Source organism: Triticum aestivum, chromosome 3A (assembly GCF_018294505.1).
Source record: "Triticum aestivum cultivar Chinese Spring chromosome 3A, IWGSC CS RefSeq v2.1, whole genome shotgun sequence".
Classification (NCBI taxonomy): domain Eukaryota; kingdom Viridiplantae; phylum Streptophyta; class Magnoliopsida; order Poales; family Poaceae; genus Triticum; species Triticum aestivum.
The window spans coordinates 25,091,281-25,160,751 of NC_057800.1; the positions used below are offsets into that span (position 1 = coordinate 25,091,281).

Consider the following 69,471-nt stretch of genomic DNA (forward strand, 5'->3'; position numbering starts at 1 on the left):
TTGATCAAATGTTAGAGCAATAATATATGATATGCAACTTACACAAAGCACATCATCAAATTCGTATGTGAAAGGAGCTTTCATTGATATAATTTTCACATTATGCATGTCATGTAGTATTAATTTTATCAATAGTCAAAAGCGGTCTTGAAACATGCATTAGGCCCTATATGGATGGAAGGAGGGAGTACCAAAATCTAGTTGACATCCCATTGCCAACCAAGAATTTGATCCTACGAAAGAACAAATCTTTCGTTCTCATGAGCCCCTTCCAGAAAGGCGAGTCAGTTGGTCTCGCGGTGACCTGGATAGCATTTTAGATTGTAAATACTTGTTTCGTAAAATATGTGTCCACATACCATCCTTCTCCATTGATAGCCTATACAGCCATTTACTCATAAGACATTTATTCTTAATTTCCAAGTTTTCAATGCCGAGAAACCCTGGTCCTTGGGTTGGCATATAATATCCCATCGTGCGAGACGATATTTCTTTTCTTAGTATCATCTGACTGCCAGAAGAAACGGGATCGAAAGAAATCTAGTCTCTTCTGCACCCCCTTCGGCACCTCGAAAAAAGATAGCAGGAACATCGGCATACTACTTAGTACTGAGTTGATGACCACTAGCCGACCTCCATACGACATTAGCTTGCTCTTCCAGCAGCTAAGCTTTTTTTTCAATTCTATCCTCGATGCATTTCCATTCTTTATTAGAGAGCTTGCAGTGATGAATCGGTATACCCAAATAACTGAATGGTAAAGAACCCAATTCACACCCAAACAATTGTCTATATGTGTCTTGCTCCTCTTTGGCCTTACCAAATCACAACAACTCTCTCTTGTGAAAGTTGATTTTTAATCCAGACAATTGTTCTAAGAGACATAATATTAGTTTCATATTCCTAGCTTTTGCAACGTCATGTTCCATGAAAAAAATAATGTCGTCAGCGTACTGTAAAATGGACACTCCCCCATCGACCAGATGAGGGACAAGCCCATCAACTTGGCCGTTTTCCTTGGCCCTGCCGATAAGAACGGTCAACATATCCACCACTATATTAAATAAGAGAGGAGACATCAAATCCGCTTGTCTCAATCCCTTATGAGTCTGAAAATAGTGATCCATATCATCATTGACCTTGATTTCAACACTACCTTTTTGGACTAGAGAACCCACTTGGTTCCTCCATGCCTCATTAAAACCTTTCATGCGCATTGCCTGCTGAAGAAAAGACCACTTAACTTTATCGCATGCCTTCTCGAAATTCACTTTCAAAATAACTCCATCTAGTTTCTTCAAATGAATTTCATGCAACGTTTGATGCAGGAAGACCACCCCTTCTAGGATGTGCCTCCCAGGCATGAAGGCTGTCTGACTCGGTTGCACCACCGAATGGGAAAATCCTTGTCAATCTATTTGTACCCACTTTCGTGAATATTTTGAAACTCACGTTGAGAAGACATATTGGCCTGAACTGTTCGATCCGAATTGCCTCTTCTTTCTTTGGCAACAACGTGATCATGCCAAAGTTCAGGTGAAATAGTTCTAAGTGACCATTAAAAAAGTCATGAAACATAGTCCTAAGATCGTCCTTGATAATATGCCAACATTTAGTATAGAATTCCGTAGGAAACCCATCTGGTCCTGGTGCTTTGTTCGATTTCATTTGTGATATTGCATCTGGAACCTCTTTTTCAGTGAACGATGCGGATAAAATATCATTCCCCTCCGACCGAAGCTGAGGGATGTCTCCAATAACAGTCATTCAGGGATACCATGCTTTCTACCGGAGGCCCGCATAGTTGTTGCACGTGTAATCTTAAAAAATATTTTTGTTTATTCTGGTTAGCAGTCATATATTTACCGTCATGTTGAAGGCCTAATAATGTATGATGCATCATGTTGGGGTATAAATATCCAGGAAAATAACCATGGGAGGGTCCATACCTCCTCCTCAAGATGCTAAAGGACAAATTCAAAAATCTAAGCACAATCCATTGAAATCAGCTCAACCGATCTACTAGCCAGCTGCTACCAAAAGTTCCATGCCAGTGTAACATTGTTGTTTCATAGTGCATCATCCAGGAGATGCCACTAATTCCACAACCGTACTCCCCTTCCACGGTCAAGTAATAATTAGGCGAATGCTACATATGATGCGATTCAGATCAAATCTGAATATACAAAAATAAAAAACTGAGCACACCTCCCGATCACATCCAGTAATCAAACTGATAAATATACTCCCCAAATAAGCTTGTAGAGAAGTCATGCATAAAGCAAAATATATGGAGTTGCATCATCTACAAAATAAACGAAAAAACATCAACTGGTACCGTTTCAATGACTATCTAGTAGCCTACGTACGTGGACAAACCTAATTACCTGAATCATGGGTGGTATCGAGCTGCTAAGGCGACCAGAACGTCCAGATCGTAGCGTCCACATGAGGGGTAGGTCAGCCTGGGGACCGCGGTGGCGTTAAGGCCGCAGCGACCGCTGCGTGGAGTGGACCGGCACTGGCAGCGTGCGTGTCCAGACGGTGTATGGCCATGCGAGGAGTGGAGCATGGCGAAGGTGGCTTATGGGGATCGAATGGATCCAGGGCGGCGAGGCGGCTTACGACGTCGAAGTGAGGGGTGGCCGCCGACGTGGTGAAGGGCGGCGGCGTTGGATGGCCAGGGCGTAAATACGGGACGATGGGCCTCGCCTCCAATAGAGATTAAGGCCATGCAACAGAGATTAAGGCCATTCTAGTTTACCGCCTAACCTTTTGCTTCAAATTAACAATGTTGCGTTAAACACATATCATGGAAACTAAACTTGTGCCTAATCCTATGTCAATTACTGGTCTCTTGTAATTATTGTGTGTATAAGAATTTGGTTTAGAAGGGTTTGAGGGAATCGCACACCTCCAAGGGGTGGGTTAGGTATCTTTATGCTCTTTTTTAGGGTACCTTGGTGCTCCCTCAAGTAGAGATGGAGTACAACTTAAATCCGACCCTCCACTTAGAAGGGTAGTTCAATATTTTCTCCTCTTAATTAGGTCAGTTTCTGATTTCTAATCAGATCATCTGTCCTATCACCAACGCAGCCGCCATCACATTATAGCAATTACGTCTCCATGATGACCACGCCGTTGCTGCCTGACATCTGCTCTTTTTCACAGGCACCGACCAAGAGCGAGTGGATAGAAGTTAGGAATGATAGAAAACTTGTATCAGTCAATGGATGGATATGTTTTCTTTGCGCTGGAAGTTATATCGATCAAACAGAATTTGGCTACAAGTTCTCGAAAACCACACAAATTTTGTAACATGTACAAAAGAAATTAAAACACAAAATATAAGTATTGTTGTGGAATACACGCAAGATACATCAGGCTCGCAAGAAGTTCGTCAGCAGCCCGACAGAGTCCAATCAAAGCAGCCGCTCACCGCCCTTCCATAATCCATATTGAACCCAGTCGGTCAGATCAACTTTACATTTGTACAACTGCAGTGCCGACGTGATAGATCTCCGGCCAGCCTGATGATCCCGCCTCGCCCTAGTCATCCTGCTCCAGTGCGGTCGAGTTTCCAATTTCGCGAGAAAGCAAACGCGCTCGTGTGTTGCGGCGGCGCCCCCCAGCCCTGGTCGGTGACCATTCCCAACAGATGCCGTTCCAGCAAGTCCGTGGCCCTATGGCCGTCTGTCTCTTGTAATCGGCCAGATCATTCGGCGGCGGCTATCCTATTGAAGAATTAGGCTTTTTTAGGATTAGAATTAGGGTTCTTGTGTGATGCACTGTTTTTTTTTACTTGGAATCAGTTTATCTTTTTACCCCCAAGCACGCGGTACTCCCTGCTTTTTTTTTGTTGGTACTCTCTCATACACATATTGGAGTACCAACAGTCGTCTATGCTTGGATCAAGAGAAATGAAGGGCTCATATTCATTTAGGGGTACTGTAAAGGAGCTCATCTTTATATATCACAAGAATCGATACAACTACAAGTTGTATACAGTAAGTTAAAACCCTAGCCGTGTTCAATATGGAATTCTCGGCCCACCAGAAGTAATGTTCTAAAATTGACGCTGGCGCTCTCATTTTTCTAAATTTATTCCAAGCCTTCTGATAATACGCGTTTAGTGGGAGGCAATGGTGGATCTAGTGTGGGTGCCCTGACACCGCCTCCAAAGTTGTAAAACAAATTTACTATATATATACTTAACACTAAATATTCATCAAGTTGTTGCAGTTTCCATACTATTTCTTGAGATTATGACGATATTTTGTATAAACTTTGAATTGTGGCACCCCCAAGCCAGCAATTCTAGGTCCGCCACTTGTGAGAGGAGACGTTCCGTTGACTGTGAAGGTGTCTGTGACGACCTTTATCAATCTCAAAATGATGTGTCTACTCAATAGAGACAGATTGTACATCCATGCATTAATAGTAACGAGTGTACGTGTGTATGTATAAGTGTCTATACTGTGTTTAAGAAGACCACTGACGCAATTCAATATGCGCACGTTGCGTGTCTCCGCCGCTCGATCCGTGCGCATGTGAATTTCCCATGCTGGGACCGGGCATTTGTTTCTTTGCGAGTCACACAAACACGAAGAACAGTACAGGCGGTAAAATTATACTAGTTACTACGTTATACAGTACCTGGGTCCCATGCTGGCCTTGGTCAGATGCTGTCTGGCCCTGAATGGTTGTCGTGGGAAACATCGGTCGTACTATAATTCAGGAGGAGCAGCAGACCGTCATTCTTCAAGACGGTGCCGACTAGAGTGCACTGCCGTTCGTCGACTTCATACCTCCGACTCCGACAATATGCCGGCGAGGGAGCAAGGGACGGCGGCGAAGGCGCTGAAGCTGAGCAGCGGGCACGAGATGCCGGCAGTGGGGCTAGGCGTCTGGCGGATGGACGCCCCCGCCATCGGCGGCCTCATCCACTCCGCCATCCGCGCCGGCTACCGCCACTTCGACTGCGCCGGTACGCGTCCGCCCTCCCTCTCCCCTCTCCACCCTCTGCACCCACCTGGACCCAATGGAATTGCACTGAATCTCCACGAGCCGTCTTCCACCGTTGAGTCTCATCTAGAGCCTGCTTGTGTATGTCGCTGTGGAGTCTCAAGTGGTAAAAGCAAAATGGCGAGTTCGTGATGTCTAGTTTAGGTGGCTTCAAGCAGTAGACTTGCAAGTATCAAAGAATTTATGTACACTATCTATTACTTTTATTCAGGAGCACTAGCTCTTGATTGACAGTGCCATCTTTACGGAGATTTCGCCCTGAGCCTGAGGTGATGTTGGAATAATCCAAACTGGAAAACACTAGCTGTGTAGTTCTCAGATTTGGAGCCATGCATGAGTACTATTCATAGTCTGTTTTTTGTCACCACATACAAACGCGCTGTTCACCATCCTATACGTTTCAATCTTATTCTTACGTTTAAATCTACTCATATCTTTTCAACCAAAAGTTTAATTTATGAACCGTTTTACATATTTGTGTTTATGATGGCGAGGACTTTCAGTTGAGATCACTTTGTAATATATTTAAACAAGTTTGAAATTTAAATTATGAAACGTGATGAAATGCGGTGAAGCAATATGATTTTTTTCAACATGCATGGTTACTCTGCGAGATGTAGAGAAAGAAGCATGATGAAACCGGTGACTTGTAGTGGAACAATATGTTTTTTTTATGAAACAAGGTGAAACATTATTGCTTTTTCATGAAATTACTGAATTTGGATGAAATAAGTTTGAACTGTGGTGATTTAGCTGTCAAAATATTAATTTATAAATATATATTCAACATTGGTCTTGTTTTAACGATCTTGTCAGAAAAAAACACAATTTCACAAATAAAATGTAAACCAAACTTTTATTTGAAAATATATATTTGGCATGTACAAGTATTTATTTGAATGAAAATCAATGAGTTGGGAATAACATGCGAGTCTGGTTGGATGAGAGAGAAAATACTACAGATGATGTCAGCAATCCCACCACAACCATAACAAAATGGTGAATGCATGCAGGGAATGTCCGCGCATGATAGAAAATCCTCTCCCGCATGGGTTTGGATTGTATTTGTGCGGTTTGTGCGAAAATGCACTTTAGAGTTTGAGCGCGAGGTAGCTCGATATCCTGAGCGCACTGGCGGAGCTATGTGTATGGCTGCAGGGGCCACTGCCCCCCAGATTTGTGATATTCTGTGAAGAAATTTTTCTGTAGCAGTATAGATTGAAGAAAATACAGATTTTTGTACCACTACAAGAGTTATCGTATTTTTCCATTGGCACCCAGTCACCCCATCCTAGCTCCGCCGGTGCCTGAGCGCTCAATTCCCTCGTGATCTGCCCCCATTCTGTATTATAGTAGAGTTTTTTCTTCAAATAGTTTGGATTGCTTACCGTACTAGATAGCGCCCCGCGCGTTGTAGCAGAAATTTTAGCAATGAACGTATCAAAATTAAAATTAGAATATATGAGAATAATACCGCACCCCATTCAACCTAGAGGTAAATGGAAGGTGGATGCATGTTATACTGTCTTGTGACATTTAAATCCAATTATTTATTATTGAAAAATGAAATAAAAAAGAATTATGTGAAAGGCTTTCATGCGCTTCATGACATGAAGGGCTCACGTGTGGTCGAAAGAGAAAAATGGAAACTTGAATAGTTGCATGTTGGTTGATGATGCGGATGGCATGCATGTGGTGGGAAGCGGAAAGTGAAGCATTTATTGGATGAATTAGCTTGATGATGTGGATAACTTGCATGTGCAATTAAATGAGAGGTTATGTGTGGGGCATTTATGATGATGTGGATAGACTGCATATCTATACCAATATAAAAAGACCCAAAGAGGTAGATTCAATTAATCTCGACCATCAAATCATGCCAATCCAATGACCTAGACTGCTTCAATGTCGAGCGCTCAACATGTTTAGCATGCAGTTAATTTCATGCCAAATATAATACTAATCACATAATAATACGCAAATAGTATCCTACTTAATATCCGCATGCATTTAATATACTTTCAAATTAACGTGCATTGCAAGTACACATTGACTAGGTAATATAAATAAGATAGTGGAGATGAACTTCTTAGGTACTCAATATATAGAATGTGTCACGAGACTTTAGTTGAGTGAAATCAATTTTAAACCATGAACTCATAGAGCCCGTCTAAATCGAACCTCAACCTTACAACCCCTTAAATTCGTACACTATACTTGCTAACCCCGGTCATTTTCAACCCTAGAACGACCATAGACCTGTCTGTATGCACAATCCCGACCAGGATCACTCGTTTCTGTCACTTACTACATGCTGCTGGCCTTGCTTGACTTGTGCCCATCCTATGGCGATTCGCCTGCGCGAGGCCCCTTGCAACGATCGGCTTGGGGGCTCGGACTAACGGCTGGGCGAGTTCCAGGGTATGCCCCGAGGTGTTTGGGTGAACGCCGACAGAGTACAAGGGCCTGCAGAGCGGCCCCGGGCAGCGTGACATGGCGGCGCCCACGAATTTGAGGCACCAGGCGGAGGCCGCAGAGCGGCCGCGCAACGTGCAGAATCATGCGCGTGCGGCGAGCATGGTCGCACTGTGGTGACGGCCGTGCCGAGTCTGCTAACCGTGACACATGAGCAATTTCTTCCAATGTTATGTTATCGACCACCAGTCCACCACGGTTGATGCTCTTCCTCGCCGTACAGCTGCTGCTCCTCCAGGATTACATGACCGGCATTTCCCACGACAACCATGCATGGCCGGTCAGAGCTTGCAGTCCCGGAGGAGCCCGATGCAGACTGGCATTCTTCAAGAGGGTGCCAGCCAGAGCGCACTCCCGAGACCTCGACGAGGAGCAGCAATTACTATGTCCGCAGACACTATACACGCACGCCTCCGAGAGTGCTTGCAAATTGCAACCTGTACCGCTGCGGCGATCGTACACAGCACAGCACATGGCTGGCAATGAACAACAGGCTCCCACGCCCGTACGTTGCCCCCGCAGGAGAGACTCATCAAGTCATCATTCTCTGCATTATATGTAGGCCAAGTCAGATTCACAATATAGCCATCAAGATGCAGTATAGCACCGACACAAATAATCTTCGTCTCTCACCTAGCCGCTCTTCTCCTCCACAACGGACTGCTTCACGCCGTATATTTTTTTAATTATTGGTATATAAGCCATCTCGTCCGGTCGACCGGCTTCGTCCTCCGCCGGCCGCGCCCGCGTTGCTGGATCAGACGAGATCAAACAACACGTTTTAGCTTCGGCTACAGCCAGCCAGTCAGGTGGCCCACTAGTCAACTACTATGACACACGCACAACTTATCAATCCAACGGACAAATTGCCCTTGGTCCCTTTTCATCCAAACCTTGCCCGATCTCGCTGCCCGTTAGCTCGGTCTCTTCCCCGTTCCGAATTGATCCTGCTATCAGCTCGTACGCGCGAGACTTGCGCCGGGCGGCTGTGTGACGGAAAGAGAGGAGAGGGAGGAGAACCGGGGCGGCGCTGAGCTCGGGTGGCTCGCCGGCTGGCTGGCACCGGCGAGCGAGGCCGAGCACGACGGCGGGTGTGAGGCGGTAGTAGCAGCGGCCAGTGGGGCGCGGGTAAGGATTGGGGTTGACTTTCTGTGCCATGTTTTCTTTGCCCTATCTATTTGGGTTCCCCTGCCATAATGGTTCAATCTACTAATAGGGTTTGATTTTATGCCGTCCTGACCGTGGGCCATGCCTGTCATAATCAAGGTTAAATTCAGTTCAACCAGTAACCGATGCAACATGATAGTTTTTTAAATGAAAAAACAATTTTTTGGTAGTTATCAACAAATTTTCAAAAATAGGTAGGTTTTTGAAACCCTAGCCAACAATACTGATAGTTTTATGTTATATAATCCCCTTGGCTAAAAGCATATTGATTTTATTATGTGATCGATCTTTGGGTGAAACCCATGGGATGTACCCCAACAGATGTACTAACAGGGTTTGTTGCCTGATGCTGCAGCTAAATATCAAAACGAGGCTGAAGTTGGGGATGCACTTGCGGAGGCATTTGAAATTGGGCTTATCAAGAGGGAGGACCTATTCATCACAACCAAGGTTATTTTTAATTATTGATTTCTTGAAGCATGATTGCAGGAAAGGATATTGCAATAAGAAAGTATTCTCTGTTAACAATTGTGTCCTATAAGCTGACTAGATGAGGTTTTGTACCGAGAACGACAAAATAACATAGGGTTTTAAGACATCCATGGATGTGGTATTCAAAACTAAGAAAAACTGAAACTGTATGGCTGGTCTAGCAACTAAGGTCTAACTGCAGCCAAGAAGCTAAGAAACATATGAACAACATATTTTATGAATGGTCCACAAAGCGAGCCTTGTTCCCTGTATGATTATGAATAGCCACAACTACGACTTCACTAACAAGCATATGCATAATGACATTAGCAAACTTACCCATAACTACATCAACATGTATATATAGTTATTACAATGGTACAACCATAAGCATACGCATATAGTTATAGGCATAGTAGCTTATCATGGGAACCTAACAAATATGGATGACTATGTTTGGATCATGGCAAGCGCTTGTTCGTGCTAGCTTCACTTTGCCATGAACTCCATGCAATAAAGGTTGAGCACGATGACCTTGAAATTATCCTTAGCTAGAACCTTAAAGGTCAGGAAGTACCCGATCTTCAATTGCTGAGCCACCATGAAGCCGGACCACCCTTGGTCAACGGCAAGTCTCCCACCAGGAGCTACACCTTCCAGCTGCAACCGGTGGTCATACTGAGATGATCACAGAGCTACAAGATCCGGGTTGCAAATTCTCATTGTTCTCCAAAAAACCTTCGGAGGTCGTCCAGAAGGTTCTCTCCTGGAGATACTTGACTCCATTTTGCAGGTCTGACATCATGTGCTTGACATGCCTCCTCATGTGAGTAGGCAAGTGAGTGCAAATGAATGCTCAGCATAACATCTGTTCCGGTAATGACCTCCGATACCAACACCTGTTGAGAAACATTAAGTTATTGCACTTGAAGAGCGTCTTCCTTTCCATTTATGGATTGAGAAGACACCGCTTCTTGCATAGGAAGCAAAATAAATGTAAAAATGATTGGAGTCCGGAAGTAACTTCATCTCATGTGCGAAAATCATGTTGCAAAAAGTGGGTAGGACCCACGTCCTTGTGGAAGCGCCCAACGTTCCCTGATCTTCCCGATGCTTCTTGGAGGGCACCGACCTGTACAACGGGTTTACCCTGGGAGCAACTAGCTAGAGTATTATTGCCGATGAGCAACTTCATGCAGGCGACCGTAATGATAAAGATCAGGTTAAACACAACATTGACCACAACATATATAAATTGAATTACAATGTGCATCACCATAAAACACAAATACCTAGACACATGTGCTTCACCTCGGTGAAGATCGCCGCCTGGCAACATTTTAATCAAACCGTTCTAAACCAAACGGTCCACCCATAATCAAACTTAGCCTCTCCTGAAGCCTACCCATAACTGACGATCGAAGTGAGGACCGTCCACTTGTTTGGTTTGTGCTTAGTTGGCGGTAAAATCAAATGAAATCGATCATGCATACATTTCTAACTACCGTCTGAATGCAATTTTGTGGCATAATATTGGGTAATGATCTTGTCTCGGCTCCTCGCATCCTGAGGCGAGGTGTAGGTGATTTGTCTCGTTTCTTCCCAAGACGAGGAGTGCAAGTGTGCCTTTTTGCACTTCTTTACTTATTCATTCCTATTTGTGTTATTCACCACCTAATTGGCATCCGCATAGAAAGTTAGATAGCAAAACACAATTCTATGAGCAAACAACCAATGCGGTATGCGGGCCTCCTAGGCCATTTCCCCCAAATCCGGCTCCATTTGATGTTTCATGAGGCCAGTCAGCATGGAGCTAGAAAAACGAAGGAGGAGCAGCAATAATTCCACCAGAATGGCTGCTAGTTAATGTGCGTTGCCGGGTCGCATACCCACTTCCCACCCGCGTCATTATAAATCCATTCTGCTTCACACCTATATAACCCCCCCCCCCCCCCCATCGGTTGCCGACGGCGGCGCCAAATACACACCAAACTAAATCCTCACCACAGAACTCGCCCCCGCAGACCATGTCACGGCGACCACAATCTCATCTCGTACCTTTCCCCGACAAAACCGAAAAGGAATGCACCAAGAGGGAGTTCTAGGAGAGGGCTTGGGAGTAGCTCGAGTGGGTTGAGGAGGGCACACGTCGTGAGGAGGAAACAACCATCGGCCTCTCCCGGAACTCCCTCTTGGTGCATTCCTACTTTGGGTGCATGATGATGGCCGCCTGAGAAGAAATGGATGCCGTGCTCACACCAACCTTAAAATTGTGGCCATATCCCGCATTCAGGACTCACAAGCATTCGCTCGAAGTGTGGTCATGGAAATGGAAGTAGCCAAAGGCTGCCCCACCGGTGAGGTCACATCCAAACGACGGAAGAGCCCATAGTTCATACTCTAGAAGAAGATCGTAGCTGAGATGAATATTGAAATCCTAGTTGTAATGTGTGCCCAAATACAGATTTCAAATGTATGATACTATCTAGCACGAAATAGATGTCATAATCCCAGCTGCTATGGACGCCAACACACCTACGTAAACATTTCTTCAAATATAGGCTAAAATGTAGCAGCAATACCTTCCACTCATTGAGAACAAAACATGAAAACATAAACAAAATGGAAAAATGGCTAGAAAAAAGCAAACATAATGCAGGAGCAACGGAAACAAAAAAGCATCTTACCTCGAACAACAAATGACCGAACCAGAAATAGACCATGAGTAGAACTGAACAACAAGCCTTTGGCTCCAAGCATCTGCAGAAAACAAAACGAGAAAAGAGGATGATGACTAAGAAAAATAGATCAAACATGAGTAGGAGGCAAAAACAGATATGAGTGTGAGTATCAAGGGAGAGTAACAGTCAGGACCAAAGAACAAAGCAGGAAACCCAAACACCTGCAAAGACAAAGAAGAAAGGAAAATGATGATAAGCCAGAGAAGCATATTAGTGACAAGGAAGTGGGAAATAAGAGCCAAACCTCAACTAATTGGAAGAACAAACGGCATGCCAAATGACGGAGCGCACAAGGGGGATGCACAAGAAGGGCAACATCGATGATGACGCTCGACGAATTATGTGCTCCAAAGAGAGGCTAAGGGTAGACAGCCGTGTGTGGCATCATGTGAATGACATAAAGTAGGAAAATCAGAGGAAAACCGGGCTGCAGCAAAAAAGGACTTGTGAGCCACAACACCATGCATGCAAGCACAATAACTAAACCCACCACACAGGCTCAGACACACGTCCACACATGCCCATTAGCAGGGAAAAAATGACCGATGCTCGAATTGTGGCAGAGAGAGAAGGATATGATGAAAAGCGATACTGGTCCGATGATGAACCGACCCAAAACAGACGTGCATGACCAGTCGCATGTCACTCATTGCAAGGTGGTGAACTATACATAGAACAAAAACAAGCGTTTTTGCACTGAGACAAAACACGATGCACCCACTTAACACACACCGCAAACACAATGACACACTACAAGGATGCACGGGGTCGAACTACACACGAGACACAAACAAGCATTGTGCTGAACCAGCACACGACACATACCTCAAATGCAGCGATGGGACATTGCATATGGGGCGAACAACACTATTAGGTTGCATGACGCGCACAAGTCCCGCGTTAGACCCGACAACACCGAACAGGGAACAAAGAGAGACAAATAGACCGGACAGGTCGGCACCTAACACACCCACCAATGCATGCAAGCCGAAAAAGTTATACCAGGAAGCACAACTACCTGACAAAATCCACCATCCGAGCACACACAAACAAGGTCGGTGAATAAAACACCTCATGTACCCATCCGCACCAACGCATTAGGCGAGACACACAGTGCGAGGGCAACGACCCTCAACCCAGCAACACCGAACAACCAGGTAGCCACAAAGAAGACCAGCCAGGGTGACACAGCAGCCAGGTGGTCAGAAAGGCCGAGCGAACGCTTCTCCAACATCTAGGAGCATCCATCATGGTAGACCAGGCAGTGCCGAACAAAGAAGAGATCAAATCGAGACAAATAGGACCGGCCAGTTCTGAACGACATCCGCCATCTGAGTAGATGCGGCCAGCCAAGCAAACCCCTCATATCCCCACCACCACGAACGTAGGAGCGACCAAGCCCCGAGAACATCCAGCATCCGAGCAGATGCAAATAAGGCCGGCCAGATAAGGCCCTCACTTCCCGACTCTGGGCAACATGTGACGGACGAGGCGGCCCTGGGCGCGCACTCGGCGTGCACGTCATGGACCCTTGAGGAAATCACCGCAGGGTGAAGCTCCCCGGAAGATCGGATGGCCGAATAGATGAAGACGCACTGCGAGGGGCGCACGACAGACGAGGCGGCCTCACGCGCACTCCATTGCTATGCCTCATATACCCTCGAGGAAATCGGTGTGGTGAAAAATGCCCGGAAAGATCTGACGACCAAAAACGTGCCAACGAGCCAGCAGCATGAGGCAGACACGGATCAGACCGCACAGAGTGCACTGGTGATTGAGGATTCCCCCAGGAGGCGGGTACTCAAACATCCTTTATAGTAACCATGGGGTCCCACCTGTCCCCTCCCCCTTCCCAATTTGGACAAACTGGCTCACTTTTGCAACACCTTAGTAGCTATAATTATTGACCTAGGTTTAGGGTAGATAATATATCCAACAATGGGGTTATGGTACTAAGTATTTTTCTTGACACCCCATTTCACTCTCAATACTCGAATGATGTTGCAATCTTCTTTCTCCAACATATATTCTGTTATTCAAAGCTCCATGTCTGTTGTCATTGTAGTTGTGGAACTCAGATCATTGTCATGTGGTCGAAGCCTGCAAGGATAGCCTTAAGAAGCTGCGATTGGATTATCTAGATCTCTACCTTATTCACTTCCCTGTAGCTACAAAGCATACTGGTATGATACTTTTATTTATCCTATGCAATCCTATGTAACATGAATAAGAACACTTCATTCCATTTCGTCTAACAGAATTGAGTATTTTAATTTTAACTGTATATAGGAATTGGCACCACTGCCAGTGCTCTTAGTGATAATGGCGTGCTTGATATCAATACCACTGTCTCCTTGGAGACAACCTGGCATGCAATGGAAGATCTGGTTTCCATGGGACTGGTTCGTAGCATCGGAATTAGGTAAAGACGTAAAGTACAACATATTACCATTGGTTATTTGATCTGCTCTTACTGTGATGAATTTTGTTTAGAATTATTGAGGCATTTGGTCTTGACTCATTTAACTATGTAGATATTATGCTTCGTCACCTGGGTCAGTTAGTTGATGTTCTTCGCATTGATCCTGGTCATGGACACAGTTTAGTTTACTTAGTATTGCAAATTGTTTGGTTCAGTTGTTCTGTTTGCTTACTAGTAGTAGTAAATTTGTTTGATCTATATCTCTTGGCTGCTGCAAGTTTAGAATAATTTGGTACCTCTGAATCTTCCAATTTATTGGTTTACTGGTTTCTATGCAAATTAGTTGCTGGCCTTGTTGCTCAGAGTTTATCTCCATATTTTCTAAATAAAGAGTGTGAGATATTTTTTTTGTGAACCTTTCAAGTCCGGGTGCCCCTAAATTCTCATAAATTGATGCTGTCGATTATATACTATGTAAATTTGTGTTAGTTGTTCTTGGCTTCCTGCTTCCAATGCACAATTATAGAGTATACTATTTTTCCTCTAGTTTACTTTCCAACTAGCGTTGTGGGCACGTGCGTTTGTGCAGTTAGATTTGTTACATCATAGTTATTTCAAATTTTTATATAATATTGGTGGTTAGATGTTCATAAACCTTTAGGCACAGATATAAATATATCAAAAAAATAGTCAAAATATAACATACAAATGTGTACTTGGCATTGATATTTCGTTTAAAACACTTTTGCTAATATTCTAAGGAAGAAATATTGTGCGTCAATGGAAATAATTACACTAGGGTGGTAGCGTTTGGATTGGGTCAATTTCTTTATTGAGATTATGTTTTATTACTTTTAATCTAAGAAAATACTGAAGCTCATAAATAAATTATTTATCAGGGAAGTAACACTAAGTGTATTACCATGTTATGAGTGTTTCTAAATCTGTCAGGGAAGTCTCCACATTATAGTATTAGGATCCCACATTTAATTTCATTAGGTAACATGAGTAGTCAAAATGTATTGTCGTCCATGGCTCACCGTCATGCAAGGCATAGACTTATACGGTTGTCTATTCGCTCGGATGAATCTTGTTTGGCTGTGCCATCTTGCTCTTGATACAAACCCCAAAATCAGGCCATTACCAAGCAGCCTGCTTGGTAAGCTACCAACAAAATACTGCGAACAAAATATAAAGGCCATTGCCAAAGTTCTTCCAAAATCCGTCATCATTCATTTTCCTAAAGGGACAATCAGTCATCATTGTCTCTCATAGTAATTACATACCGCTCGTCCAACTTAGATGGTCCAAGCATACTTCTATGAATCTTTATTCTACTTATTGTCCATACATCTTTTCTCATATAGTTCCATCCATGCATACTGATAGATCTATCTAATTCAAACATGCTAACAACATTCATCTCGTGTCACTTGTATATTTTAGGATACCAAATAGAAATCAAATTGCTAATTGTTTGACAGCTACACAATGAGTTTCATTTATATATCAAATCGCAAATTTTCCTATGAAATTATTCTAAAATTATCTATTTTTAGAGGCTTATTAAAATCGGTTTGTCAAGCTTGTTAATCAATCAATGACATAAGCAATGATGTCATTACACGTAATACGTACAGTCTAGCTTTCCTGATGGGCTAGCTATCTTGCATCCCATCAAAAAAGGCATGCCTACTGCCTAGCTAGATTTGTTCCGACCAACACCCATGCATACGTTGCCTAGCTAGTTAGCTTTGGGTTTCGAATCAATTATGCTTGTATATAGTTGCAAAAAATTATGCATGTATATTGATCAAATGTTTTCATAAGTGATTATGTTAGCTACCAATTGATCCACATGCTTTATGGAGTCAAGTAATCAAATATAATTGGTAATTGAGAGTGGTTCCTCTACACCCACTCTCGGTGCACCCATGGTGCATTCACGCAAGAAAACATATCAAAACATTTCGAAAAAAATCTGAAACTTTGTGGAAATGATCATCAACAAATGTTAGAGAGGCTTGCAAAATTTGGTGATCAAATAATATTCGAGGAGCTCTCTACAAAAAAGAAAAAATTCACTGAAAATTAGTCAAAATGTAAGTGCACTGTTTGAGAAGATTTTATAATTTTGTCTTTTTTTTAGAGAGCTTCTCGAATGTTATTTGACCACCAAACTATGCAAGCCCTCATAACATTTGTTGATGATCATTTCCATAAAGTTTCAAATTTTTTTGAATTTTTTTGCTATGTTTTATTGTGTGGGTGCACCGAAGCTGGGTGCAACCACTACTTTCCCTTGGTAATTTTGTCCGAGTACGATTCAAGGATTTAGACTACTCTGGTTATAGCACTCCCAAGTAAGCAAAGACACTTAGCTCTCTCCACAGTAATGTCAGTATTTAGACTACTCTGGTTGTAGCACTCCCAAGTGCCAATTTTGAACTTAACTCCCTTGAGCCGTGCATACTCAGACTAACCAGAATCGAGCTGTAATAAATCCCTTAATCTGCGTAGTTCCATTACGTTGTCCTCACTTCTTTGACGATCTGAAATTTCACGGCTACCTCTGATGCCGGAGGAATTCTATTTCTCAAATCTAACCATTGAAATATTCATGCAGCAACTACAGCATCCTCCTCACCCGAGACTGCTTGGCCTACGCCAAGATAAAGCCTGCGGTGAACCAAATCGAGACACACCCTTACTTCCAGCGCGACTCTCTTGTGAAGTTCTGCCAGAAGCATGGAATCCGCGTCACTGCACATACCCCTCTGGGCGGCTCCACTGCCAACACCGAGTTGTTCGGCTCCGTCTCATGCCTCGACGACCATGTCATCAAGGTCAGTGTCACAAATAGTCGCATGATTGCTTCATGCTCTACACAGATTCACATTCCATTCCAGCATGCATCTAGTCTAGAAAAAAAAGCACTACCTCAAGCATGGTTTTGTGATACTTTCTCAACCTCTGCTTGTTGTATCCATGCTTGCAGTCCCTGGCCGAGAAATATGGCAAGACGCCGGCGCAGCTGGTCCTCCGGTGGGGCCTCCAGAGGAATACGGTGGTCATCCCCAAGACCTCCAAGGTAGAGAGGCTGGAGGAGAACTTGGCGGTCTTCAACTTCGACATCTCCAGCGAGGACATGGAGAAGATCAAAGCCCTAGACCGCAACTACCGCAGCAACCAGCCGGCCAAGTTCTGGGGCATCGACATCTATGCTTGATTCCACTGCATGATTTGCTCCCCGGACAGTGCAATTAATAATATTGGAGCTTACCATTAGCTCAAATGAACTTGAGTTACAGATGATGAATTTGGACCATAATTAATCAGTTTGTCATTCTATTCGTACAGAGTCATTTCCGATTCATTCCTCAAATATCTTTAGGAAAGGTATACGTGGGTGAACTCTATTCAATAAGTTGATCCTAGCAAATTATTGGCAACACAACCTGATCCTCTGTCTTTGGTTGAACTCTTCCATTGCCTGAAAACAGATAATATCTGGTTGAGCTTCATTCAACAAATTAGCCTTGTCAAATTATAGAGTTCCACCTAGGAGAGGTAAGTTTTCACAGCATATGCTTTGGCAAATAAGTAATGTGACTAAGGGCATCTCCAATGCAAACCCCTAAAATGGACATGGTATTTGTCCGCGGACTATGCGTCTACGGACAGTGGTACAGGAGCCAGCCATCCAATCTTGCCCGCATATTGCAAACCGAATTTGAACAAACTGAACAATTTTCATGTAAACCAAATGATTTTCATCTAAACTGCACCAAAATCATTACATTTTTAAAATATTTCAACAAAACATTTAGCAAACTAGGCTCTCTTAACCTAGTCTAAATGATTGCAGTCTCTCTAAGCCGGCATGAATGTAGCGTTGGCGCTCTAGAGTGCATGAATGCATGACAGCCGCTTCGCATGGGACAGGGCGTGGGCATGGAAGAGGTTTTTGGGTGGGTCTGGGGTGTCGTTTACCTGGAGCGGCCGGGATGCCCGCAAATCCCCATTGGTTTGCCTCCAATTTGTGAGAAAACGGACATCCGGACCGCTCCGCATACCGATGAGGTGTTGCATTGGAAGGCAAATCACATTCAGACCACTCGATCCGGACAGTTGCGTGTGGTTTACGAGTAAGGAAACAAACAAAAACACTTGTTGGGGAAAATCAAACTAGTCTAGGATCTGCGTGCACCCAATTAATAGAAAAAGGTACACGGCAAAGTCTTGTTGTTTCCCTACAAAAAATTTACATGAGTGCGAGGGAAAAACGAAGATTCCCAAAATATACAAAAAATGCATGAGCAATCGTTTTGCTATAACTAATATAACATCGGTGCTTTGCTACGAACCACAAAATGATTCATTTATATTAGATTAGTTGTATATACTTCCTCCATTTCATAATTATCATCGTGCTTTTAGTACAAATGTCACTACACCAGTGATGTGATATGATTTTTTTCCTCTTCAAGTTGGAGGAGTCTGCCGGGTAATAGATGTACGATGAATATTGGGGTGGAGTGGGGGAGTGAGCTCACCACCATCAACAATAACACCGGTTTATAAGATAGTAGAGATAAATTAGTTATAATACCATGGTTGAATAACTATAAAAGAGAAAATTGCACCAAGACGCATGTTTTCGAGGGAAGGATGGCAATGGGCAAGGTATATGGTGCGGGCATAATAATCCCGTATTTATCTCATGTTACTTATGGGCGTAAAATCCTACCCATATTCTACCCATCGGTTAAATATCCATGTACATGTCTATACCCTATGCGTATCCATGCCCGATAGGTATCCATTGGGAAGATCAACACAAAATCGAAGGGTGGTGTGGGCAGTTACTAGTTCCATTTGTGGTGGAGGCGCCATCCATGCAGATGTTTCTATGATTGGTGAATGGTTATCAGCAGAAGGACCAGGGCGGGGCACGGAGCTTACATATAAACAATCATTAGCCTAGGATTTATAACACTTGTGACCCACTAGTAAGATAATCGGATAGGGTCTGGGTGTACCCATGGGTACAAAACTGTACCAACTCCTACCCCCACAGCTAGTCCGGTAGGGATGTCTTAGAAAACTGCATGTGGCCCAGATCTGGTCCACCCAAGCGCGAGCCTGAGGTCCTAGCTGCAGACAGCGGATGTCCAGACTCCGGAGAGGAAGGAGCCGCCACCTCCCTACGTCGCCTACTGAAGCCTGACAACCAGAACCGAGTCGCCGAACCACCGCAAGCTCGCACCTTCCCTGATTGCCGGCCACCAAGACACGCAGGAGTGCCAACCGCACCGGGCCACCTGGGCCCCCCAGTAACCAGAACCAGATAACCCCATCAGCGTGAGACAACTCCCAAGAAGGGCACGATTTGGAGCTGCCGTTGCCCGAGCCATCCTCACACCGACGGGGCATGGTCACCACCACCACCACCACATCACAGCAGGCAATGGCCAGGCCTGCCACCCCTGCACCCTGCCGCAAATCGACGGGCACCGCCGCCAGAGCCGGCGCTTCACGTGCCGCACCACCCATGCTTGGTGAGCGCGTGAGTTCATATGCGGCCACTACAACAAGGCAGCCCGCCCACGCTACCGGCACCGCGGCGCGCCTGACTGCCGCCATGACCTGCGCGAGCGCCGCGTACCCGCACGCCTCTGTGTCCAGCGCGCAACACCAACTACAAAGGAAGGGATTCGCCCTGCCGTTGCAGGACCGGGTGGGGCGAAGAGAGAAAAATGGCGAAGAGCTATTCTATCAATTTTTAGTCCGAGAGTTTTTAATACACGGCGTACCATCCATTTGAGTTGGATGGAAAACAGTAACAACACTGAAACTTGAACAGAGAGTGCTTGAATTCAAGGGACTTATTTTAGTCTGATTAAAAATAGTCTCTTTAAGAGGCTAAAGTTCCAAGCACCCCTAACTAAAGAGAGGCTAAAACTAGTCTTGAGACTAAATTTTCTTAGTCAAAGATACCCTTACTAAAATGTGGATTAGTCATCTCTCCCTTTATTTAACTCCTCTTCTTCAACACATTCGAGTTTTGGATTGGAGGGTTTGGAGAATAATAAATGCTCATTAGCTTGATTTTAGTCTCTTTAGTATTTGAATCCAAGCATGGGTGAGGCTAGTAAATTTTAGTCCCACTATTTTTAGTTATGAGACTAAAACGTATCCAAACACCCTCTATGACGTGCCCGAATTGTTTGTAGGTGCGTGAGTGCATTCATACCGGTAGGCAGGTGAGGCCAATTTATGGGCATTTTTAATTAATATATACCACATCTAATCGACGGTTCGTGTCCATATCATTCGGTCCATGCAGCAGCATGCATGCGTGCACGTACGCCCCCACGATGATGATTTAAATGAAGTCTTTTGCTGACGGACACAAAAAGAAAAAAGAAAGAGATGCATGCTTGTAATTCAAACGGTTTCTCTATGGTTACTATATTTCCATCCCCAAGCAGCACATCGGGCAAAAGCTTCTAAAGTGGATGATTTCAGCTGTTTAAATTAAATTTCAGAACGTCAGAAGGTCAGTTGCTATTAAACGGAGTGTCGAGTCGGAAGCTGTTTTCACCATTACCTTTGCTTTGATTAGATCCTGAAACTAATCCTAGCTTCTGTCTTTTGACCACCTTCAGAAGCAACAACACTAGCATTTATGGGTATATTGCACTCCCTCTGACTGATCACGGCCACCGTAAAAAACAGAGAGAACACTGAACACCGAGACCTCATCATCACCACAAGCCCCTAAGAGTAGGTCAACCATCAGCACCAAGGTTACCAAGGGATTGGTTGCCGCCACAGATCATTTCCACTGCCACCACCCTGCATACCAACAACCCAACAAACACTCCAATCCAGACATCAAACTGCCAACCGCGGATCGGTGGCCCCCAAAAACACGCCCCCAAGGGGGAGAAACAACATCGAAACACAGTTGTCGTCTGATCCAGAGATGGATCTGAGGCTTTCTCCCAAGGAACAAGATTAAGAGGGTCACAGTAGCTTCCTGATGACGCCTGCAAGAAAGGAAACGACACCCGAAGACGTCACGGTCATCGTTGCCGATAAGATGGACACAAGGCTTTTGCCTGAAGCATCCCGTCCTAGTCATCTCCGTTGAAGCTGGCCGCTGTGCCCAGCAGCCCGAGACCTCCCCGCCCTCCTACCAGTCTGTGGCGAGCGTCCCCACTAGGACTAGCATGAGGTTCCATTGACACAAGGGTTAATAAAAAAATAGGCTTCTAAAGTGGATGATTTCAGCTGCTTATATTCAATTTCCAAATGTCGAAAGGTCAATTGCCCGTAAACGGTGTGTCGAAGCGGAAGCTATTTTCACCATGTCTTTGCTTTGATAATAAGATCTTCAAACAAATTAACCCTAGCTTCTGCCTTATGACCACCTCCAGCAGCTACAACACTGGCACTTATATATTGCACTCACTCTCTGATCACCACAGCTCGTGTGTTATTATTCCTATCCATCGTTTCGGCAACTACCATACAGCTTGCATTTACAACAGCATGCACCAGCACCTGGCACTCCCTCTCATCATCTCGAACGTTGTACAGACAAAGATCAGATCTACACGTGGTAGTACGTGCGTATTCTGAGGATCTTGTATTGAGTGTCGAGATCACCAAAGACGTGGCATCTAACTCAGATGGAGCACCATACTAGGGCCGCCCATATATTATTCTTACACTAACACGAATTTTTTTTTAAAAAAAGGGGGGCTCCCCGGCAAGGGCGGTTCCTGAGATTTCGGGGGCCCGGGGCAAGACGGCTTAAAGGGGCCCTAAGGCCACATTTTTCTCTATTTCAATTGCAACTAAATTCTCGATGCGCTATAATTTGTGTTGCCTTGTCATGTTGACTATCCAACAAATAAAGGTCATAAGCATTCACAGAAAAATTGGTTGCTTTTCTCAATTGGCAATTATATTTTTCTATTAGGTTTGTGCCTACTCTAATATTATCATCCTATTCTCACTGGGTTGTTCTTCAACAGTAACAAAATGCATTTTTCAGAATTTCTAGTAGAAGTACTTGCATCAGTTGTTTAAAAATGTCAATATCTCCTTTCTGAAAATCAATCAACTCATATGCAACTTTATTTTATTTACTCATTACCAGATGGATACATTCTAAATAACATCTTGATAATTGCCACACATACAAATGAAACAATAAATTAAAAACCCTGTTAATAAAATAAAAAAATTGCTAACAAAGGCTCGGAACAAGGTACCTGGAGGGTAGAAGATTAAAAATTGCAAGATTTTGCTGCTTCTTATTAGTCACGACCAAAAATCCGAGCTCCTCTTTTCTAATCCCAAACAACAGAAGAAATCGGAGTGTGAGAAAGAGATATGTACGGTGATGACCTTCATCCTCATTTTTCAAAAAGGATGGATCTTCATCTTCATAAAACGAATGAACGACCTGTAAAGACTACAGAAAAAGAGGGATCTGCGTTGAAGAGGAGTTTGATTGAAATCTGAAAAATCTGTACTCGGGGTTAATTTCTTCTTCGACAGGAAATCTGAAAAGAGGAAGTTCCACTAATCACGGACAACAGCAGAAAAATCACGAATAGAAGATACGGGCGGGGGAGCAGTAGACCTTGGGGCGGATTAGTTGCCAAGTGGGGAAGCGGAGTAGAAGCAGAAGATTGCACCTCGTACGGCAAGCCGAGAAGATTGCGATTTGTTACCTTTTTCCCGTTTCTTTAGAATCTGTCTACACATGGGCTAATATCACGAATATATGGAAAGCAAGCCATCGGGGCCCCCTTCGTACTCGGGGGCTCGGGGCGGCCGCCCCTCCCGCCCCCCTTCAGGACCGGCCCTGCTCCCCGGCCTCTGCATAAGAGTGATGCATACGGCCATATTATTATCCAAATAAAAACGTGCCAACAAGGTTTCAAAGTCTCCAACTGAAAAAAAGAAAAGACAGCTCACACAGAGCCAAAAAGGCTAGAGACACAAACTAGCCAGGAAAAAAATGCCACAACCGGCTGGCTAAAGATAGATAAGTAAACTAATTGCCTATCCTATTACATGACCGCCATCCAAACCGGTTGAAGATATCCCGAGCTACCATCTCCCAGCGGATAGATGCAGTAACCAAATGCTCCCTGACCTCCATCAGAGTGAGTAGCGACCACGAACGGATCACTGCCGTGGCTCGGAAAATAACCTGCAAAAAATGAATACGTGATGTTCTGTTAAAAACCAAATCATTTCTGCACTTCCAGATAGTCCACAGCAAAGCACAAACTCCAACCCGAATGTGTCTCGCTAAGTCAGGCTCAATCCCATTAAGCCATGTCCCAAATAACGCATTGACAATATTCGGTGGGTTAATATTAAACGCAATGTGGACCGTCTGCCAAAGGACTTTGGCCAGCGGGCAATCAATAAAGAGGTGTTTGATCGTCTCATCCCGATCACAGAAACTACACTTAGTAGGTCCTGTCCAATTACGCTTCATCAAGTTGTCCTTTGTTAAATAACTTGTTTATGGACAAACCACATAAACACTTTTATTTTCAAAGGAACTTTGACATCCCATACATTCTTGGACGTTGGAATGGAGTTCGAATTAATAACATCAATATACATTGATTTAACTGTGAATACTCCAGACCTAGTCAGCTTCCAGCGTGAAAGCTGAACCTCCATCAGTCTCCTAACTAGACGGAGCCATTCTTCCCAACGATTGCCCGCTAGCGATCGTCTAAACTGAATATTAAGGGGAATAGATTGAAATACCGTTGCAACGAACACCTCACGTCGTTGAACAATACGATATAAAGATGGATATTGAATGGTCAAGGGTGTGTCGCCGAGCCAAGTATCCTCCCAGAAACATGTACTAGCACCGTTTCCAATAACAAACTTTGTCCTATTAAACATAGATTGTTTGACTTTCATTAGTCCTTTCCAGAAAGGCGAGTCAGTCGGCCTGACTGTGACCTGGGACAATGTTTTTGTCTGGAGGTACTTGCTGCGAAGGATCTGCGCCCACATGGCATCAGTCCTGGATGAGAGCTTCCACAGCCACTTACTAAGAAGGCATCTGTTCTTAACTTCAAGATTCTCAATACCAAGACCCCCTTGGTCTTTCGGTCTACAGATGATATCCCATTTGGCAAGCCGGTATTTTCTTTTAAGTTCATCACCCTGCCAAAAGAAACGTGATCGATAGAAGTCCAGTCTTTTCCTAACACCAACTGGGACCTCAAAGAACGATAAGAGAAAATAGGCATACTCGTGAGCACCGAATTTATCAGGATTAATCGGCCTCCATATGACATGAGCTTACCCTTCCAGCAACTCAGTTTCTTCTCAAATCGGTCCTCGATACACTTCCATTCTCTGTTTGTCAGCCTACGATGGTGTATTGGAATACCTAGGTAAGAAAAGGGTAGATCCCCCAACTCGCACCCAAACAATTGCCTATAAGCCTCCTGTTCGTCTTTGGCTCTACCAAAGCAGAACAACTCGCTCTTATGAAAGTTAATCTTTAACCTGGTCAATTGTTCAAATAGGCATAGCACCAGCTTCATATTTCCCGCCTTGGCCAAGTCATGCTCCATAAAGATCATTGTATCATCAGCGTACTGAAGGATGGATACACCTCCATCAACAAGATGAGGTACCAAGCCACCTACTTGACCATTCTCCTTAGCCCTTCCTATAAAAATTGCTAACATATCCACCACAATGTTAAACAGGATAGGGGACATCGGGTCTCTTTGTCTTAGGCCTTTATGTGTCTGGAAGTAATGACCTATGTCGTCATTAACTTTAATTCCGACACTCCCTTTTTGCGTAAATGATTCAACCTGTCGGCGCCAGGCTTCATCAAAACCTTTCATACGCAATGCCTGTTGGAGGAATGGCCATTTGACCTTATCGTACGCTTTCTTGATATCCACCTTAAAATTACTCCATCTAATTTTTTGGAGTGAATTTCATGAAGCGTTTCATGAAGGACAACCACCCCTTCAAGGATGTTTCTGTCCGGCATGAAAGCAGTTTGGGATTGTTGCACCACAGAATGCGCAATCTGTGTGAGCCTATTAGTCCCGACCTTGGTGAAGATTTTGAAACTAACATTGAGGAGGTAGATCGGCCTAAACTGCTCAATTCTCACAGTATCCGTTTTCTTAGGAAGCAATGTGATAGTTCCATAATTCAAGTGAAATAAATGAAGCTGTCCAGAGAACATATCATGAAACATAGGTAGCAAATCCCCATTAATAATGTGCCAGCACTTTTTATAGAACTCGACCGGGAATCCATCCGGTCCGGGAGCCTTATTGTTTTTCATTTGTGCAGTAGCATCAAACACCTCCTTCTCTGAGAACGGGGCAACGAAGATATCATTATCGGCAGCCGAAAGATGAGGCACATCCTCAGTCCTGGACTCATCGAGGGACACACAATTATCCTCCGGAGGTCCAAATAACTGCCTATAATACTCGGTAATATATGTTTTTAGGTTATCCTGTCCTAAAATAGTGCCCTCATCTTGTTCAAGTTGAAAGATTTGCTTCTTTCTGTGCTTACCATTGGCAATCAAGTGAAAGAATTGAGTATTCGCGTCCCCTTGGACCACTTTGCGAACCTTAGCTCGCAAAGCCCACTTCAATTCTTCTTCAGGGAGAAGTTCTTTCAACCTCTTCTCCGCCTCAGTTTTAACCTGGAGCTTAGCTGGCAGCAGAATCGTGGATTTGGCCTTTATATCCAGGGCCTGTATAAGAGAAAGGAGCCTATCCTTTTCAATATTATACACCCCACAGAGGTGTTTAGCCCAACCCCGTAAGAAACTTCTCAAATGCCTAATCTTATTTTGCCAATGCTCGACCGCCGTCCTACCTCCTGCACCCCTAGCCCATTCCCTGGCAATCAGGTCCAAGAACCCCTCGTGTTCGAACCAGGCCATCTCGAATGAAAAGGTGTTTTTTTACCCACGTGGTTCGGCTCCCCTGAGTCCACGAACAAGGGTGTGTGATCGGATATTCCCCGCGAGAGAGCTTGCACCGTGACAAGAGGGAACTTCTGTTCCCACTCCACGCTCGCGAGAACTCGATCGAGCTTTTCGTATGTCGGGTTTGGCAAAGCATTAGCCTAGGTAAACTTTCTACCAGAAAGCTCTATCTCCCTCAGATCCAAGCTTTCAATAATGGTATTGAACATAAATGACCACCTGCCGTCAAAGTTATCATTATTCTTCTCCTCTCTCCTCCTGATGATATTGAAATCACCCCCAACTAAAATTGGAAGCTGCTCTGACCCACAGATTCGAACAAGGTCCAACAGAAACTCCGGTTTAAGCTCTGGTTGTGCGGCACCATAAACCGCCACCAAAGCCCAGTTGAACCCATCAACTTTAGACCTGACTCGAAACTTTACCGTGAAGTCGCCCATCACTACACTTCGGACTTCAAGCGAATCACATCTCACACCCAGCAAGATACCACCCGATCTTCCTTGCGGAGGGAGGCAATGCCAATCAAAATCAACACCACCCGCAAGAGAGGAAAGAAACTGGGGCGCAAAGTTATCTCTACCAGTTTCCGATAGAGCAATAAAATCTAAACGATGCTCGAGAGAAGCCTCAGCAAGAAACCTTCTTTTAGCCAAGTCTTTCAGACCTCTGCTATTCCAAAAGATTCCTTTCATATCTCGTCATGGAATTTTTTTCTAGTCCGAATCCTAGCACTCCTACGAACTGCAGAATCGGGATAAATCTTCCGTTTCCACTTGCGCTTTGGTTTACTAGGCTCTTTCGCCCGGTCCTCATAACCGGGCTCAACGGTACTAACCACGTCAATATCTAGGGGTGCATCATCGTCCTCAGACTCATGATGGGAGGGTGCTAGATCCGCACACAGATTATCGAGCACTCTAACCCCTAAAGCATCAATCTCATCATCATTCATGGGTTTAACCGCTGCGAGATTACGAATAGTCTCTAATGCACGCTCCGCCTCCAAATCTAATAGATCATTCACCAAATTGGAAATCTCACTATCAGTAGCACCTAGTGAAACTCCTAATTGGTTTGCATTATTTATAATCTCCTCATTAGAAAAATGCAATAAAGAATTAGATATGTTGACGGACATACCAGAAGAGATCGCAGGATCATGAAGCTTGGCCGCCCTCATAGCGCACCGTTGCTGCATGTCATCAACCTCCGGAAGCTCCTGAATGCAAGAACTCATCCGTATCCCCGTCGAGACCGGGTCCGGGATCCCGCCAAAAGCAAAGACCTCCTCCCTAGTAAAGCCTCGCGGTGAGTCCCCCAAAGGGTCAACCACGGCTACCGGAGGAGGCGGCTGCGGGCTCCCATGCCCCTCAGACAAGTGCCCCACGAGTACGACAGGAGAGGGGATGGCTGGGGCCGCCTGCGCGAGCCCTCCTCCCGCCCCACCCACCGGCGCAGAGTGAAGTGCCGACGTGGTAGGAGACGCGGTCCTCCTAACCGTAGGGGAGGAAGGAAGAGCCAGGGCCGCCTACCCCAACCCCCCCCCCCCCCAGCGCCACTGGAGGCGCGGGAGCTGTCGCCACGACCAGAGGAAAAAGGGCCGGGCCGCTTGCCTCGGGCTCCCTCTCCCAGCGCTGGCCGACCCCAACGTGACCGGCGTCACCGGCGTCGGGAGCGGGAGGGGAGAAGTCAAGGCCACCTGCCCTGAACCCACTCCCCCAAGCCCCACCTTGAACGAAGACGTCATCACCGGAGCCCCGACCACAGGTGAAGCAAGGGAGATAGAAGCGACCTCCGGCTCCACCTCCCCAACTCCATCCAAAGACCTCGCCGACGCGGCTCTCACCAGGCGTCAAGCCGATGATCCGCTAGCACCCTCAAACTCCAACAAAGGGACCGTGTGTTCAAACACATCATTCGAATCTACCTGATCACTCCAAAGTCTGGGAGGCGCTGAGGCGGGCTCAAAAGACCCAAAACGCAACGGAGTCATAGGCACCGAAGGTGTGGGTGCCGGCTCCACCCTGGTCCCATCCCCGTGCAACTGAGCATCAGGGCGAGAACCGTTGGACCCCTCTCGTGTGGACTCATCGGTCGGTGCCCCCTTGGCTCCCGCACTGCTGTCATCCTCATGCATATCAACATCAGTCCCATTAACCTCCTCAGCAAATAGGTCAGTGTCCTCAAACTCGATCTCGAGCGGGAAGACCTCTCCCCTATATGTCCAGTTGACCACATCAGGCACGAACTCAATATCCAGTACACTCACTAAAATCCGGGCCACCCCATGAGCACGGGTAAAAGCCATATCCACTTTCTCCATCTTCCCAACCATAATACCCATACTGGCCACTACTCGAACATCCTGCAAAGGCTTAGATGGAGCCCCCGAAAACCTCAACCAGACCTGCGTAAGCGGCTTTCCCTTAGGCTCCACCTTCGTCCACTCGTGAAACTCCAAAATACACTTAGTACGAGGAACTCTACACAAGCCAAAGCTCAGTAGTCTCTGCAAATCATCCACAGAGGGGAAATCGACCTTAAAGACATTGGCCTCGAGACTAACCAACTCCCACTGGAAGTCACCCGGTGCCAGCTCCTGAAGCCTCCGCACAATCTGAGCCTCAGTCACCTTCCCCAGGGTAGCTTTCACAACCCCGGTGGTCAAGCTCTGTGTCTCCTCGAGAATCTCTCTCGCGGCCGGGGACTCAAAGAACAACAGCTCTGCACAGTATAGTCCATACATTGTCAGAGCCTGGTCACGCAATAACGGGCAGTCCCCCGAGGCATGTGCTGGCTTGCCACACGAATCACACAGCTCCGCCATGCACTCAGCAATGAAGTGGCCCTTCTCACCACAGCGGTAACAAAGCATTTTTTTCCTTCTTGCGCGCCCACTTGGACGCCCTCTCTGCATCAGACCTGTCAGACGCCTCAGCCACAGTCCCAGTCACAGGAACCTCAACATTGGTCAGGACCGTCACCACATCCATCGCTTGGCTAGTGAGATCAGTATACTGAGCATTATCTGTCTCCACGGCTGCCGCTGCATGGTTAACAGCTGCCGGGGGCGGAGGCTGACGGCGATACCTCCCACGGCTACCACCCCGACCACCCCGATGTCCATGGTAGCCTCCTCTCTGGCGGTGATCCGGACCGGAGGCTCCCTCAACAAAACCACCTGGAGGTCCGAGAAACAGTCTCTCAGCAGACCCGTCACTCTGCCAGGCATAGCCTCGACCGCCTCTCGTAGACGAGGAACCACGGTGCTTTCCGTCTCCATACGCATCAACACCATCATCCCCCCACTGACCTCGGGGTGGGTCAAACGAATCTTTAGCTGTCGAGTTATGCCTCGTCTGCGAAGGTCCCGAACGATTCTGAACCGGCCTCGCGACATAATGAGGTGGAGGCGGGGCACCAGGCTGACCGCCAACCGGAACCGGCACCACCGGTCTCGGACCAGAACCGCCACCCCGACCCGTAGCAGCAACCACGGTAGGCGTCGGCCCCGTCGGTCGGGGTCCAGCGGGGCCACTTCTTCCCGCCGGCACCACAGGCGGCCGGGCAAACAATTTAACACTAACACGCATGCTACAGAGCAACCAATTTGACCTAGCAAACGAACGACACGACGACGACCACATCATAGTTTGACCGGCCGGCCGGGTGATCATCATTCATTAAGAGCATCTCCAACAGAAGCGTTATATGAGCGCCGCGCGGTACAAAAACTGCTTTTAGCGCGCGCAGACCCGGTTTGGAATCTCCAGCAGCCGCACAAAAAGCACGCGCGCGCTATAACTAATGCAGCGCGCGCATCAAAAAGGCATCACGCGCAGCATATTTAGTGCGCCCGGTCGTGCGCGCTGCAAACTGTGGGCTGCTGCAGATGGGACCGCTTGATTGGGACCGTTGGACTCGCGTGCGCATCATATTTTGCCGCGCTTGTTGGAGCAAACGTCTTCTAGCGCCCTAAAAAAATTTACTTGCACGCTGTAAACTTGTTTTTTGGGCGCTGCGCATTGGGCGGCTGTTGGAGATGCTCTAACACGCTCGTGCTAGTTACCGCCGGCAGAGGAAACGGCGGCGTCCTCGGTGCACCTGGGCCCGGGGTCGCCGAAGTACTGGTCGCGACAGACGTGGAGGGACGGGTCAGACTCGGCCGGCACGCAGCGCTTGCACGCGGCGGCGCACCGCTCGACCTTGTCCAGGCAGAGGCAGAGCGGCGGAATTGACCTGGTGCAGATGGTCCTGTCGCAGCAGTCACACGGCCTCTCCTCGCCGCCCTTCTTCTCCCTCGCCCCCGTCAGCGCCATGCCTGCTTCATCAGGAATTCCTGCATGACAACGACCATGACAAGCTAATTAGCTACTGCCAGTTTCTTCCTTCAACCTCGAGTTTAGACGTCACCTTTGCCGTCGCTTGGGAGGCAAATGGTGGTGTCCACATCGCCCGCGGAAACAAGGGACACGAGCAAAAGCATCAGGAGAAGAGATAGTAGTTGTGCATCTCTTCATGGTGGTAGTGTCCATCAGAGCCGAAAATTCGAAGGAGAGGACGAGCGCGTGCGCTCCTGGTATCTTCGACCATCGATTTAGCTATGGGGATGCGTTCAGCAGAAAGTAATAAATGCGTTGTCGGTGTACGTGGGCGGCATACGGGGAAGTACGGTTTCCAGTACGTACAGGACGGAGGGGGGAGTAGACGGAGCACGTCGGTCTGGGACTTGGGGTCGATTATGTGCCAAAGAGTACCAGTGGTACATTACAGTAACGGGATGACGTTGTTGCCGTTGGCGGACGGAGGCACCGACGGATGGTGGGGAAGGGGTGTTTGTGCGGTGCAGCTACCTTATTTATTATCAGACTGCCCCAGCTGCCCGACCATATCTGCTCATTTCTCCCCCCAAAATCTAGAGGAAGAAGCCTAGGTATAGCACATGGCGAACGCCAACCAAGGTGCGGATCCGCCCGTGTTGGAGATAATCCCTTGTGCGGATTGCGGAAGGCGAGTGGTGACGTTTGTGGCAAGGCGAGGATAGTTCGCGGGTGAGAGGTTCTACAAGTGCCGCAACCACAACGTAAGTGGATCTTTTGGCTATATGGATGTTGGTTTCTTTTTGCTGTTGAAATATTATTCGTCTTTGCGAATCCATTGCAGCCAGGGAGAGGAGGTTGTGATTTCTATTGATGGCAAGAAGCATATCTGGAGCACTTGGTTGGCCATGGACCGGTGGTGCCTCTGGTGGAGCAGCTCAATCCGGGTGATGACGGTGTCGGAGGAGTAGTTGAAGGTGGTTAGATGCAGGCGGCGAATGTCGCAGTGGGGCAACACAACAGAGGGCCGGAGGCGCCGCACATGGCCGCCGCGGCCACCGACGTTGCCGGGTCGTTGCTGCGGGAGGTGGCAGTTGGTCGGTGTCAGCCAGGCGTCACTCTGGATGCCGCATCGATCAATCTGGTGGTGTCTGTCGGAAACATGGCTATTTGCGTCGCCATCCTTGTACTAGTTGTGGCTGCAATCGTGATGCGATGCGCTTGATTAGTCAATGTAATACTAGTATCTTATGGACGCGTAGTGGGAGGTGTGCTTAGGTATGGCAGGGGTTAAGTGCTGTCAGTGGCGTGCGCGAGGTAGCCATATGCTTTTGGCTTGTTTAGCATCTTGCTTGTATGTTTGGACCTACTTTTATGCAATGAAATTTCTATAATGGAGATCTAATGGTGTAGAGTTGGTTAGCTACTAGATTTTCCTTCCTAAAAAAAATCCGCTTTGTAAATTTTTCTTTTTCATGCAGTGCACGTGGAGGGAGGGGGGGGGGGGGGGGGGGGGGGGGGGCATCCCAGCTTGCGTTGTCGTTTCTGAATTAGAGCGCACCACACAGTGGGGAGTCTGAGAAGGTGATGTTACTCACCAACCAGGCGGGCCGCCGCTTTTCTTTTCTCACCAGCCCCATACCCAACACCTAGGCGTAATGAATGCTCACTTCCAGTTGTAAATAGTGAAGGTTGCTCTCTCTCATCAAGGGGGGAGGGGGATTCTCCATTTTCATCGTCCGTCAAGAGCTGGGCTGAATAGTTCGATCCAGAAGAGACCTCAACTGGCTGTATCAACGCTTAGATCTGCAGTTTTGGTTAGCAGGCGTGTACGCGAGCTTGGCGGGTATGTCAGTTGTTTGTTTTGATTCTGTTTGTTATCGCACTTGTATAGCTAGATCTGAGGTTTTTATTCTTTGTGGAGGTCAGATTCATAGGATGGTAATGTTTTTTGTTGATTAATAGATGGAGGAAGAGGACGAAAACCAAGGGTGGGGAGGGGGAAGGCATGAGCAAATAGGGGTTACAGTTGATGTTGTTGAGAGGTCAGGAGATGATGTGGAGGATCAGACAGGGCTAACCTCGCGGCTGTCAGTTAAGCATGTCGTCGAGGTCATCACAAAATTCGATGAGTACAAAAGATGGCTTGTGTCTGAGATTGGTTTTGAGGGTATGCTTAAACTCCCACTGTTGGGGAAGATGGATCTAAAGATGAGTGCGTGGATTATGCGGAAGGTGAAGGTGAAGGTGCGTGCAATAGTTGTTGATGAACATAGGGTGATTCCTTTTGTGCCAGAGGATTTTCACAAAGTATTTGGCATTCCGTGCGGCAACCGCGCTGTTCGTGGAAGGGATGGCAAAATAAAGAGTGCAGCAGTAGAGTTCATGAAGCAGACAATTGGGATGGATGCATCTCCTGCTCAGAATCTCAAGATGGCAGAAGATTTTCTTAGTAGGGATATATCAGATGAATCAAGCAAGATTGAGAAGGACTGTTTCCAGATTTCATTTGTTATATTTGTGATGGGTTATGTCTTGTCCCCGGGCACAAAGTATGAGCACATGACCATTGATTTTTGGGGGGCTCTCGCCAATCCTGAGCTGATTTCCCAATTTAATTGGTGCGAGTATGCTGTTGATAATCTCATGGCAGCTGTGATGAAGTTGCAGAGGGAATATCACAACAAGGCGCAAGTGGTTCATCTTTCTGGATGCCATTTGTTCTTCCAGGTATGTCATATGGAGAGCTTCATTTAAAATATTACATTTTATTACTATTATTTTGGAAATAACCGTTTTATTTGTTGTTGGAGCAGATTTTCTTGCTAGACAACATTGATCTTGGGATTTTCAACATGATACACTCTGTATTTCCGAGAATTCAGAGTTTTGACTACAAAATGCTTCGGCAGATGATTACGATGGCGCGCTGCGAGCAGCGAGGGAGCATAACATACGTCCCTGGAGCAGTAAGTCACACAGCATTTTTTTGGGTTTGCTGCAGCTTAGTAGTATGCATAAGCCTTTTTATATTCACTGAATTTTTGTCTTGATTTTTCAGATTCGCCCACCAGATTCTGTATGCTATGTGCCTGTAAGTGTGACGAGCGCAATGTGGACGGACGGTATGTCACTTCCATCTTCGTCCAAACAACCATCATCAAGGATGTCTGTCACACGCAAATGTCGGACATCAAAGGTTTGTTTAGATGCAAAGACAGGGGCATTCAACTTTTTTGGGGATCCTATGTCTGCTAATAGGTCAATTGGCCCAAGTGAATTCAGCAAGCATCTTCGACAGATTTCAAAAGATGATCCGGTATTGGTTTATGAAATTTATTTATTTTTTGTATTTTCATGTTTTTGAGACAGTAACTTATCAGGATGGCTGTGTGCAATAGGCCCTGCAGGAGCTGAGTCTCATGTTGAAGCAGCACAATGCCAAGTGCACGCTCGCCGCGACATTGTTGAGGAACCAACTACAGTCTGATATGTTTTGCTTTGCGGAGAAAATGGTCGAACTTGTGAAGGACCGCTGCAGGTGTTGTTCGAATCGAGGATTGTCCAAGTGTACTAGTCTTGAGGATACTGGTCTGTAATGTTCATGTGTTTTTACATAGTGCTACTTATGATTTAACGTCATAAATGTGCCCAAGCTTTTTTTGTTGCATATGTGCCTTCTGAACTTATGTGATCTTTCTCTGTTATGTGCATGTACACAGATGTGGATGGTAATTCTAGTAGGCGAGTTTTCGAAGTAGGCCGTCGGCTTGATATGGGTTGTGACGAAGGTATTGTCTAACAGTGTCATTGACTATGAGATTCATTTTTTTTATGGTTTTGGTGCACCGTATGTTATGCCAAATGTTATTATGCTGCTTTGTTTTTCTGTTTCAGTCCATGCAAAGTCAAAGGTTTACGAAGATTATCAAAGAATGAAAAGGATTTGTGTTGAACGAAACAAAAACAAAGCTGGTACAATTTTTTTGTTTGTAATTATGCATGAGAAGTATGGAGGGTGCATGAGCTTAACATATGTATTTGCAATTTCCTACATTTTCGCAGAATCAGGGCAGGGCCAGTCGCGGACGAAAGATGATGTTCCTGTCTACAACAATCCTGTGATAGAGAGAAAACCAGATGATAGGGGGAAGATGTTTGAAGACCGAATTGTAGTCTATGCACAGACTATTGCTGAAATGGTTCAATCTCTATATGATACAGATACGAAGGAGGCAACATTTGTTTATTTTCACTCAACTGAGTCTAAATTACCCAGGCGTAGGAATGTCATGTCGGCAAGCTTTTGCAATGATCCATGGTCACGGGGATGTGTCCCGCAACCTGCTTCAATCCCGTTGATAGGCAAGTTCAATGCATGGATCGGTGGTCAGAAAGACCTTGATTTGAATAGGTATTCAAGCGACTGTTATTTTTGCACTTGTTTGTTAGAAGTTGTGCATCGTATATTAACAAGCTTAAGTTGTCGGGATTTTTTATTTTACTGACATTTTTTTCATAACATTTTAGTGTTTGGTTGCTGCATACATCGCCAAGGCTCTTGAGGGTAAATGTTGTATGTATTCAGCAGCAGATACTTGGATCAGAAGCTCTTGACCATGAGGTTGCTACCCTTCTTTTGCGGCGTTTTTACCAAATTGACACTGGGGATGGAGGAGCAAGTACCTACATGTTGTGGAGGGAAGTTCTTGAACCAGATTTTTCGGTGCGGCCATATTTTACTACATATAATTATGTTGTTTTTAGGCTCATACACTTTAGCAATGTACATTTGTAATGTGAAACACTGAGTTTTTCCGCACAACAGACGCATGCTCTTGCCGGGGGGAAAGTCTTGCATGTGAAAGCTGTACAGGGGGTATTTACACATGCAAATCATGATATAACGACGTGTAGGATGGTAAGCACGTGTGTATGGGGGAACCTTTTTTTATGAAAGTTTTTACAATCACTATCTGATTTAATATATATCAAATGGTGCAGTTTTTCGTACCTGCTGTGTTGGATCAAGGGTGGGCGGCGTATATGTGGGACATGATGAGGAAGGAGATTCATGTCCTCGACCCTATGTGTCAGCAAGCTATGGGTTTAGAGCAGCGTCACTTAATGCATGAAGTGGCAGTCTCACAAATTCATGCTGCGTTATTTGGCTGCTTGAATGAATACTTTGCAAAATGGCATCGCGCTTCTCAAAGTTGGAAGCGGAAGTTCCCGAAGATTACTGATGACTTTTTCACAAGGTATATTGCTGAATTTGAGGATCAATGTATGAAGGCAAAGGAATGCAGTTGTGAATGTCATTTATCCTTTTTGATTTTTTTCAGGGATGAGTCTGGAATATGCATGATCCATGCTATTAGGAATTATTGTGGGGAGAAGATGATGTGTGCACTTACGAAGGTAATTCATTCTGTTGGATTCTATTTCCATCTATAATTATAAATGATTTCATTGTGAATATGTAGCACGGGGGAGTTCAATATGTGGTTGGCTGTCAAATATGCAGAATAATATTGCAAGTTTTAGGAAATTGGTTGCTTATGAGGTCTTCCATTTACGCGATGATCGTGGCGATTTCGTGGCTGATGATCTCCTGCGCGCTGCGTTTGATGAACCTGAGGAGCGATGTGAATGAAAGGGGTGAATGTGCTATTGGAACTTGTTTTTTCAGCAACTAGCACTGACTGATGAATGTGGTTAGATGAGTGTGTCAAATAAAGGACATGCTGAAAATCATGTCCCGTGTATGTATGTATGCCATGTATGCTGGACCATGTGTTAAGTAGTACTGTTGTGATTTTCGTTTATGTGTTTTTTAGGTTTGAAGGATGCGAACAAATATTTTACCGTCTTGACCAACACTAAATGGAAATTGTATGCCCAATGTAAGCGAAATGTTTTTCATGGGCCATTGCACGTGGCAGGTTTTAAGCTTGTTGCTCTTCAAAACGCTTTTTGTGAAAGTTTATATACTGTGATTTAGTCGATTGTGTGAAATGAAAGTTGGATTTTGTAGAGGGGCGTGGGGAGGCGGCGATGGTTACGATTTTATGATTGTTGTCTATAGCAAAGAAAATTTCGAATTTTTCGGTGGGATTTTAATGTAATGTTCCATAGGTAATTTTTTCAGTTTGTTTTTGTCTAGTGTTTCAAAGAAGGGTTGTTTGCCTACAGTAAATATAACATGTTGCCACGTTTTTTTCTTATTATTATGCAATGTAGACAGTGCCTTTCTCAAGTGTTGATGTGCTCATCAAAATCTGACTATTAAATATAACGGTCTTTTTTATATTATAATTTCATAATACCTTTTTAGCAACCAAAGTTGGGTTTTTTTTCGTACAATGTTTTAAGCAGGCGGATATGTTCTTAGAGGAATGGAAGCACACATGTGTTTAAATTTTTGAGTTTTCGTGGCTTGGGGTGGTTTTGTTGGTGGTCGGGGTGGGGGTGTATGGGTGGGGGGGGGGGGTGGGCGGGGTTGACAAGCATGGGAGCAATGGATGGGAAATGCGTTTATTGATGAGACTATTTTGTTTAACTGTGTCAAGTTAACTTAACGAGATGCCTCATGGTTAGTTTGTTTAATTAATTTGCGATTGGATTTCACTTTCTTTTTGATTTGTTAGAGGAATGACATGTTTTCTTGGGTTATTCAACAATTTTCAGGAGGAGCAGTTGCTGGAAGGCAGCATCCCAAGATATGCGTGATGAGCGCAAGTGCATGGTTGACGTAGGTTTGCAAAGAAAGTGTTTTCAGCATCAGGATGCTACATTGTTCATAGAAGGTAAATGCATAGTAGTAAAGGCAGCTAAAAGTCTTAAAGTCTTATTACATGAACATTGTACTTAGGTCACAAGCAGGTGATCATCCACAACATAAGATCGATTAAAGTCGGCAATACACAACATAAGTAGGCTAAAAGTCTTGCTAGGGAAATTCAGTACATGAAGGATAAAATATGATAGGAGCCATAGTACGCGTAGCGCGTCGTAAAGACCGACATCCTAAGGGGGAGCCAAACCAAGGATGATGTGCGTACATAGCTTGTCTCGTTCATGATCTTTTTGCAATAGATTAAGGGTGGCTTCTACTTGTACCGCGATTCAAACTCCCGCATTTTTAAGCATGGCTGGAACCATACACGGTGGAGCATTTTTCGTTCCCCTTCATGTGGAGAACCTCGTATGCCATCTGCATCTTCATGTATCCAATTAAAGCTTGTAGACAGCAACCGTTGTGGGTTAGCATTTTTATGTGGGTGTTTCATATGTTCTGCTATAGAGTGGAAAGGTTAGCAAGCTTACCGGGGTTGGCATTATTTGCAGCCTGCACCCATCATACTCCTTGATGTAGTGCAGGACATAGAAGCCACTCTCAGAACTGTCAGGTTTTTCAGTCACATAATCATTAGTTAGGGCAAGACAAGTATGTGTGCAAATCTGAATAGCATAACTGGTGTTGGGTTAATTTACGAACTGCAGTTGGCATGCATGCCGTATGTATACTTGTAAGTCCAGGGAATTGTAGGGAAATACCAGTCTGGATAACATGCATTGAGGCATTTGAAGAGGCATCGGGTGACGCACTTGCTTGTTTCTTTGTGCTTCTGTTCAAGTGAACCTGGTGGGGAGGTTGTAAGCATGGGATCCATTACGCGTAGAGTTCTTGCAGCAATGTCTATCTCATAAATACACCACCCTTTTGCGATCTCAAGTATAACGAAAAACTGGGAGTTCGAGACAAGTGGCAAAAAAATTAAATGTTGTTAGTATTCGTGGCATCATCTTGGGAAGGCGTCATAAACAATTACTGAATATTTACCATAGTGGGATGTTGGTTACTTACTTTTGTGCATTCCTCTAGTTTGTAATCATGGTTTTCTTTCTTGAACATCCAGTGCACACGCTGCAATTCATCTTCTTTGCTGCTGACAATGGCTATGTCCTGAAGAAATCATGAGTGCAAGGATGACAGTCAGAACCACAGAAAGTCTGGTAACTCACGACGGAATAAAGTAAGTAATGAAGCAGTTGTTAATAGGTTATTGATCTTTTATACCGCAAAGCTTGGGTCAAAGATTGCCCTATAGTGCGGACTTCCTCCTGGGTATAGCTTGTTGTCCTTCATGTTGAAAACTCGGACTGGTGCTGACATGCCATCTCTTTTAAGACCATGTCCCGCACCAAAGTTCCTTATCATCGCATGCCCGTTCATCTCTATCAAGTAGGGATGATCGAGGGTAACATATTTCCTGTAAAAACAAGACATATTTCAGTCACTTCATGATGCCATTCTATATTGTTGTGCAATAATTACATGCTTTTTATTCCACGAGGTTTTTGTTGGATACGTGGGTTAGAATACAGAACCTGCGTAGCTCATGGGATTTTCATTTCTGTATTGTATCATATGTTGTGTAGACGTCAGAGACATCAGGCTCATCTACTGATAACCTTTGAAATGGTGCACGAGCAGGTTTGTGGGTTTTCTCTGAGGGTGATCCGTCGGCTGCACTCCACAAAACTTGCAAATTGTCAGGTATAGATGGGTCATCAGTATATGCATTTTTCTTGAGAATTTCATAGAGATGCAATGCACGAGTTTTTCTGAAGGTAGATCAGTGATTTTGTCTCAAGGTACGACAATGGGGTAGGTAGTTGCTGAACAAACCTTCAGATGTTGGAGGCAGCCGCGTGCTAGAAGATGAAAATATGCTTCTGTTGATCTTATGTGCAAAACGGTCTATGCTGCTATCATAGCTACCTGATGCAACTGTACATTTATCACCAAGTTGGTCAGCAATACTTCACTTTTATGATTTGTTTGGTACTACTAGAGTATGATGTACATTTTTTACGGATTACCTGCTGCTAGGAGGTCCATGCCTGATGAGCTGCCACCCAGAGCATATGTTGGACTTGAATCCCATTTTGGCGCAGCGAGTGTGTTGGAAGTCCGATAATCTATAAGGCAGGTACCAAAATCAAGGATGTTATAAATAGGCGACGACATGTCTTTGAGGGTGTAGCAGATATCAAGCTGCTCTGCCCTACCTGAATGTGTGAGGATCATTTCATCAACAGTGCTGCTTGTCTTGTGTCCATAACTTGACTCCATGGATGCCACATGCATACCGAGAGCACTAGAGTACAATACATTGTCACCTAGTCATCCAACCGAATTGGACAGTAAGGGCACATTTTTATGTAGGCGAGATAACCGATTTTGCTGTATAGATCAGCTAGCAGGAGACATATGATATGTGCCGTCACCTGAAGGTTGCTGTTTACTATGGGTTTGGGTAGTATGTTTTGCCCGTCGTTGGCTGTATGCCTTGAGTTCCACATGTTTCTCTTGGAGTTTGCTACAGTCTATGCCTGCAAGCAGTGCAAATAGGTTGATCAACAAGTCAGGAATGTTTAAACATGGATGGGAGGGTGTACTATGTTTTTGAAATAACAAGGATGACCTGCTGCTGGAGTTATATCGCCTTGGAAATTGGAGTTGGAAGATGCGGATGGTATAGTTGGAGCTGTTGGTTCTTGTGGAGTAGCCATTTGTTGCATGACATCTGAAATACGTGATGTTTTGTGTTTCTTGTAGTCCAGCTTTCTTGCCACATCTATTCGGGATCGCTTACTTGACCATCCAATTGATCCGCTTATAGTATCACTCTGGCTCTGGGAACGGAAATGGAAAGGTGTACGGGGACATTTGGGAGATGGGATCTGTACTGGATCAGCTATGTACAACATTTTAGTTAGCACTTAAGTCTGTAGAAAAATGTGAACTAGTGTATATACCGAGTTGAAGCTCGGAATGCCAAAAGTACATTTGGTACTACCTGGATCGTTTTGGCCATCTAGGTTGTTTGCAATACTGAACTGAAGCTCACGACGTGTTGAGGTGCAGCTGCCATCACTCAAATTGAGTCGTCCAATAACAGCTGGCAGTCCTGGTGCACGTAAACTTGGTTTTGGTGTTTTCGTTTTGTCCGGATTTCCGTAGTCTGCAAAGAAATTCATAATGTGGAATGATCAAGTCAAATAGTTATCATGGATGTTTCACAATGAAAATGAACCTGAATTTTGCACAGCTCCAAGTGGAGATTCTAGTTGCACGGTTGATGTTGGAGGTATCTGGATGCGGAGATCTGTTTAAAATGGAGAGAGTGTTGCAGGTTAGCAACATCAATTAGCATGGCAACTACTGATTGCGAGGCAAGAGTAATTAAGTGAACGTACTAGCGTTGTCAGTTGACGCAAAGCAGTTTGCTGTGGATTGTACTGCCTTATGTCCAATGGATACCTGTTTTTCAGGAGGTTCCTCCAATATATTTCTTTTGTTGCTGCTAGTGTTCAGCTCCATGCCTTTTGCAAGCCAGATTTGGCATGTTAGTACTGCGGACAATGTAGTAATAAATATATATAATATGTGCAATGTGATGCTGAAAGGAGATACAACCTTGAGGAGGTGCAGGAGGAACCATTTGCAGAGCTGTGTTCAATGCACCAAATGTCGGACGTCAGATAAATGTACCCACTGATTAAGTACTAATCGTGAGGCTTGGGTAACGGATGAAACTCACGGGTGACATGAATTGCTGTGGAGCAACTTGGTATGCATTCTGCTTCTGTTCCTCTATTGGATATATGTTTTGGTGCAGCTTCTTCGAATATCTTCCTTTTCCTTGAACTAGTGTTTACCTCCAGTACTATTTACAAGACAAAGTTCTTAGGTTAGAGGTGATAAGATTGCAAAAAGAAGTAGGAATAATATCTTTATTGTCAAAGCGAAGGGGAGATAACATTCACAAGTGGCATGAGGAATAAGGTTGGCTATTTGTTTTGCCATCCGAGCAGTCTTTGGGAACTTTGTCTGTGCTCGTTCAGCAAATAGCAGCATCGACAAGAACTCTGTGTACACAGCCTTACAACCATTGTCAACCTTGTCGAAAATTTGAAGAACTAGTGCAACACATCTCCGGTAGTGCTCATTTGTCAATCTTTGTTCAGGCGGACGGTGGTGGACGGCAAAATGAAGTACTGCATCCCTGATTCTGCACGCTACAAATGTTTTGATGAACTGAGAAGCAGCTGTTGTTGCCGCACCAATTGAAAAGGCACGTTCCTGATGGAGGATTGGATGCAGTTCCCACTTTGTTGCGGCATAGGTGGCAATGCTTTTTGTTTGTATGAATGTCAATACATTTATAGTTCATGTCCAGTGCGTAAACAAAGGTAAGAATAATTATTATTTTCCACTAATAATATTGTTCTTTGCATTAAAAATAGACATAAGAGAAAAGAGTCAGAGTTATTACTTTCAAACGACTTGTAGCTTCTCTTGCAAGTGCAAACATGTCTTTTAGTTTTTCGTATGTGTATGCAAAGACACACGGCCAGGCATTGTCCATCATGCAGTGTGCTTCAAAATTGATCCAATCCACAAAGAGTATCTATTCATGTGCACAAGGTAGCAACAACATGACCAATGAGTAATCTCATACGTAGGCATTAGAGTGAAGGATAAGAAAATGAATGCATGCAGATCTAGCACGTACTTGGGGCACAAGTTGGAAGCCTCCTACTACGGCGATATTGACCTGCTCAGCCTCAAGTTTTTGGGCCTTGTCCGCGCTTACCATGATTCCATCAAGCAGATACTGACCCCAGTTGTATGTGTGAATTTTAGAGGGATCCAGTACACATAGAAGGACTTCGTCAGGCACATCTGCACTTGTGTATCTAGGACAAATCATGGTGGCACACACTAGCAGAGTGTAGGCAACATTTGCAATGTCAATCTCTTTCTCATTAGTTGTTCTTCGATCAAAACGGCCGATGACACTCATTAGTTGATTAACTTGTATTGTGCCTTTTACTGTCCGTGCTAGACCATGCATATCCTGAACCTGCCACAACACATCCAGCCTGCTGGATGGGCTCAGGTGTGTTGGGACAGGCACAGGTCCAGACTGGATGCCTGTAATATGCTCTACGTCCTGTACCGAGATGGATCTAACTTGTTTATCAGGGAATGTCATGGTCTTCCGCTTTGAATCTATGCATCTAAGTAAACTCCAGTACATTTTCTTGTCTCCACCACCACATGCTCGAGTGCTTAGTAGTGCTCCTAACCCCGTACGCTTGAAATGAGGGTACCAAAAAGTCGACAGGCTCATCACCTGTTTGGTGTTGAAGCCGAAGCGAATGGAAGGGATTACTGAGGCATCTGACCCCTGCAAGCCAGTGAGCTTTTTTGGCCCACGGGCGCCTCTTTGCTTCCCTTTACTTGAGGCCTCGCATGCTACTGCTGCTTTTGCTGCTGCGGCACAGGGCTGCGCCACCTTACGCGGCGACCTTCTCAGTCTGCATTTCTCCATCTTCAAGTCCGGCATTTCCTTTCGACCGGATCCATCCATCGTCAGGTCTTTATCGGCATCTTCTTCCGTAGGAGTCATACGTCGATCAACCAACTCCCACGCGGCCGGAGCTGAGATTATTCGACAGTTCAAAGATTAAGGTCAGATATGCATGCGTCAGATCGAGATGTATGAGCAAAAATGCGATTGAAAGGCATGGTACGAATGAGTGGTGACATGTCACCTGAGGCAGCGCCGGCCGGTGGTTTTTGCCGCGTTAAAAAAACAGAGGATGTGGTGCTTGCTTCAATCCGGACTGGTGGGGCACGGAGGTAAGGTAGGAGAGCTGAGTAGAAGGGGAAGAAAGCGTCGATGCACTCGGATGGAGAAGAGGGATTTTCCCTAGGAGGAAGAAGGGGATGGAGATAAGCAGGGGACTGGAGTAGCAGAGTTGTAATGGTAGCGGCAGTGTTGAAGCGCACACGGCAGCCGAAATATGCCCAAAATGGGATCCGCGTGTCTTGTCCAGCTGAGCTGTGTTCACACGCTTCCTACCATTTTCAACACGCCACCACTCTTTTTACCTCATTTGTATCGCTCAGGCATGCCGCCCCATGGTAGGTGGGGCTTAATTATTTGCGAGGCATGGTGAGTGAGCTGAGCTCGCGTACACGTTCATATACGCGAGTGTGTTGCCAATACAGATGCATTGGTCAATGTTTCTGCGTACAGCTCGGACACGTCGCATGTTCACACATTTGGATCGGTATGCTTGCGAAAAAACTGATGTACTGTACTGTTCCAAAACAGTCCCGACACTGTAGCGACAGCAGGACTGCATGTCTCCGATCTGTTGGCCAGTACAGGGGAATCTAAACTAGGGTCCGAAGCATGGATGCGGCCCCATGCAACTCAGAATGGATGCGCATGCTGCCAATTCGAGAAGCAACCCCGATCATTGTATATGCCTTTTTTTATCTGTGGTCCCATCTGATTGGCCGCACGGCACAGATGATCCAACGATGGACTTTTCTCTAAAAGCAGCAAACGGTGGATGCCAAACTTTTTGTTGGAAAGAGCATCAGTTTGGAGTACGCCAGTTCTTAATTGTTGTTTTATTTTCATTTTTTGCTTCGCAATCTTATTGTCAACGACGGTTGATTTTTATTTTTTTAATCAATTTTTGATAAATCATATGCACATGTCGCGATTGCACCCACAATTTTATCTTACTATAGAAATCTAATATAAACTTTTGTCTCTGCTCCTCGGGGCCATGTTATCCATGTTTTTTCGAATCCACCTGCAATGTATAACCCTTATCGTACGTTTAGCATAGTGTAAAATGAATTCGTTGAACGATTAGCATTTTTCGTTACTAGATTTACGATCATTTAAAAAAATCACTATTACTTAAACAATTTTTATTTGTCGATTTTTTTGATGTTTCTCTGCTGTCATCATGTGACACAAATTCTTTGAGCAATCCCCTACGGTTGTCACAGGGGCAGTTATAACCAATGAATTATACCCAATTGAACGAGGATTTTGTTTAAATGATGTATTTTCAATCGCAATGCATTTCAAACATTATACTGGTGCACCGGTGCACCGGTGCACCGAACTCATATTGTGCTTTCTTAAACGTTTAAAAATTTTAGAAAAAAATTTAGCACACTCACACAACATCAATTTAGGTTGTCATAAAATTTTGATTCAAAATTTTGAACATAGCTTGAAAAACAAAAATGAAAAATTCGACACTGCATAGTACGTAAACATAACTTGGCTTTTTTGGCCCATTATCACACTGATGTTAAAAATTTTCATATTTATATATCAAAAAAATCAAGTTTTTATATGTTTTTTTCTGACAACATACATTGATGTTGCGTTAATGTGCTAGTTTTTTTTTCACATTTTTCCAACTTTTTATATAGGATACCGGTGTACCGGTAGCATCACAAGTACAGGTGCACCCGATAGATTCCCGTGTACCGCACTCACAAGGGCAGCTCCAATCAATGAATAATATGCATTCCAAGGAAAATTTATTTAATTATTTATTTCATTTGTGATGTAATTCACGCAGTATCGTTAATTTTTGCTTCATGTTTTACTACTATTCGTAACCCCCCCCCCCCCCCCCCCCCCCCCCGGCCCACCGCCGCATGTAGTTCCTCGTTGATGATGTATGTACCTTAGTTCTACTGCATGGTTCATTTTTGGACCGCATCCAGAACATGATAAATTAAGCTACGTATTTTTCCATGGTCGTGCAGTTGGGGCGGTTTTTTTTTTTTTGCATGGATGGTAAAAAGGTATGTATTTCTTGTTTTCCAATCAATCAACAAACAAGTAGAAGGCAGTTTCCTATTTTTCTTTTCGTACTGAAGATGCACGCCCAGAAGAACATGCTATGACTTAGTTTTTTTTGGGTACAAGCACGATCATGGAACACTTCAGGTCATCGGTCAGGGGGAACATAACGCGTGCATGGTAATTTATTGAGAGCTACCTAGCTAGATGCGCCTAGATTACAGATTTTCAGATCTACTTAGGGTTTCTACTAATCGTTTCTTGCTCGCTTGACAGCTCTCACTTCAGCATCATCTTCCTCCCACCGGTGAGCCTCCCAGTTGTTTGCAGACTCCGAGTAGCTTCCAGCTTGTAGTGGATCTGTCTCATCATCGGCGACTATGAAATGATCATCTGGATCGTAATCGCCTACTCCTTCCACGGCGACTAACTTTGATTGAACTTTGAATTCGCCATCGGCCTCACCTTCGTCTGCACTTTCACAGGGTCCGTCGGCTCTGCCGTTCACCGAGTGCTGCATACAAGAGACCCGGGTGACAAGGCTATAAGTATATATCCTAGATCTACAAAACGCAGAAGCGACTTGCCTATATGGAGAACGTACCTCGCTGAGTTGTCCTTCTACCCAACTTTCTGCTTGGTCTGCATCAGCGTCAGCTTCGGCATGATCATCGCCGACCGGAGCATGGGGAGAGTTCGATCCCGATGTTGCGTCCACAAAATAGCTATGGCCTGAAATGTGAGAAGACATCTTGCCCCCAGGGAGATTCAGCGGTACACAACCTAGAGGAGGCAACCATATGTGGGAAGGAATGGATGTGCAAGCGCAGGCGTTGCTGGTTTTAACTAGCGTTGCATTTGATCCTGGCCTGCCAGAGGAAGGGCATTAAGTAGAGGACTTGATGCGTGGGCGCCCCAAATGATTCAAAATTCAAATTAGCTCTGTTGGACGATGGGCGGGAAAAGGGAGTGAATATCTGCACTGTGCTGTCGGTGCCGGTTTGGTTGGCTAGCACACCAAAAATACAACACATTTTTTAAGCATTACTACCCTGAAATTTTCGCTGACAACTTTTATGAACCCAATGCATGCAAATTTGTCACCATATTGTTTAGCATGCAGCATGGAACCAAGTTTTCAAAATAAGTTCTAGATGGTAAATATAGTACATGCAAAGCAGTACATATAAGCTACAGAAGCACACTGGCATTGACCATTAAGTACGCACGGGAAGAAAAGTTGAAACTACAGATGCTATGGGTATGACAATGACTTCAGAGGGGCCAGGTGGAGAACAGAGCAATTGCAGTTCAACTTTCCTGAATGCTTCGATGATTGAATGAATCTTCATGATGAGATGCCATGTTCAGGAATAGCTTGCTCCGCAACATGCAACACAATGTTAGGATTGTTGCACGTGTTCTTTCGATGTCCTCCGACTCCGCATATCGAGCATTTTGGTTCCTTTCTTTTTTTCTGGGGCGTATCCCCTCTTTGCGGACAAGTTGTGCTTTTGTGCCCAGGTTCACGGCATATGCTGCAGAACCTTGTTCTTTTGCTTGTACTGCATCCAGCAGTTGTATCAAGCTGTGATGCTGCCTTCATTTTCTTACTCTTTGCACCTCTGTCGTCATATGGCGGCTTGTCTCTACTGTTTGTTGGTCGGCCAGCTTTCCTTTTGCGTTCTGGAGCTGATAACCCAATGAAATTTCTGATGCCACTCCCGTCAGCATCGCTCATGCATGGATGTTGTGCTCCTTCTAAGAGAGACAATTCTGTACCTTTATTGTTGTGTAATTGAATTCTCTGTTCCAAACCGAGGCCATCATGCTCAATAGCTAAAGGAGTTAACTTGTCCATTGCTGCCCTGAGAAGTTCCATTGCACAATCATATGCAATTGGATTTGCATCGCCCAGTTTTACCACCTCTAAAGCATGTGTATAAAGATTCGAATGTCTGAAAGTTATGGAGTTAGCTGAAATCCTGTCTTTTTGAAGGTGTGCCAAGTGAACTGGAAGAACATCTCTTGCATCTACTATCCACCTTTTGAGTATATGCCTTGCTGGAATTCTGTCTATCCCCAAGAAATCAAGAACCTGCAATAAATTGTCTAATTGGTCAGTGCATTTTTCCTTTGCGAATAAGTATGCTATCTAACATTGTTGTAAGTATATGAAGATTATGTGTTGGTACCTTAACTGAATGACAGCATAGCAATCCGGTATGTTCAAAGTTACCGCACTCACATGAGAGTTCCTGACTCTCAGACATGAAATGCACTATGTACAACACTCTGCACCACTTGTCATGTCTCTCTGGATTGTAGCGGTGTACATAGTATTTTGATCCTTTTTCGACTTCTTCTACCCAGTACTGCCCTGCTTCATACAAGATTTCACCAAATTTCTCAAACATTGCTCGAGTGTAGATTTTGCTAGCATGGAACTCCAATGGCGTGTTGACCTTCATAGTTGTTGATGTCTGTACGTACAAATTTTTGTTGTTACTATATATGTATCGTAATTTCTCATGTTGGCACAAAAAAAGAAAATTAAAGGTGGTCATGCTGTAACTCACTATTTTTGTTCGCCTTTCTTCATAATTTTCATTTGCTTCTCGGTTGAAAAGAAGTCTCATGTATTGCCGAACGAATAAGTGCATGGGGCAGCTTGCTGGCACGTATCCCTTGAGCATGTGGTTTGCGCTTTCACTTCGCTGTGTGCTTGTCATCTTTGCACAAAATTTGCCCCAGAATTATGGTTTTGCCCACTTCTGACGTACTTCATATATGCTTGCCATGTACGGGTTTTTTGTAAACTGTATTTATCAAGCAGCTCTCTCCATGCATTTTCAAATTCATCTTCTGTCAACATGTGATTGACAATTTTATGGAATTCTGCTCTGAAGTTGCTTCGCTTTGTGTAGTATGTACCAAGTTTCTCTTTTGCCTTCTTAAGTATGTGCCACTTGCACCACCGGTGTGTGGTTTCGGGCATTGTTTTCTCTATTGCCAGCTCCATAGCCCAGCATTGATCTATTCAGGCAAACAGGTAGATGTTACTTATTGTATGATTTGGTCTTCCAGCAGTAATGACATGATTACCAATCAGTAAGTATCGTTTTCTGGCTGTTGTACCTCTTAAGTATATCTACCATGCCAGCATTTGTATGTGCTTATGGAGTACTATGAGATGGTTTAAATTTTGATAGTTTTTGGTGCATCTACCTGTAAGTATGGTCTGGGGATGCTTGCCACCCATCATGCGGATGAATTCATTGAACACCCACTCGAAAGTTTCTGATGTCTCATCCCTGACAAGAACACCACCAAAGATAATGCTTTGGAAGTGGTTGTTTACTCCAACAAAAAGTCTGAATGGTATATCATATAGGTTTGTTCTATATGTTGTGTCAAATGTTATTGCATCTCCAAAATAGTGGTACTGCATCCTGCTTGCACCTGTTGACCAAAGTAAATTCCTTATCCGGCTATCACTGTCAGGTTGAACTCTGTAATACAAGCCAGCATCTTTTGAACCCAATTCTGCAAAGACATCCATAGTTTTTCGGACGTCATCGTCTGCTTGGTCTCGGCTGATTTCACCACAGAGTCCCCTCAAAGCCCTTTTTGTGAAAGGCTGATTATTCATTGATCCAAAGAAACTACCAAGTATGTTATGAACTTTCCCAATGCTAATATTGTTTTCTCTAAGCTGCTTCACAAGGTCTCTTGTATATAGATCAATATGCTTATGTGAAGGCCAGTATACCTTTTCGCCACACTTATCTGTCAAAGCGTGGTTGTGCGATGGCCGGTGCTCACTTATATACAAGCCATTGTCATTGGATCGAAGCAAACGAATCATTGCAGGGCACTCGCAGCGGCAGGTCCGTGTATTCCCTCTCTTTGGTTTGCCCTGAAAATCCAAAAAAGTATCATACACGGTGTTAGTGGATATCCAGAAAATCGTGGCAACAATCTGTAGCTGAATTCATTTGGTACTTACTGAACATCCACAAACTATTTCCTGCATACACTTGGTTCTCTCAACATTTAGACGGCTTTTGCCGTATCTTATACCGAAACCGATTTCCCAAGAGTATAGATTGTAGAAGTCGTATGCTTCTCCCAACGAATCGAAATTATATCCAACCACTGGAACCACAACTGTATCACCTTTGTTTTCTGCATATCCTCTTAGTGTTTTTTCGAGGGCACACACCCTCCCAGCACAAGGAACACGCTCGGGGGCTTGCCCAATCCTGACCCTGCACAGTGAAGAAAGTATTACTTCTATTTGTTAATGGATGTTCTTAATTTTATATACAGAATTCATTAATTACGAATGATCTGCATGCATATGCATCTCCACTGCGATGTTTTTTTGTTCAAATGCTAGATTTGGAGGTGCGAACGAGCGAAAACAATTGCAAATGGTGCTACATTTTATACAGGAAGTAAATTTGTATAAGCAGCAAGCAAGTATCTACAGCAGAAATACACATTTTTGCATCTCAAAGTCGATGGAATACTGTTTGACACCAAAGGTGCAGCAGCAACACCACCACTCTTTTCAGAGTTATACATTCTTAAAAGAGGACAAGCATGGAAGTGCAATTTTTACTTTTACAGTTACGAAATGGGCTCATATGCATCTTTCTGTAATATTTATTCAGTCAAAATGTAACTATGCTTTTCAGTGGAAGAATTCAGTTTTGTCAAGAGCACACCATTCAGGTTAATTGCTAATTCTCGACATCTACTTTCTTGTAGGAGGTAAGCATGTACAGGCCCGAACGATCATACCTTCTTGTCCATCCGGGGACATCAGCACCTTCTTTTCCTGTAGATGGCTGCGGATCGACCGGTGCCAAGCTCAGTGCTTCTCCAGCGGGCTTCAAAGCCAACTCCATTATGATAGATGGGTCGCCAACATCCCCCATGCTCGATTCAGTGGTTGACTCAGTCTGTGCAGAAGTAGGCTCACCGGTCGTGATCAGATGGTCGGATCCAAGATCCGGCAGGGGGAACTTGCGCAACAAAAACGTGGATCCGTAAGCTTTCCTCGCAGCGCGTGTATCATTACGAACTTTGGAAAATAAGGAGTGGGAAGCATACCTGTCCACCGGATCTGAAAGGAACTCCAGCCCGACGCCGTTGACCTCTGCAGTCGCCATCATCCGTTGATTTGGTCGGTGCCGCTACTGACAACTCGACCGAAAGGGCGTGCGGGAGGAGGAGGAAGGGGAGGGCGGATGGGGCGGTGGGCGGGGAGTTATGAAGCTGGCCGTGGGCCCGTGTTGTTATTTATTACTTTTTCTGTCCGGTGCACGTTGTTATATTAGACGGAACTTTTATATGCATCTGTTATGCACCATTGTTAACTTTTATGTACCTTCAGCACAGGTTGCTGGACTACGGCGTTAACGACACAGGAGCATCTCCGATACGTATACGCCAACAGTACAGCCAAGGCAGTTAATATGCACACCTCATTAATACCACCGGACAAAAACTGAGTCGCTCCTTCCATTCGTCCACATACCAGGAGCGTACGCGCCCGTCCTCTACAACGCCACTCTCCCATCAGAGCTAGCTTGTGTACTTGGTGAGGATGCTTCTTGGGCTCGGGCAGTCTATATATAGCCGTGTCAGGCGAATCACCAGAGGGCACGAGGGCAACGCATGGCGCTTCCCGCCGGGCTATAGATGGAGGCAAACAGATATGGGTGATCATCACTTCACTTGTAACTACCATGCTTTTTTATTAAAGTAGGGGAGGGGTCCAGAAGGCCAAAGCGGTGTGACAGTACAAATTACAAACATCACCCGATGAATAGGCTGAAAAATCGGTCGGCGGCACACTGTAATTAACCTATAAATCGGTCAAAGATTCAGAATCGGTCGGCGGCAAAAACGGATCTGGTTACGTCATCGATCTCCACAGGACGATTCCATTTGGATAAGCACGAAGTCACTAGTGGATTAGCCAACGACGACAATACTCTAAAAAAGGAAATATGATACTTTCTCCTTTTGGCTTATACCGCCACTTGCTTTACGAAAATAATTGCACTACATCTCTTTATGTGCAAATGTTGCACACGAAACTTGGCTGAAACTGGGTTAGAACGTACCAAGTCACTTTGAGATCAGACTGGAACACTATATTTCTTCAGAAACATGTTTGGACCCAATTAAACTTACGCGCAACCCATTTGAGTACTCCAAATTTGTAGAACACTACAGGACCCTTTTGGTATGTAAGACCTTTTTTTTCATAAATCTTCAGATTTTTTTTAAAGAAAAACATTAGCAAGAGAGCTGCTAAGATTACATTGCAACAGAAGAAGAAGCCGGTGGGTGAAACTGCTCAGTTTATTAGAGAACAAACAATACAAAAAACCTTTACAAAGGAGACACCACACCTATCTAAACCAGGTCTAAAACATGAGATGGCATACAAAAATGCCAAGGGCGAAGCAAACACAACACAAATGGAGAAACACAACGCCGGCAAGAGCGACACCATCATACATCGCCAACCGTGCTCACATGCAACCCATTCAAATACTCTAAATTTGTGGAACAGTACATGATCCTTTTGGTATGTAAGACTTTTTCGCAAATCCTCAGAACTCTTTTTTTTCTCACATAGTATTGTAAATTAGAATATGAAACGTGTTAAAAATCCGCATAGATTTTGGGGACACGTGTTTAATTTATACATATTGAGATGGCATCTCCAGAAGGCCAAAGCGGTGCGACAGAGTACAAATTACAAACATCATCAGAAAGATAGAAAGATTACACACTAGTCTCTGAACTTTCAAAACAGCCCCCCTAAGTTCTTCTCCAACATCAACCGGTCATGCATGCACACCCACGAAACCAACCACTTGTGGTACTCTTTTGTACCAAAATACAAGACGTTTTTGCACTGTAAAATCATCTTATATTTTGGCACAGTACAGAGGTAGTACATGTATCACTTGACCACCTCAAACTTGAACTATCCAGCATCAACAAAGATGGCACGACTGTCTGATCAACACAACTTATCTTATTCATCGATGTTGAGACCATGCAACTAAACACTACTAGCGCTACAACGACAACCCGGAACAAAACTACACGTACGTGCGCACCTACTACAGTGCGATACAGAACTCCGTGACTCGGTACACCAGGCCACTGACCGGCCGGCCGTCTCACTTTATTCGTTCACCATCACCCGGTGCAGAGATAGAGCTGAGCGTGCATGGACATCCGCGGCGGACGGCGGCGGCCAGGCTAGATCTCGTGGCACCTGGGCCCGGCCCAGCCGAAGTACCGGTCGCCGCACACGCGGAGGGAAGAGCCCGACTCGTCCTTGAGGCACTTCTTGCAGGTCTTGGCGCACTTCTTCACCTTGTCGTGGCAGAAGCAGGTAGGCGGGGAAGACCTCGTGCACAGGGGGTGGTCACAGCATTTCCATGGCCTCGGCTTCTCCTCGCCGACGGCGGCGCTCTCCTCGCTAACAGACGTCTCCGTTGCCATCACCGCCGTCGCTTCCTGACCAACGACCGGCGGACCAGAAACTCCTGGACCTGCACGCGCGCACACCGTTAGATATTACTAGTACATGGAGATGCCAAGTCTTCGAGGATGCGTGGTACCAGTACCACTTGGGATGTCGTCGGCGTCGGGCTCGGTGCAGTTTGGCCCGGGCCAGCCATGGTACCGGTCGTTGCACATCCGCTTGGAAGGGTCGGACTGGGACGCCTCGCACCGGGTGCAGGCCTCGTCGCACTGCTCCACCGCGTCCATGCAGCGGCACCGCGGCGGGATGGACCTGCTGCACAACGGGCTGTCGCAGCACTTCCACGGCCTCTTCTTCTCCGTAGCCGCCGTCGCTACTTCATCAGCAAGACCTGGATTCGTACATATATATCACGTTCATCACTACTTTAATTAGTGATCTAGACCCTCACATATTTCTTTACGGAGGGAGTAGCTAGCAAAAGCACTTGCTCTCTCTTCACAATTCTGGCAGTAAAACAATGTACATATAGTTTATCTAATCAAATAGCGTGACAGTTACCGTTGCTCGGAAGACGAATGGTGTCTACATGGTCGTCGGCGATGGCAGCGACGAGGGCCCCGAGGGAAAGCACTAGCAGGACGGCAGCAATGGTTCTCTTCATGGCTGCAGGTCGATTAGCTAGCTCCTAGTGAATGAAACTTAGCGGTGCCGGTCCGTATTTATAGCCGCGCGCGCTAGGTTTAGATGAAGATCGATCTTGCCGTTGCTATTTCTGCAACGGGCTGCTGGGTTCAGTTATCTTAATGTACATATACCCAGGGACCCCCGGCACCGTGCACGCATTGAGTCATGGTATCACATGTCGTGCACGAATAACGAAGCATACGTTGTGGACTACTTTTGACTCGATGCATGCATGCGTGCTTGCATAATAATTAAACTGATGCATATTGCGATGCTTCTGACTAATCTATCAGAGATCACTTGTAACTAGGCTTTAGTTAACCTAAAATTAGCAGGTGGCTTAGGGTCGACAGGCGGCAAACACGCGGACTGGTCACCGGCGAGCTCGATAGATTCCATAGTCCACTTGGAATGATGCTAGATTCTCATACTACAACTAGCTTCCAAACTGGATAATAAGACGCATTTTAGAGCATCTCCAACAGCCGTCCAATGCGTGGCGTTTAAAAAATAGGTTTACAACGCGCAAGTAATTTTTTTTAGGACGCTAGAAGACCTTTACTCCAACAAGCGTTGTAAAATATGCAGTGCGCGCGAGTCCAGCGGTCCCAATCAAGCGGTCCCATCTGCATCATCCCAGAGTTTGCAGCGCGCGCGACCGGACGCACTAAATATGCTGCATGCGATGCCTTTTTAATGCGCATGCTGCATTAGTTATACCGTGCGCGCGCTTTTTGGGCGGCTGCTGGAGACTTCAAATCAGGTCCTCGCGCACTGAAAGCAATTTTTATACCGCGCGTCGCTTATATAGCGCTTCTGTTGGAGATGCTTTTAGTAGTCAAATCGGGCCCAATAGAGTAGATGTATAACCGAGTACTGCAACTTAATCACTTCGTGCAATCACAGCCGTCCGTTCTAAATTGCAAGGGGTCAAGTGGATTACTACGGTACATTATATTCTAGACACCATTGAATGGCTTGCAGGGTCCGGATCGCTCGGTTCGAGTGGATACGAGAAGTTCTCGAGTCTGCGTTGAATATGCCCTTACTTTCAAAAGGGTGCACACGCGTGGAGGGAATCACGATTCCGCGTGCATGCGTTGGGGGCATGAAGCCATCACGTGGTCTGCACACGTAAATAGATGATGATCGTACAAGCTCTCCTTAACCGATGGATTAGCACACTACTTGAGAGTGTTTAACCCGATGCATCAATTGCAACAAGACATTATGTACTTTTCTTTTGGAAGGGCAACTAGACACTCTAGTTAACCTATAGATCAGTCAATGAGTCAGAATCGCTCGGCGGCGAAAACGGATCTTGTCACATCATCGATGTCCACACGGCGATTCCATTTGGATATGAACGGACTCGCTAGTGGATTAGCCAACGATGACAATACTCTAAAAAAAGAAATACATACTGTACTTTCTCTTTTTGGTTTATAAGGCCACTTGCTTTACGAAAATAATTGCAGTACATCAATTTATGTGCAAATGTTGCACACGAAACTTGGTTGAAACTGGGTTAAAACGTACCAAGTCATTTCGAGATCAGATTGGAACACTATATTTCTTCAGAAACATGTTTGGAACCAAGTAAATTTACGCGCAACCCATTTGAGTACTCCAAATTTGTGGAACACTACAGGATCCTTTTGGTATGTAAGACTTTTTCACAAATCTTCAGAACATTTTTTTAAGAGAAACAATAGCTGAAGAGCTGCTAAGATTCCATTGGAAAAGAGGAAGCCGATGGCTGAAACTCCTTGGTTTATTAGACAAAACCCAGACAAAAACCTTTACGAAGGACACACCACACCTATCTAAAGTAGGTCTAAAACATGAGATGGCATACAAAAATGCCAAGGACCAAGCAAACGCAATATAAATGGAGAAACACAACGTAGGCAAAAGCGATGTCCTCGTACATCGCCAGCCATGCTCACATGCAACCCATTCGTATACTCCAAATTTTTGTAACAATACATGATCCTTTTGGTATGTAAGACATTTTTCGCAAATCTTCATGACTTACCACACATAGTATTGTAAATTATAATATGAAACATGTTAAATACCCACATAGATTTTGGGACACATGTTTAATTTATACATATTGAGAAGGTTTCGAAATTCATAAGTATCTTTAATTTCGGAGGACTAAGCATGAGTGATAGGCCGGATGAACATAATACAATTGTGCCACATACAGAGTGTACACATTTTTGGAGCACGAGTGATAGGCCGGATGAACATAATACAATTGTGCCACATACAGAGTGTACACATTTTTGGAGCACGAGTGATAGGCCGGATGAACATAATACAATTGTGCCACATACAGAGTGTACACATTTTTTGGAGCACGAGTGTCAGTGAGCACTTTATTTTTGAATAGTTCAAAAAATATATTTAAAAGATTTAAAACATGCTGAAAATAAATCCTACAAGGTAATATATATGTATACTACACATATAAATGACAAATTCATGATTTCGAAAACATGATCAGCACATGCACTATTCACCAGTAAAAATCCATGCATTTGTCTTTTTTGTGTAGCTCACATGTTAATTTAACTCAGTATCAATTTTTTTGCGTGTGTAGTATGCATTCATATTACCATGTAGAATTTATTTTTGCATTTCTTGAAACTTCAAAATTGTAGTTTTTCAACTATTCAAAATGTAGCTCACTGATACTCGTGTTCCGAGAGACGTTTGAACAGTTATAGACTAATTTTGTACATACACTATGAAAAATACAAAATTCTAACTACAACTACTACATGCATGTACCAACAATCTCCCACTTAGGGCATGCAACTACAATGACACATACGATGATTGCTGAGGTAAATGATAGATAAATAAAAAGAATAATTTGACCTTCCTTAGTCAAGGAATAATCTCTTAGCAAGGTTAATCCTTTTTTTTGTTGTACATGATGCCCCACACTTTTCAATTTTAGTTTTAATCTGTTCTTATGAAGTAGCGTGAAAATTTATTGGATTCATTGTATAACTTGTTATTAGAGGCATGCAATGTAAAAGAAAATGATCATATAAATCATTGTACTTACCTTACATGCAAAACCCTTGTGTTACGGATTTATTGTTACGGGCTGAAGTGGCAAATTATGGTTGGAGCTTAGGGGGGAAGGGGGGCACCAGTGAAAATCAAGGGGGCATGGATTGGTGGAAGAGGAGTCCGGGAAAACCAATCCATAGAAAGCTTCGGTAAGTGTAGCATTAATATTTTTGCCTCCCATCATTCTATCTATCCTTGTAATCCTCCCGGTCTAGATTGTTGGGCCGCCACAGGATGACCATGGAGCCGCTTGACAAGAACACAAGAGATATCATCCACAACCACGATGTCCTCTCTTCAGCAAGTGTTGTTTCATAGATTGCCACTCCTAGATTGAGAATGGAAACATGTTATGTGCTACCTCTTGAGCACTGCGTTGGTTTTCCCTGAAGAGGAAGGGATGATGCAGCAAAGTAGCGTAAGTATTTCCCTCAATTTTTGAGAACCAAGGTACCAATCCAGTTGAAGGCTACGTGCGAGTCCCTCGTACCTGCACAAAACAAATAAATCCTCGCAACCAACGCGATAAGGGGTTGTCAATCCCTACACGGCCACTTACGAGAGTGAGATCTGATAGATATGATAATATAATATTTTTGGTATTTTTGTGATAAAGATGCAAAGTAAAATAAAGGCAAAGTAAAAAAGCAAAGGAAACAACTAAGTAGTAGGAGATTAATGATGATGAAGATAGACCCGGGGCCCATAGGTTTCACTAGTAGCATCTCTCGAGAGCATAAGTATTCTACGGTGGGTGAACAAATTACTATTGAGCAATTGACAGAATTGAGCATAGTTATGAGAATATCTAGGTATGATCATGTATATAGGCATCACGTCCGAGACAAGTAGACCGACTCCTGCCTGCATCTACTACTATTACTCCACTCATTGACCGCTATGCAGTATGCATCTAGAGTATTAAGTTAAAAACATAGTAATGCCTTAGGCAAGATGACATGATGTAGAGGGATAAACTCATGCAATATGATGAAAACCCCATCTTGTTATCTTCGATGGCAACAATACAATACATGCCTTGTTGCCCCTACTGTCACTGGCAAAGGACACCGCAAGATTGAACCCAAAGCTAAGCACTTCTCCCATTGCAAGAAAGATCAATCTAGTAGGCCAAACCAAACTGATAATTCGAAGAGACTTGCAAAGATAACCAATCATACATAAAAGAATTCAGAGAAGATTCAAATATTGTTCATAGATAGACTTGATCATAAATCCACAATTCATCGTTCTCAACAAACACACCGCAAAAAGAAGATTACATTGAATAGTTCTCCACAAGAGAGGGGGAGAACATTGTATTGAGATCCAAAAAGAGAGAAGAAGCCATCTAGCTAATAACTATGGACCCGTAGGTCTGAGGTAAACTAGTCACACTTCATCGGATGGGCTATGGTGTTGATGTAGAAGCCCTCCATGATCGATGCCCCCTCCGGCGGAGCTCCGGAACAGGCCCCAAGATGGGATCTCGAGGATACAGAAGTTGCGGCGGTGGAATTAGGTTTTTGGCTCCGTTTGATATTCCTTTTTTTCGAAACCCTAAAACAGGCAAAAACATCAATTCTGGGCTGGGCCTCCGGTTAATAGGTTAGTCCCAAAAATAATATAAAAGTGGATAATAAAGCCCAATAATGTCCAAAACAATACATACTATAGCATAGAGCAATCAAAAATTATAGATACGTTGGAGACGTATCATTATGAGACAAGATCCTAAGGCCAAAAGACATTGCATGTCACTGTCCTAGATTAAAAATCGAAACATGTCCGGGAAGCACGAATGCAACAAAAGTTGGAGACGTATAATTTTAATGTAATTCTTCTTAATTATGGTATGAATATTCAGATCCGAAAGATTCAAGAGAAAAGTTTAATATTGACATAAGAATAATAATACTTCAATTATACTAACAAAGCAATTATGTCTTATCAAAATAACATGGCCAAAGACAGTTATCCCTACAAAATCATATAGTCTGGCTATGCTCCATCTTCACCACACAAAATATTTAAATCATGCACAACCCCGATGACAAGCCAAGCAATTGTTTCATACTTTTGGTGTTCTCTAACTTTTTCAATCTTCACACAATACATGAGCGTGAGCCATGGACATAGCACTATAGGTGGAATAGAATGGTGGTTGTGGAGAAGACAAAAAGGGCGAAGATAGTCTCACATCAACTAGGCGTATCAACGGGCTATGGAGATTCCCATCAATAGATATCAATGTGAGTGAGTAGGGCTTGGTAGAGTCTAGAAGACCACGACTGATCCTCAAAGGTAATGAATGGAAAAAATAGCATGTCGTAATAAAATCAATCTTTGCCATGCAACGGATGCACTAGAGCTATAAGTATATGAAAGCTCAAAAAGAAACTAAGTGGGTGTGCATCCAACTTGCTTGTTCATGAAGACCTAGGGCATTTTGAGGAAGCCCATCATTGGAATATACAAGCCAAGTTCTATAATGAAAAATTCCCACTAGTATATGAAAGTGATAACATAGGAGACTCTCTATCATGAAAATCATGGTGCTACTTTGAAGCACAAGTGTGGTAAAAGGATAGTAGCATTGCCCCTTCTCTCTTTTTCTATTTTTCTCTCATTTTTTATTTGGGCTGTTTCTCTCTTTTTTATGGCCTATTTTCTCCCTTTTTTTATTTTTCATCCGGAGTCTCGTCCCAACTTGTGGGGGAATCATAGTCTCCATCATCCTTTCCTCACTGGGACAATGCTCTAATAATGATGATCATCACACTTTTATTTTTCTTACAACTCAACAATTACAACTCGATACTTACAACAAAATATGACTCTATATGAATGCCTCCGGCGGTGTACCGGGATATGCAATGAATCAAGAGTGACACGTATGAAAGAATTATGAATGGTGGCTTTGCCACAAATACGATGTCAACTACATGATCATGCTAAGCAATATGACAATGATGGAGTGTGTCATAATAAACGGAACGGTGGAAAGTTGCATGGAAATATATCTCGGAATGGCTATGAGAATGCCATAATAGGTAGATATGGTGGCTGTTTTAAGGAAGGTATATGGTGGGTGTATGATACAGGCGAAAGTTGTGCGGTATTAGAGAGGCTAGCAAAGGTGGAAGGGTGAGAAAAGTGCATATAATCCATGGACTCAACATTAGTCATAAAGAACTCATATACTTATTGCAAAAATTTAAAAGTAATCAAAGCAAAGTATTACGCGCATGCTCCTAGGGGGATAGATTGGTAGGAAAAGACCATCGCTCGTCCCCGACCGCCACTCATAAGGAAGACAATCAAAAAATAAATCATGCTCCGACTTCATCACATAACGGTTCACCATACGTGCATGCTACGGGAATCACGAACTTTAACACAAGTATTTCTCAAATGCACAACTACTCAACTAGCATAACTTTAATATCACAATCTTCATATCTCAAAACAATTATCAAGTATCAAACTTCTGATAGTATTCAACACACTCATAAGAAAGTTTTATTATTAATCTTGTATACCAAGCATATTAAGATTTTAAGGAAATTACCATGCTATTTAAGACTCTCAAAATAATATAAAGTGAAGCATGAGAGATCAATAGTTTCTATAAAACAAATCCACCACCATGCTCTAAAAAATATAAGTGAAGTAGTAGAGGAAAACTATATAACTCAAAAGATATAAGCGAAGCACATAGAGTATTCTAACAAATTCCAAATCATGTATGGCTCTCTCAAAAGGTGTGTATAGTAAGGATGATTGTGGTAAACTAAAAAATAAAGACTCAAATCATACAAGATGCTCCAAGCAAACACATATCATGTGGCGAATAAAAATATAGCTCCAAGTAAAGTTACCGATAGAAGTAGACGAAAGAGGGGATGCCTTCTGGGGCATCCCAAAGCTTTGGCTTTTAGGTATCCTTAGATTATCTTGGGGGTGCCATGGGCATCCCAAGATTAGGCTCTTGCCACTCCTTGTTCCATAATCCATCAAATCTTTACCCAAAACTTGAAAACTTCACAACACAAAACTTAAAGTAGAAAATCTCGTGAGCTCCGTTAGCGAAAGAAAACAAAAGACCACTTCAAGGTACTGTAATGAACTCATTATTTATTTATATTGGTGTTATACCTACTGTATTCCAACTTCTCTATGGTTTATAAACTATTTTACTAACCATAGATTCATCAAAATAAGCAAACAACACACGAAAAACAGAATCTGTCAAAAACAGAACAGTCTGTAGTAATCTGTCGCTAGCGCAAGATCTGGAACGCCAAAAATTCTAAAATAAATTATTGGACGTGAGGAATTTATCTATTAATCATCTGCAAAAAGAATTAACTAAATATCACTTTCCAAATAAAAATGGCAGTAGTTCTCGTGAGCGCTAAAGTTTCTGTTTTTTACAGCAAGTGTAACAAGACTTTCCCCAAGTCTTCCCAACGGTTCTACTTGGCACAAACACTAATTAAACACAAAAAACACAACCAAAAAAGAGGCTAGATAAATTATTTATTACTAAACAGGAGCAAAAATCAAGGAATAAAAATAAAATTGGGTTGCCTCCCAACAAGCGCTATCGTTTAACGCCCCTAGCTAGGCATAACAAGCAAGGATAGATCTAGGTATTGCCATCTTTGGTAGGCAATTCTTCAATGAAGCATATACCATCTTTAGGAATTTATTCCTTTGTATTGATTATCAAATTTTTAGGCACAAGATTGAAAAAAAAACATTTGTAATAAATGGGTCCTTAATGATAGCAAAAAGATTGCGATGAACACTTATAGATTTGAGATCCGCAGTTTCCTTACTAGAGGATTCACCCTTATTCTTAGGAACATACATAAGCTTGGCAATTTTAGCGGGAGGACTTGGAGTGTTCTTTACGGAAGAAAAAGAGGTTCCCAAGTTGATAATAATATCCTCAAGTTTATCAATTCTAGTGGAATCGTGATTTATTTTCTCATTAACTATGTGTTCCTTCTCTTTAATATTTTTCAAAGTGACTCCTACTTTTGATCCATATTGAGAGATTCGGTTGTAAATCTTTTTATCCAAATTTTCAATTAACTCTACGGTGGCAACCTTATTTTCAATAATTTCAAGCCTTTGCATTACATGCTCCATAGTTAATACAATTCCATTAACCAAAAGAGGGGGTGAGCCAAAAAAATCTGTCATAGCATTATAAGAATCAAAAGTATGGCTACCCAAGAAGTTCCCTCCGATAATAGTATCAAGGATATATCTGTGCCAGGGAGTTATGCCTACATAAAAATTGCGAAGAAGAACGGAAGTAGATTGCTTCATGGTAGATCTATTTTGAGCATTGCAAATTCTATACCAAGCATCTTTTAGATTTTCTCCCTTCCTTTGCTTAAAATTTAGAATTTCACTCTCGGGAGATAACGGAGAAGATAAGAGACTAGCCATAACGACAAGAAAGCAAACTAACACAAGCAAACAAGCGGGCAAAAAGAGGCAAATAGAGAAAGAGAGGGGGGATAGAGAGAGAGAGGGCGAATAAAATGGCAAGGGTGAAGTGGGGGAGAGAAAAATGAGAGGCATATGACAAATAATGTAATGCGGGAGATGAGGGTATGTGATGGGTACTTGGTATATTGACTTTTGCATAGACCTCCCCGGCAACGGCGCCAGAAATCCTTCTTGCTACCTCTTGAGCACTGTGTTGATTTTCCCCGAAGAGGAAGGGATGATGCAGCAAAGTACCGTAAGTATTTCTCTCAGTTTATGAGAACCAAGGTACCAATCCGGTAGGAGGCTACGCGCGAGTCCCTCGTACCTGCACAAAACAAATAAATCCTCGCAACCAACGCGATAAGGGGTTGTCAATCCCTACACGGCCACTTACGAGAGTGAGATCTGATAGATATGATAAGATAATATTTTTGGTATTTTTGTGATAAAGATGCAAAGTAAAATAAGGGCAAAGTAAAAAGCAAAGGAAACAACTAAGTAGTAGGAGATTAATATGATGAAGATAAACCCGGGGGCCATAGGTTTCACTAGTGGCTTCTCTCAAGAGCATAAATATTCTACGGTGGGTGAACAAATTACTGTTGAGCAATTGACAGAATTGAGCATAGTGTTGGAAATATGCCCTAGAGGCAGTAATAAAAGCATTATTATTATATTTCTTGTTCATGATAATTGTCTTTATTCATGCTATAATTGTGTTATCCGGAAATCGTAATACATGTGTGAATAATAGACACCAACATGTCCCTAGTAAGGCTCTAGTTGACTAGCTCGTTGATCAACAGATAGTCATGGTTTCATGACTATGGACATTGGATGTCATTGATAACGAGATCACATCATTAGAAGAATGATGTGATGGACAAGACCCAATCCTAAACATAGCACAAGATCGTATAGTTCGTTTGCTAGAGTTTTCAATGTCAAGTATCTTTTCCTTAGACCATGAGATCGTGTAACTCCCGGATATCGTAGGAGTGCTTTGAGTGTACCAAACGTCACAACGTAACTGGGTGACTATAAAGGTATACTACGGGTATCTCCAAAAGTGTCTGTTGGGTTGACACGGATCAAGACTGGGATTTGTCACTCCGTATGACGGAGAGGTATCACTGGGCCCACTCGGTAATGCATCATCATAATGAGCTCAAAGTGACCAAGTGTCTGGTCACGGGATCATGCATTACGGTACGAGTAAAGTGACTTGCCGGTAACGAGATTGAACGAGGTATTGGGATACCGACGATCGAATCTCGGGCAAGTAACATACCGATGACAAAGGGAATTGTATACAGGATTGATTGAATCCTCGACATCGTGGTTCATCCGATGAGATCATCGAGGAGCATGTGGGAGCCAACATGGGTATCCAGATCCCGCTGTTGGTTATTGACCGGAGAGTGATCTTGGTCATGTCTACATGTCTCCCGAACCCGTAGGGTCTACACACTTAAGGTTCGGTGACGCTAGGGTTGTAGGGATATGTATATGCAGTAACCCGAATGTTGTTCGGAGTCCTGGATGAGATCCCGGACGTCACGAGGAGTTCCGGAATGGTCCGGAGGTAAAGAATTATATATAGGAAGTGCTATTTTGGGCATCGCGACAAGTTTCGGGGTCACCGGTATTGTACCGGGACCACTGGAAGGGTCCCGGAGGTCCACCGGATGGGGCCACCTGCCCCGGGGGGACACATGGGCTGTAGGGGTGTGCGCCTTGGCCTACATGGGCCAAGGGCACCAGCCCCAAGAGGCCCATGCGCCTAGGGTTCAAGAAGGGAAGAGTCCCGAAGGGGGAAGGCACCTCCAAGGTGCCTTGGGGAGGAGGGATTCCTCCCTTGGCCGCCGCCCCCCTAGGAGATTGGATCTCCTAGGGCCGGCGCCCCCCCTGGCCCTCCTATATATAGTGGGGAGATGGAGGACTTCTCACCCCACGCCTGTGGTGCCTCCCTCTCCCTCTCCAACACATCCTCCTCCTCTATAGTGCTTGGCGAAGCCCTGCCGGAGTACTGCAGCTCCACCACCACCACGCCGTCGTGCTGCTGCTGGAGCCATCTTCCTCAACCTCTCCTTCCTCCTTGCTAGATCAAGAAGAAGGAGACGTCACGCTGACCGTACGTGTCTTGAACGCGGAGGTGCCGTCCGTTCGGCGCTAGGATCTCCGGTGATTTGGATCACGTCGAGTACGCCTTCCTCATCCCCGTTCTTTGAACGCTTCCGCGCGTGATCTACAAAGGTATGTAGATGCAATCCGATCACTCGTTGCTAGATGAACTCATAGATGGATCTTGGTGAAACCGTAGGAAATTTTTTGTTTTCTGCAACGTTCCCCAACACATAGTTATGAGAATATCTAGGTATGATCATGTATATAGGCATCACGTCCGAGACAAGTAGACCGACTCCTGCCTGCATCTACTACTATTACTCCACTCATCGACTGCTATCCAGCATGCATCTAGAGTATTAAGTTAAAAACAGAGTAACGCCTTAAGCAAGATGACATGATGTAGAGGGATAAACTTATGCAATATGATGAAAACCCCATCTTGTTATCCTCGATGGCAACAATACAATACGTGCCTTGCTGCCCCTACTGTCACTGGGAAAGGACACCGCAAGATTGAACCCAAAGCTAAGCACTTCTCCCATTGCAAGAAAGATCAATCTAGTAGGCCAAACCAAACTGATAATTCGAAGAGACTTGCAAAGATAACCAATCATACATAAAAGAATTCAGAGAAGATTCAAATATTGTTCATAGATAGACTTGATCATAAACCCACAATTTATCGGTCTCAACAAACACACCGCAAAAAGAAGATTATATCGAATAGTTCTCCACAAGAGAGGGGGAGAACATTGTATTGAGATCCAAAAAGAGAGAAGAAGCCATCTAGCTAATAACTATGGACCCGTAGGTCTGAGGTAAACTACTCACACTTCATCGGATGGACTATGGTGTTGATGTAGAAGCCCTCCGTGATCAATGCCCCTCCGGCGGAGCTCTGGAACAGGCCCCGAGATGGGATCTCGTGGATACAGAAAGTTGCGGCGGTGGAATTAGGTTTTTGGCTCCGTTTGATATTCTTTTTCTTCGAAACCCTAAAACAGGCAAAAAACATCAATTCTGGGCTGGGCCTCCGGTTAATAGGTTAGTCCCAAAAATAATATAAAAGTGGATAATAAAGCCCAATAATATCCAAAACAGTAGATAATATAGCATGGATCAATCAAAAATTATAGATACGTTGGAGACGTGTCATTATGAGACAAGATCCTAAGGCCAAAAGACATTGCATGTCACTGTCCTAGATTGAGAATCGAAACATGTCCGGGAAGCAGGAATGCATCTCTACCAGATGTCAGAATGAGCTAACAAGTGAACCCATTGACCTAATTTTCTGGCTCCACCCTGCTCTCTGGTACTGGTACCCCTCCCTCCCCGAACCTCTACGGTCTAGTGTTAGAGTTGTGTCGAATATTATATACAAGTGAGATTACATTTGGACTATGAGTTGTATTGTGTTTAGATAGAATATGTAGTCGTGTCCTAATATATAGCGGGGGTAGACACACGATGTAGCCTACGCCAACATAATAGCACGGGAACGTAGGGGAAGCCGACGGCATGTGCCGGCGTCCAGGGCGGCCGGGTGCGGTATCGTAGCGGTGTCATGGGGAGGAGTGCCCATAGTCAAGCCCCGGGGATGTAGACATATCGGTGAACCTAGTTAGCAAATATATGTGTCATGCCTCGTGTGATGCCTTGGTCCTCGGATGATCGATGGTATTTCCTCGGATTTATTCTAACAAGTGGTATCATGAGCTAGCTTGTTCAGAAGCGGCGAGAGTTGATCTAGAGGAGGAAGAATATCGACAGAAATCTGCATGATGCAGTCGTGATGTGGGACGAAGGATGTCGCCGAGTTGCGATCTAAAGCAGAGTTGGTCGGCTTGCAATCTTTGGTGAAGCAATTGGAAGCAGTCAAAGTTCCCGACGGAAGATACATGTGCGAGAGCTAGACGTGCGGCGATCGCGGATCGATCGGGCGAGCGTTAGAGGCAGCGGCAGCGGCGCACCGCGCACGGGCAGGCAGGCTGCTATCGGTCGATCAATGGCTACAGAAACCCACATGGGCAGCGGCCCAGGTGGCGAAAAGCCGCACGGCTGCAGGAGGTGGAGTCACGTACACGTACTGGCCAAATCGACGAATCAGGTCGGGTACAGCAGGCGAGAGCAATCAGTACGGGATTTGTTTGAGAGAAAAAAGGAGGACCGAGTCCTCATGTACCACGCAAGGCTACGGTGCAAGGTTGATTTAAAATGGTGCACATGAGAGCTTTGAGTTGACGAGGCGCGGGGTGGCACGTACAATCATCATGGAGTCATGTTGAAGGTGGAGCTGAAGTTTGGAAGACTTCACTCGGTGCTGATTAAGGGGCTACGACGAAAGAGCTCAGACAGTCGAAGTCTATTTTCGCAGGAAAAGTGAGGGACACGTAATTTGGACTAGAGTCCAGTGGTCTGATGGAAGCGTGAAACTCGTCATCGGTCGGTGATGATCGGTGATACTCTGTAGTGGGGGTTGAGTTATGTGGGTTCGCGACCCTTGAGTCTCGACCGGGACAGCGGAGGCTCGACGTGTTAATAGCGGCGAGGCATGCGGTCTGCATGGTACATGGAGACGGACCAAGACTCTGGTGGTCATACATGTGATGAGACAACTGCGAATGTGACTCGGGATGACTACAAGCAACGGTGAAATTCCTTCAAGTTTCAGACAGACGGTCAAGAAAGAAGCGGTGATGTTGAGTTTAGATAACTCTTACGTGTGACACCCAATATGTCAGTTGTTCACTTTCATACAGATCAGTGATCAGTGCGTGATGGCGTTGGACGAATACTTTGAAAGTTGAGAGCACAAACTAGAGTAACAAGAAACTTAATTTTGCTCGAGTATTGACTGTGGTCAAGAAAAAAAGGGACTACAATTAATATAAGTTGCTGGCGGAGTCATATGGAGTCTTTGAAGTAGCAGCGGTGCTTATGGGATAAGCTCGAGTCCAATGTACATGGAAGTTCGACGCATGGACGAGTTCAAGATGGTGAAGAATATTCACCAAGGTGGAGTTTGTTAGAGTTGTGTCGAATATTGTGTGCAAGTTAGGTTACAGTTGGACTATGAGTTGTATGATAGGATATGGAGTCGTGTCCTAATAGGACACTTGTATCCTAGGCCTTTCATATATAGCGGGGGTAGACACACGATGTAACCTATGCCAACATAATAGCACAGAAATGCATGGGAAGCCAACGACATGTGCCGGCGTCCTGGGCGGCAGGGTGCGGTATTATAGCGGTGTCATGGGGAGGAGCGCCCATAGTCAGGCCCCGGGATGTAGCCATATCGGTGAACCTCGTTAACAAATCTCGATATCATGCCTCGTGTGATTGCTTGATGTCTCGTATGTTTCTTTGGTCTTCAGATGATCGATGATATGCCTTAGATTTATTCTAACATCTACTGCGCCAACATCGATGCATGCCGGACCCGCAGGAGAAGCGCAAGAATCAAGGCAGAATGGCATGAAGAATTAAGTGCGTGTGTAAGCTAAACATAGTTCTGATGGTTAGGTTTCATATGGTGCGAGCAGCCCATTCGGGTTCATAGTTCATAGCTTGGGACGGGTGATCGCATTTTCTAGAATTATCTTGGGTTTCTGGTGTAACTCTTTCAACGGTAGTAAGATAGTCAACTACGAGACGTCTATGGCGACCCATGGTCTGCCGGCTTCGTCTCTCGGATGTACTCATAAGTTAGGATATGTGTGCGTCCATTGAGATGAGCATGGATGTGTGTATGTTAGCGTTTGCGTCCGTACTGTGTTTATAAAAAGAAATGTGTGGTGCGCAAGAAAATCTTTTTGTTCGTGCAAATCAAATCAAAGTTAAACAACTGTAATCTTGCACTTGGCACTTTTGATCGATCGGCACAGCATGCACACTATTTCTATTGTTACACATGCTTTTTTTCCCACTATTTTGATTACTCCCTTCGTCTCAAAATTTTTGTCTTAAATTTGACTAGATACGGATGTATCTAATACTAAAACATGTCTTGATACATCCATATTTAGACAAATTTAGGACAAGAATTTTGGGACGAAGGGAGTATTACACATGCTTTTTATTATTATTACACATGCTAAGCGAGTTGAAGTGGAACTAGTACATAGATAGGCACTGGGACTACTGTGTGGATCACGGAGCAACAAGTTACTGACAGGGGAACACGCCGAAACGTAGCTAGCTATGGTAGCTAGTTACCGGCGCCGGCGACGTCCACTTGGTGCGTGCACTTTGGGCCGGGCCAACCTTCGTGTATATCCAGGCAAACGTAGCGGCCAGGGCCGACCTGGTCGCAGTGCTGGCACGCGCTGGCGCACTGCGCCACCGTGTCGCGGCAGAGGCAGGCCCTCGGGATCACCCTCAGGCAGTGGGTGTCGTCGCAGCATGCCCACGGCCTCTCATCCTCCTCGAGTGTTGTTGCATCACCACCAAGACCTGTACCACATGGTCAAGAGATCAATGGATGGTATCTACGTACGAACCGTGCAAGTTATGCTTTCATGCTCAGTCGTATGTACCTTGGCCGTCGCTCGGGAGGCGAATGGCTGCCACCTCGCCGGAGGCACCGGTAGGGCGGCGGGCGACGACGAGGGCCGCCCCGAGCGAAAGCACCAGCAGGATGTGGGCGACGGTTCTCTCCATGGCTGCACCGCTCGAAGGCAAATATTTGCTAGCTGTGCAGTGTACTGTTGCCTTGCGAAGCTTGTGGCAGGGCGGTCTCTATATAGCACCGTCCGGCGGACAGATCTCGATGGGCGGCACGGAGGCGAAGGCGTGGCGCTTAGCCACTCACCACTGCATTTATTTATTTATTTATTTTGCGGGTCTACCACTGCATAATTGATGTAGAGATAAGTCTATTCTACCCCTTGATGGTCACGTGCATGCTTGCCTTAACCGATGAATTACGTATTAGGGTTCTTCTGAGTTTTAACTCGATGCACGATAGTTAATCAGTGAGAGACTCAGACTCAATCGGCGGTCAAACCGGATCTGGTCGCATCATCTCCCAAGCGCGATTCCATTTCGATACATTGTACAGTCAACTAGATAGAGCATCGGCCTATGGCAATACAAAACATGGAGCGTCTGTTCTTCAGGCGACCCAGGTTTTTTGTCACAGCCAGTAGCTAA

At 44.5% G+C, this 69,471-nt stretch overlaps 7 protein-coding genes across 13 annotated transcripts; 2 read left to right on the plus strand and 5 right to left on the minus strand.

Moving 5' to 3' along the window:
• Positions 1 to 4,688: 4,688 nt before the first annotated feature.
• LOC123057667 (NADP-dependent D-sorbitol-6-phosphate dehydrogenase-like) lies at positions 4,689 to 17,782 on the plus strand. The gene is made up of 6 exons (XM_044480591.1): positions 4,689 to 4,987; positions 9,023 to 9,117; positions 13,945 to 14,062; positions 14,169 to 14,301; positions 16,928 to 17,147; positions 17,300 to 17,782. Exons 1-6 carry the CDS (start codon positions 4,825 to 4,827, stop codon positions 17,528 to 17,530), a joined length of 960 nt encoding a protein of 319 aa, XP_044336526.1. The 5' UTR covers positions 4,689 to 4,824; the 3' UTR covers positions 17,531 to 17,782.
• Positions 17,783 to 32,271: 14,489 nt separating this feature from the next.
• Positions 32,272 to 39,500, plus strand: LOC123059963 (uncharacterized). Of its 5 annotated transcripts, none has more exons than XR_006427668.1 (17): positions 32,272 to 32,506; positions 32,626 to 33,390; positions 33,477 to 33,629; positions 33,722 to 33,979; positions 34,062 to 34,251; positions 34,383 to 34,451; positions 34,558 to 34,635; positions 34,726 to 35,074; positions 35,191 to 35,386; positions 35,489 to 35,581; positions 35,665 to 35,921; positions 36,006 to 36,081; positions 36,188 to 36,321; positions 37,351 to 37,469; positions 38,583 to 38,699; positions 39,161 to 39,223; positions 39,307 to 39,500. XR_006427668.1 is itself a non-coding variant. In XM_044482523.1 (13 exons), exons 2-13 carry the CDS (start codon positions 32,626 to 32,628, stop codon positions 36,314 to 36,316), a joined length of 2,613 nt encoding a protein of 870 aa, XP_044338458.1. In that variant the 5' UTR covers positions 32,272 to 32,506; the 3' UTR covers positions 36,317 to 36,562. The 5 variants fall into 5 exon arrangements, 1 of the variants encoding a protein (XP_044338458.1); XR_006427667.1 differs by having other exon boundaries at positions 39,322 to 39,500; XR_006427666.1 differs by having other exon boundaries at positions 39,161 to 39,500.
• Positions 37,495 to 38,635, minus strand: LOC123059967 (uncharacterized). Its single transcript, XM_044482528.1, has 4 exons — positions 38,531 to 38,635; positions 38,221 to 38,411; positions 37,990 to 38,065; positions 37,495 to 37,902 (listed from the first exon to the last, which is right to left on the minus strand). Exons 1-4 carry the CDS (start codon positions 38,576 to 38,578, stop codon positions 37,897 to 37,899), a joined length of 321 nt encoding a protein of 106 aa, XP_044338463.1. The 5' UTR covers positions 38,579 to 38,635; the 3' UTR covers positions 37,495 to 37,896.
• Positions 38,789 to 42,137, minus strand: LOC123059965 (uncharacterized). 2 transcript variants are annotated; one of them, XM_044482526.1, is made up of 13 exons: positions 42,009 to 42,137; positions 41,274 to 41,399; positions 41,150 to 41,182; positions 40,930 to 41,055; positions 40,767 to 40,838; positions 40,530 to 40,694; positions 40,155 to 40,427; positions 39,958 to 40,062; positions 39,739 to 39,849; positions 39,550 to 39,648; positions 39,356 to 39,457; positions 39,055 to 39,193; positions 38,789 to 38,936 (listed from the first exon to the last, which is right to left on the minus strand). In XM_044482526.1, exons 3-12 carry the CDS (start codon positions 41,172 to 41,174, stop codon positions 39,075 to 39,077), a joined length of 1,197 nt encoding a protein of 398 aa, XP_044338461.1. In that variant the 5' UTR covers positions 41,175 to 41,182; positions 41,274 to 41,399; positions 42,009 to 42,137; the 3' UTR covers positions 38,789 to 38,936; positions 39,055 to 39,074. The 2 variants fall into 2 exon arrangements, with proteins under 2 accessions (XP_044338461.1, XP_044338460.1); XM_044482525.1 differs by lacking the exon at positions 42,009 to 42,137 and having other exon boundaries at positions 40,930 to 41,182; positions 41,274 to 41,868.
• Positions 42,138 to 47,715: 5,578 nt separating this feature from the next.
• LOC123059964 (protein FAR1-RELATED SEQUENCE 7) lies at positions 47,716 to 50,551 on the minus strand. 2 transcript variants are annotated; one of them, XR_006427671.1, is made up of 5 exons: positions 50,178 to 50,551; positions 49,378 to 49,639; positions 48,597 to 49,287; positions 47,948 to 48,404; positions 47,716 to 47,851 (listed from the first exon to the last, which is right to left on the minus strand). XR_006427671.1 is itself a non-coding variant. In XM_044482524.1 (4 exons), the coding sequence occupies exons 1-4, from the start codon at positions 50,549 to 50,551 to the stop codon at positions 48,097 to 48,099; spliced, it is 1,635 nt and encodes a 544-aa protein (XP_044338459.1). In that variant the 3' UTR covers positions 47,716 to 48,096. The 2 variants fall into 2 exon arrangements, 1 of the variants encoding a protein (XP_044338459.1); XM_044482524.1 differs by having other exon boundaries at positions 47,716 to 48,404.
• A 1,865-nt stretch (positions 50,552 to 52,416) lies between these two features.
• LOC123059966 (Bowman-Birk type trypsin inhibitor) lies at positions 52,417 to 53,657 on the minus strand. Its single transcript, XM_044482527.1, has 3 exons — positions 53,455 to 53,657; positions 53,036 to 53,284; positions 52,417 to 52,960 (listed from the first exon to the last, which is right to left on the minus strand). The coding sequence occupies exons 1-3, from the start codon at positions 53,555 to 53,557 to the stop codon at positions 52,665 to 52,667; spliced, it is 648 nt and encodes a 215-aa protein (XP_044338462.1). The 5' UTR covers positions 53,558 to 53,657; the 3' UTR covers positions 52,417 to 52,664.
• Positions 53,658 to 68,154: 14,497 nt separating this feature from the next.
• LOC123057668 (Bowman-Birk type bran trypsin inhibitor) lies at positions 68,155 to 69,048 on the minus strand. Its single transcript, XM_044480592.1, has 2 exons — positions 68,856 to 69,048; positions 68,155 to 68,772 (listed from the first exon to the last, which is right to left on the minus strand). Exons 1-2 carry the CDS (start codon positions 68,977 to 68,979, stop codon positions 68,528 to 68,530), a joined length of 369 nt encoding a protein of 122 aa, XP_044336527.1. The 5' UTR covers positions 68,980 to 69,048; the 3' UTR covers positions 68,155 to 68,527.
• Between the last annotated feature and the right edge of the window lie 423 nt (positions 69,049 to 69,471).

Bases quoted from the DNA above. Each gene is read 5' to 3' on its own strand.
- LOC123057667 (XM_044480591.1), top strand. From the start codon at position 4,825: ATGCCGGCGAGGGAGCAAGGGACGGCGGCGAAGGCGCTGAAGCTGAGC. The intron at 9,118-13,944 runs GTTATTTTTAAT...TTGTCATTGTAG, and splicing joins ACCTATTCATCACAACCAAG to TTGTGGAACTCAGATCATTG. The intron at 14,302-16,927 runs GTAAAGACGTAA...ATATTCATGCAG, and splicing joins GTTCGTAGCATCGGAATTAG to CAACTACAGCATCCTCCTCA.
- LOC123059963 (XM_044482523.1), top strand. From the start codon at position 32,626: ATGGAGGAAGAGGACGAAAACCAAGGGTGGGGAGGGGGAAGGCATGAG. The intron at 33,391-33,476 runs GTATGTCATATG...TTGTTGGAGCAG, and splicing joins GATGCCATTTGTTCTTCCAG to ATTTTCTTGCTAGACAACAT. The intron at 36,082-36,187 runs GTAATTCATTCT...TCAAATATGCAG, and splicing joins TGATGTGTGCACTTACGAAG to AATAATATTGCAAGTTTTAG.
- LOC123059967 (XM_044482528.1), bottom strand. From the start codon at position 38,578: ATGTTCAAGAAAGAAAACCATGATTACAAACTAGAGGAATGCACAAAA. The intron at 38,412-38,530 runs GTAAGTAACCAA...TCGAACTCCCAG, and splicing joins AACTAGAGGAATGCACAAAA to TTTTTCGTTATACTTGAGAT. The intron at 38,066-38,220 runs GTATTTCCCTAC...AAAACCTGACAG, and splicing joins AATGCATGTTATCCAGACTG to TTCTGAGAGTGGCTTCTATG.
- LOC123059965 (XM_044482525.1), bottom strand. The intron at 40,695-40,766 runs GTTCATTTTCAT...ATTTCTTTGCAG, and splicing joins TGGAGCTGTGCAAAATTCAG to ACTACGGAAATCCGGACAAA. The intron at 39,458-39,549 runs GTAATCCGTAAA...ATAAATGTACAG, and splicing joins CATGGACCTCCTAGCAGCAG to TTGCATCAGGTAGCTATGAT.
- LOC123059964 (XM_044482524.1), bottom strand. From the start codon at position 50,551: ATGATGGCGACTGCAGAGGTCAACGGCGTCGGGCTGGAGTTCCTTTCA. The intron at 49,288-49,377 runs GTAAGTACCAAA...TTGGATTTTCAG, and splicing joins AAATAGTTTGTGGATGTTCA to GGCAAACCAAAGAGAGGGAA. The intron at 48,405-48,596 runs GTAGATGCACCA...TTGCCTGAATAG, and splicing joins TCCCCAGACCATACTTACAG to ATCAATGCTGGGCTATGGAG.
- LOC123059966 (XM_044482527.1), bottom strand. From the start codon at position 53,557: ATGAAGAGAACCATTGCTGCCGTCCTGCTAGTGCTTTCCCTCGGGGCC. The intron at 53,285-53,454 runs GTAACTGTCACG...GTACGAATCCAG, and splicing joins CATTCGTCTTCCGAGCAACG to GTCTTGCTGATGAAGTAGCG. The intron at 52,961-53,035 runs GTACTGGTACCA...GCGCGCGTGCAG, and splicing joins CGCCGACGACATCCCAAGTG to GTCCAGGAGTTTCTGGTCCG.
- LOC123057668 (XM_044480592.1), bottom strand. From the start codon at position 68,979: ATGGAGAGAACCGTCGCCCACATCCTGCTGGTGCTTTCGCTCGGGGCG. The intron at 68,773-68,855 runs GTACATACGACT...CATGTGGTACAG, and splicing joins CCTCCCGAGCGACGGCCAAG to GTCTTGGTGGTGATGCAACA.